The sequence below is a fragment of the Mustela putorius genome, unplaced genomic scaffold (genome assembly GCF_011764305.1).
Source record: "Mustela putorius furo isolate JIRA1106 unplaced genomic scaffold, ASM1176430v1.1 tig00003834_pilon_pilon_pilon, whole genome shotgun sequence".
Classification (NCBI taxonomy): domain Eukaryota; kingdom Metazoa; phylum Chordata; class Mammalia; order Carnivora; family Mustelidae; genus Mustela; species Mustela putorius.
Genome location: NW_025421987.1, coordinates 31,247,945 through 31,320,033, shown reverse-complemented (window position 1 = coordinate 31,320,033; position 72,089 = coordinate 31,247,945). Strand labels below are relative to the sequence as shown.

Sequence of the window (72,089 nt, the reverse complement as noted above, 5' to 3'; positions counted from 1 at the left end):
ACAACAAGAATAAAAAACAAATGTAAAACTTTCTTGCAAGAGTGTGTAGATTATGAAAGTTATATATCCACACAATGTCACACAAAACAGTCCTTGAAAAGAATGAGCTAGGTTGCTATATAAATAGAAAAAATAATCTCTAAAATAGATTTTACTAAAAGTAGAGAATAGGATGCTTAATAAAAAAAATTTTAATAAAAAATTGTAATTTGATATATACATGTATTTAGGTACAATGATTCTTTGCGGCCAGAACCATTAGAAAAGCTAAAGAACAATTATCCTTTGAGGAAAGGATGAGGGAATGTGAGGAGATTTTCATTTCTCATTTTGTACCTTTTGGGTACAGTTTGAACTTTCTAACCTTTATATATGTTATTACCTTTATTTGTTTTCTTCAACACTATCAAGAGCGTTATCTGCTAGTTAGATGTATTTTCTCCATACTAAAAAATGTTGTACTAAAAAGTCAGATCTGTGCACAAGACCCGCATAGGCTAAAGGCTGACATAAAGGTGACATAAGCAAGGCAGTTGCTTATGAAAAAGTAATGTAGTTATGCTTTGCTGGATATGCCTCCTCATAGTGCTATGCAATTAGAACAACAGAAATAAAAGGACCTGGTAAGGCTCAAGGATCGCTGGGAATTGAAGTTCCTTTTGGATCACCTTGAATCCTCAGAACCTAGCCTGCATCCTGCGTGGTTTGTGTTTCAATAGACCATAGCTGATATCCAGGGGTGCAATTTAGAAATTGTGCATCCTAATTGAAGTTGGGCAAAGCCAGGCGCCTGCTAAAACAAGGTTTTTAATGTTCTCTGAGGGCTTTCAAATAGAAGATGTGAGAGAGGAAAATTGCACTCTAATGGAGGATTCTGCGCCAGAAAGCCCTGCTCCCCTGCTGTTCCGTGGTTAATCTGACTCGAAATCATTTGTCATTCACTATTCATGTTGGCCTGTCTGATTCTGTGGCCAACGCTCTCAGTCCAGCGTTGAACCAATAGACTGCCCTGACTGGGTTCCTGTGGTCTGGGGATTCTGCCTAAACTCTGGATGGAACAGAGAGGTTGTTGGGTATCCTAGAAGGAGCACACAGAGCTAAGCTAACATCATGGCATTATGAAGATAAATGGGGAGGAACTGGGACCAAATTTCTGTTCAACATTGCCCCTTATCCAAGAAACAAGGCTCTCCTATTCTTTGCTGTCTTGTAACTTCCCCAGTGTTAATAAGTTATAGCAACTGCGCTCTGCCCGGGGCATTTCACTCCCACACGGCCACACCCCTCACCTCTCCCACCGAGAACGCCAACCCAAAACAATTGGCAAGGTCTGGAGACAGGTTTAATTGTAATTGCCGGGGGGGGGGGGGGGGGGGGGGGGGGGGGGGGGGGGGGTGCTACTGGCCTCGAGTAGGTAGGTAGAGGCTCCGGATTCTGCTCACGCTTTACTGCACCAAAGAATTACTCTGTTGAAAATGTTAACAGTGCCGAAACTGAGGAACCTTGAATTAGGGAGGAGTCAAATTTCTGAATTAGAGAAGAGTCAAATAGTAGGACATCTCACCCAAATTTAGACCCCCACCCCTTCTACTTTGGAGGAAGGTACTCTTTAAAGGGCCATCTCACCAGCCATACCTTTGGTAATAGAGAAAAAAGCCTTTCATTTGACTGAGCCAGTCTGACTGTGAACTCGGAGGGGGTCTTCTGGGCTCTGAGCAGGGTTCTGTGAGGACCGCAAAGCGAGTTGACCACGTCTTGGAAATCCGCCATGCCAAAGAGCAGCCCCGTAGGACGTGAGCAGACCCCCCTTCCCCGACAGCTTCAGAATCTGTTCAGCATCTCCGCATTCCTCTCAGTCTAGACTTCAATCTGTTTTCTACCTCTTTTTTTTTTTTTGAAGGTATTTAAAACATTTTTTTTTCTTTATATACACTGTTTCTTCTACCTCTTTGTCTTTCGCATCATTCTGACTTTTCCTCCTCCATCTGTCCTCTCTCTCTGACTTCCTCTCATATTACTTCCTGCCTGGTAGGAGTCTTCTTCTGGGTCAGCCTCTGCATGTGTATGATACTTCTGCCACTTTCCTCTGTTTCTGCTTTCCTTTCTTACTCATTCTCTTTCTCTCCTTCCTCTTCTTCACTTTTACGTTCACATACTAATAGTGCTAGGGTATAAACTAAGGCATTATTGTGCTTATTAAATAAGACTTAAGTTTTTATTTTCTATTCCTCTTACTACAAGAAAAACATAATTAATCTGCCTTTTTAAAGAGTATAAGATCTTGGGACACCTGTGTGGCTCAGTTGATTAAGCATCCAACTTTTTTTTTTTTTTAAACTAACATATAATGTATTATTTGCTTCAAGGGTATGGGTCTGTGAATCATCAGTCTTACACAATTCACAACCCTTACCATAGCACATACCCCCACCAATGTCCATCACCCAGCAACCCCATCCTTCCCCTCCCATCCCCCAGCAACCCTCAGTTTGTCTCCTGGGATTAAGTCTCTTATGGTTTGTCTCCCTCCCCAGTCCCATCTTGTTTCATTTTTTTTCTCTCTCTAACCCCCATGACCCCCCACTCAAATTCCTCATATCAGAGAGATCGTATGATGATTGTTTTTCTCTGATTGATTTATTTCACTCAGCATAATACCCTCTAGTTCCATCCACATCATTGCTAATGGCAAGATTTCATTTCATTTCTTTTGATGGCTGCAGAGTATTCCATGGAATATATATACTACATCTTCTTGATCCATTCATCTGTTGGTGGACATCTAGGTTCTTTCCATAGTTTGGCGATTGTGGACATTGCTGCTATAAACATTCGGGTGCAGGTACCCTTTTGGATCACTACGTTTGTATCTTTAGGGTAAATAACCAGTAGTGCTATTGCTGGGCCGTAGAGTAGCTCTATTTTCAACTTTTTAAGGAACCTCCATGCTGTTTTCCAGAGAGATTGCACCAGCTTGCATTCCCACCAAGAGTATAGGAGGGTTCCCCTTTCTCTGCATTCTCGCCAACAGCTGTCATTTCTTGACTTATTAATTTTAGCCATTCTGACTAAATGGTGTGAGGTGATATCTCATTGCGGATAATGATTTGTATTTCCTTGAAAGCATCCAACTCGATTTCAGCTCAGGTCCTGATGTCTGGGTTGTAGGATAAAGCCCGAGTTGGGCTCTGTGCTCAGCAGAGGGTCCGCTAGAGATTCTCTCTCTCCCTCTGTTCCTCCCCCTGCTAGTGTGTGGGCATATGCTCCCTCATTCTCTCTCTGTCAAAATAAATAAATAAATAAATAAATAAGTAAAATAAAAAATAAAAATAAATAAATAAAATAAAATCTTAGAAAAAATGTAATATCTTTGAAATCTGTCAGAAATGTCACCATATCTCACTGCCTCCATCCAGCAGGAAACATGGTGCCTCATATGGGATGCTTATGTGGATGTATTACCATATGAGCACTTACTGAATTCAATTACATGTAGTTCTTGATTTCCAGCCCCTGATTAACTTTTACCTCTTAATTTAAATATCCACACGCACTCACACACACAAACACTTACGCACATACACCACACGCGCACACACCCCATGCTGCCATAGGGGCTTTTTAAGGGTAGTGCTGTTAGGCCCTGTTCAGACTTGAGGAAAGTACTACAGGTCTGGAATCTATTTTTCTGCCTCAAGTTTAGGACAGATGGGTTAACTGACCATTCCTCATATCGGGCAACCATTGGCTGAAGAATTCTTAAGCTTTCCTTGGCTCTGTTTTCAAATTCTGGGTGGATTTATGGGCCTAAGCCTCCCAACCCTCAATGTCCTTAAACAGATTCTAAGTGGTTACAAGTCCCTAGATCCTTAGAACACATTTAAAGCTTTGAAGTACATCTCACCTTTTCCATCAGGGAAAGGCGAACAATGACTTGAAAAGTGACTTCTGGCAGGTGTGCGTCTGCCAGACTGCGATGACTTTGAAGGAAAAATCAAATCCTGGGGTACTTTTAAATTTTCACAATGCACCGGGACCCTCAGTGCCTAGAAAGCAGGTGATTTCTGAGATGCTGTTGAAACTGCAGAGATATGTGGAAAATACCTACGAAGGTTTGTGCTTAATCCAACCCTACTTTCAGTAGCACTGAAATATGTTGTCAATCTCAGGCTGTTAGGTGGTTAAACTTACTGGGGTTAGAACATCTAAAAATAAATGGGGGAAAATGCCATGTCGGGATGACCTTTTGAAAGAAAGGTTCCATGTCTGAGACCTAAAGTAACTGACAGAGCTCATGAGCCATAGGGGTCTGACAAGAAAGCATTAAAAGGCATCCCTGCTGCATGAGGAATGGCTTTCATTTTTTTTTTTCATTGCTAATTGATGACTTTCACTATTGTTTTAAAATAAATCCTATGGCCAGAGAATTTGAAGCACTGCTCTTCATGTATAGACAGCTTCTGACAGCGGATATGTTCAGAACACTAGGCACATTGTGAAGGTAACCAGAACTGCTTTCTTTTTTATCTATATATCACTCAGAAAATTTATGTTATGAAAATATGCAATCTATTTTTGACTGTGAATCTCTTTTAAAAAACTTTAACTTCAGGCATTTTCCAGCCTGCACTCAATGTTCCACATTATAAAGCTTCTCTCTCTCGACCCTCCCACCCCAGTCCCCCTTTGGAACACTAATGGCAGTTTTTGTTCCACTTTAGATAATGAGCAGGATGAGCCGCAGGTTTCAAGAGGATCTGGGCTATCAGTTGACAAAAACAATGAAAGGGAATCTGGACTCATTCCCTGTTTCCTTTTAATCATTTCCTGGGAAGGCTACCACAGAGCCATTAACATATCTCAGAGAGAGAAGAACAGAAGCGCCTGCTTGGTAGATTTGAGGTATATTAAATAATAATATTTCAAAGGAAGTGACTTGTTTCTCTTTACAAAGATTTAAGAAAAGCAGTTTGGGTATTAGTCTGGTTCACCAGTTCAGAATATTGGATCCTATTACCAAAACAGAGACAATACAGACCATTTGTGGGGCAGACACTAATACTACGCGTGTACCTCTTAAAGGGGTCAGGCAGATGAACCCAGTAGCCCTTGTTCCCGGGGTGGACTTTTTGTTCATCACTGCTGAAAAAAGAAGTATCACTCAAAGGTCTGTGACTACAACCTCACTCAATGTTAAAGACGCAAAGAGAGAAAATGCCATTACCTGACCCTTCATGGGTCGGGGGGCGGTCTGGGTAGTTTCACTAAAAGCTCTTTGCTGCAAATATTTCCTCGGCATAATCGGCCTCAAAGTAACTTTAAAAAATAAAAATCATAGAAAATAATAAAGGATGTTCCTTCAAAAGGGCATAATGAAATAGGAAAATTAAAAAACAAAAAAAAAATTGACTTTATTGTGAGGGACAAAATACTTGAGTACATTCAAAACGTATAGTGTAGATTCATGGCACTATAAAGCAAACACAGATTTTATTTTGTGGATTGTCACTAAGTACTTATCTTCAAAGATTATCATTCATGGTATTATACTTTTTGTTTGTTTGCTTCTTGGTTCATATTGTTCTGTATTCCTCTTTTTCTTGTTTTGCTGAAATTTATTCTTTCATTAAGAAAGATAATCAACACTGGGAAGGGTATGTGCTATGGTGAGTGCTGTGAAGTGTGTAAGCCTGACAATTCACAGACCTGTACCCCCGGGACTAATAATCATTATATGTTAATAAAAAATTTAAAAAAAATAAAAAAAAAGAAAGATAATCAGTTAGCAAATATAAAGACATACATTTGTAATTGAGCTTTGTATTGTGAAAGCCTGCTACACTGTTGTTAGTTCTTTGGCATATTGTTACATGTTTGTTGATAACTGTTCCAAAGTTCAATGGGAGATGTGGGTTCTAAACTCTGTGCTATTGTATGGACCAATATGAGGTCTCAGATTTATATAAAATAAAGAGGGGAGTATTGCATCAAGAAAAATGAAACCAAACTGTCAAATCAAGCTGTTAGCCAGATTTTATCTTTTACTGTAAAGTTGCCTTATGGCTGATTAGTTATGTTGTGAAATTGTCTGCAGTAAAAATGTTTGTTACAAAGATGTCTATGGCAAAGATGCTTATGGGGAAACTACTGGCCACCCTTAATGGGATGCTCAGAGTAGGTATCCCATTATCCTACAAGGGATTTTCTTTTCTACCAATCTGCCAGTTAATCTTTTTTTTTTTTCCCAGTCATTGCCACATTTAACATTTCTCAGCATTTCCACTGTTAATTATTCTATTTTAATTATCTTTTAGAAATTAAAAATACAGAAAAACACAGAGAACATAACCATCATTTGTATTTCTACCCCCCAGAAACAACTTGCCATTTTCTTTTCTTTTTTAAAGATTTTATTTAAAAGAAACAGAGAGAGCATGATCGGGGAGAAGAGAGAGAAGCAGGCTCTCTGCTGAGCAGGGCTCCTGATGTGGGGCTCAATCCCAGGACTCTGGGATCATGACCTGAGCCGAAGGCAGCTGCTTCACTGACTGAACCACCCTGGCGCCCCACAACTTTCCATTTTAAAAGGAAAAAATACTACAGTGCTTTTTTATAAAAGTAATTTCTGCTCACTGTAGGGAATTTAAGCAGTACAGAGAAGTACAAAATGACATTAAGGAAAAAACCAAGTCCCATTATTTAGGAATAATCCTCATTAGTCTGGGCAAATATTATTCTAGAGATAGTCCAAATAAATAACAGAAAAAACCCAAGAAAGATAATTTTACATATATTATATTATACTATGGTTGTCTTTAAAAGTCAAAGAACATTAATTTCACTTTTACCTGAAATCACTGGAGAAAAAGAGACTATAAGGAAATTAAGAAGCTATCAAATCTCAAATAAATTTGTCTTTAACAAAAGATTTTCCTAAAAAACTTCTTCAAGAAAACAATTGTGAAAATAGTTAAGACTTTGGAGACATCATGTTTTTTTTTTTTTAAACAACATGTTTTTGTTGTTTAAACAACACCATTTTAAACAATGAAGCCCTGCTATGAAAGCAGCTTTCCTATTCTTATTCCCTGGTTCCTGTTGCTTATAAAGTTGGTTCTGAATTTTCTGGAATTATAAAATTCGCATTTAGTTTTGTAACCGTATTTCCCCCGGTTGTTTGGTCATTTATGTCTAAATGGATAAGCTTCATGCACACCCAGATTTTTAATTTTTATTTATTTATTTTTTTACTGCTCTAGTTTCTTTACCTAGGGTAGTGCCAGGAACATAGTAGGCACTCAATATTTATTCAACTGAGTTTTATCTACCTCAATAGTATTTACTCAGTTGTTATGAATAGATGGTTACATTTTTAGAGAAACATTTCAGTGTTTGTTCCCATGTCTTTTAATACTATGTCTCTATTTCTCATGTGCATGTATTAATTCAAATCTAAATTATCTGCATTTTGCTATTTTTTCCTAACAAAGATTATAGATAATACATTCCTGGATTTTTTTTTTTTTTTTTAACATTTGATATTTACATCTTTGCTTTTATAACCAAATGGTATTTTGCGTGGATATATGGGTCACAGTTTCTGCCCTCAGGACTTTGTAGACATCAGCCTGTTTTGCTGTTTTTGAATGTTGATCTGAGGTTTGGGGCCAGCCTGATTTATTTTTTTCTTTTGTAGATGATGTTTTTTACACCTTGGTATGTATTTAAAAGAATTTTTTTTTATCTTGCATATCACCTATTTTTGTCTATTAGGCCCTTTGACGTACTAATCATAGTCATTTTAAATTCCCTGGTAATTCCAACATTGATGTCATATCTAAATCTGGTTATGCTGATTCTTTTGGCTCTTTGGATATGTTGTTTTGTCTTACCTTTTCACACATCCAATTGTTATTTGTTGATGTCAGCCATCTTCTGTAAGACAGTAGACATTGCTAAATGGTTTATATTTCTGGAAATGGATACATCCTACTTTCTAGATGGACCTTAGAATGGGTATTTGACTTAATCTGGTCTGGAGCTGGGCTAGGTTGGAGGTTTGTTGTTGCTTTAGTCTGTTCAGTTTATCCTCCGTGTACCATGGGCCTCAAACCCCTCTAATGGGGGATACTTTGTGGTTAAGAGGGTGGATGGATCAGAGAGTTTCTCTCAGTGTTTGCTCTGCTCTCAACTTTAGGTCGTCTCCATGTTCCTGGTGCCCTTTTCTATTGGTGATGGTGGGGATGGGTAGTCACGTTGTTCATTGTCCTGATGAAGCCTCAGTCTTAGGCAGGTGCTGTGTCCTTGGGTATCAGTGTTGTGGCCTCCCTCTTGCTCATATTCCTAACCCAGCTGTAGTTCTGTGTGCAGCCTACATTTCTGCTCCTCCTCCAGAGGAAAGGACTTTTTCCCCTCTCTACTTTCCTTAGCTATAACGGGACATTATAAGTTTTATCAGATAAGTTTTATCTGTCCCACCTGGATTAGTGGTCAGGCCATCAAATGCAGTGATTTCATGCTCAGTGCCCGGAAAGTGACAGATTTTGTTACTCTTCCCTTACACACAAAATCTTTTGTTTCATAGGGATGATGAGTATAAGGGTCCCAGTAGAGATTTGTACCCTCTGCTTCCTCACATATAGTGGTTACTTGTTCCTCTTCCCAGCCGCCTTACACCATATACTCCGGGAGTCTCAATACTGGGGCTCATGGAGCAAAATCAGGATGATAATACAAACTCTCCTTGTATCTTCGGTTGAATGGACTCCCACACTCTCTTAGCAGCCCATTTTCACTTCCCCAATTTGTTCACTGTTCCAGTTGAATTCTTACAGGTGTTGAGCTGTGTCTGCCTCAGAGAAACAAATGCTCACATGCTATTTCTGCAGGCACCTGTCTCTTTTCAACTATGTATCATCTTTCCCTACCTCTCCCAGCAGAAACCAGAAGCTTATTTTAATACCTAAAAAAAAAACACAAGTTTTTGACATTCACCTCAATATAATAATTTATCTTGGTGTGACTGTTCCGTGCCAAATTTTCCTGTGTGCTCTTTAAATCTACAATCTTTCTTCTTTTATTTCCAAGGACATTTTCTTGAACTATATCATTGAATATATTTATATATTTATAAATATTTATATATTTATTTATTTTATGGATGGGAACCTTACTATAGGGATATCAATTATCATTATAATGGAACATCTTCTTATATCACTTGCTTCTCTTGAATTTCTTGAAATTCATTTTCTTTTTGTTTGGTGATAGCAGTATTTCCTCTTTGTCAGTTCTTCAATTTCTAAGTATCTCTATTCTGTTGCTTTCTTTGTTCTAATTTAACTTGTCAGTTATATATAGATAAACTTAGTCTTTAGTTTTTTTCTTTAGGTCTTACATCACCCCTTCATATCTTTTGTTACTTCAATACCTATCTTCAAGTTTTTGCTTTACTTAATGAGTTTGTTGAGTTTTTATATAACAGAAAAATTATGAAGAAATCCTTTCTTTTTCATAAGATTTCCTTTTTTCTAATTTAGATTCGTTGTCTTTAGAATCTAAACATTAAAAGTTTCCCTGAACTGAACTCATCATCCTCCTCTACCTGACTACAACCGATATATATAGTCTTTTTATATGACATATCTTGGTGAAGAACACTGTCATTTGTCTACTTTCCCAGTGCAGAAAACTAGGAGTCATTCTTGAACATTCCTTTTTCTTCATTCCTGAGAGGCTCTTGTTGCTATGTAGGCAAGGGATGTTGGGCTCTGATCTTAGTCAGTGGTAGTCTGGATGTAGAAGAAAACACAAGTTTGGGAAGGATTTGTGATTTATTTGTTGCATGACCTTAGTCGGGTACTTTAAGTGCACTAAACTTTATCTTCCTTACTTTAAAATAGAGGTGATATTAACCCATATCTAATACTATGGTGAATTTTAAAATAGGTGATAACTGAGTTTTTCATAGTGTCCTTTTCATAGAGGCCAGGACCTCATAAAATGCCTCACAAAAGATAGTTATTATTATTATTATACATTTCAAGTGGATTAATATACCAAAAGTCACTTAACCAATAAGTGGCAGATATGGAATTGGATAGCAGGCCACCAGAGTTCCAAACTTAACCTTTCTTTTTTCCTTGTGGTGCCACCTCTTCCACAGGTAGACTGGAGGAAGCAACCACTTAGAGGGCAGATGCAAGCTCATCCCTCAATTGGTCAGTACACTTGTGAATTGTATGCATGGAGTTTTCTTCTTTGTTACAAAGCAAAAGATGACTTCATCATCTGACCTTTTAAACCTTTTCTGGTCAAGATATCTGAGGTTTTTTTTTTTTAAAGATATCTGAGTTTTTATTTACATTTTGCTTTCTCCTGCTTCTGTGCTAAGCACTGTAAGAAAGTTTGCTCAAAACTCATCCCTTTCATCTTCACTTGCATTGATAAATCAGGGAGCCAAGGCTTGTGGTCCCAAGCTTTATCTGTCCACCCTGGATTAGTGGTCAGGCCATCAAATGTAGTGATTTCATGCCCAGGAAGCCTCCAGAATCATAGATCACTTGCAGACAAACTGTGAAACATGCAATGTTTATGATGATCTATGTTGTACAATCATATGAGATAGATTGCATATATATGCTCATCAGTGTGGAGTCATCTGGGGAAGCATCTGCTGAATTTTGTTTGCCAGCTTGAGGAAAAGATATTGCCAAAAGGTTGGCAAAGGCATTTACTTTCTTATTGTATAAAGCAAATTTATACTTTGACTGTGGTTCCTGCAGTGAAAGGGAAATGGCGCCTCTCCAAAGACGTAACCTGAGGGCCACACCCACCATTCTCTACTCCACCGATGATGTTCCATATGCCACAGAATCCTCAAGGGGTTCGAGAACAGAGAGCTTTATACTAATGGAACCATTTTCTTTAGTGCAAAAACACAGCTGGAAAGTATTCTTCTTAAGCAATAAGAGCATCAAAGTGTGCATATTACATATACACCTAAGGACAGGAGTCTACAGCTGTGGTGCTTGCAGTGATTTTTAGGGGCCCACACAAATCTATCGATAAAGGAGAAAGAGCTTATGAGATAAAGACTGTGCTAGTTATATTTTTTTCTCCTGCTCATCTTTCACATAAATTACATATATACAAAATAAGTTATTCATTATAAAAGTGTATCTCTGGAAATGTATTTTTAAAGAAACTTATCAAAGCATAAACTCTCAGGCTCAGATGGAACCATAGCTCATTATAAATAGCTGAATTACAGCTTCTATTTCATCCATATGATTTGAAGAAAATTTCACAACTCCTTATGGTTTTTAGGACAACATAGAAAATAAATATTCTTTTCTGTTTGGCTGCCTTTACCTTGAAATCTCTCACATAGTTTAATCAGCTTGGAACAAGGCAGGATCTGAGATTAGGAAACTCATTTTTCATTCTTACATCAATATTTTTTCTACTTGGGAAGCACCGTGAACGTGTTGTAAGTCAGTATGAGTAGTGACCAAGCTATGTCCTATGGGGACAGTAACTTTTGTTCATTTACTTGCAGCAATTAATTGCAACAACAGTAAGTAATTGACCTATTTATAGTCTCACAATAAGTGCTCTGATTAGATCAATTCATATACCCATCTTAGTACAAGTGCTAGTACAAGTAAAGTACTTACTTGTACAAGTAAGTAAACTTTACTTAGTACAAGTAAAGATGATTTTCTTTAATAACCATTCCTGGGTTCCTTCCCAGGACAGTGAATATACTTTTGAGTTCTTAAGGCTTTCAATATTACCTCACTCTTTTTTATATCAAAATTTAGAGGAAACCTGTTTTTCCCTTGGCCTTTATTACTTTAACACACACAGTAAGTTTTCCTATTTTCTTTCCTGTATTTGGTGATGCCTTTAACCATATTTTCATCATGGAATCTACAATCAAGATTATTTCCCCTAACACTATGACTCACTTTGGTAACTTCTTGGTCACAGATGAATTAACCAAATATTTTTTCCTGATTTATCATTGCGTTAGAAATTTCTTGTCACGAGCTGATTGCTCATGGTACGATCTTAGCCTGAATTGTTCTACCACTGTTGGGATTGTATTCTTCTTTCTTATTACTGGTTTCTGGACAAAATATAAGGTGATATCTTGCCATAATTAGGTTCATCTCTCTTATAATAAGCTTAGGCTATATAGCATCTGTTTTCATTTGTGAAAGTTTGATAGAAAGAATATTTGGCACAATACTGCATGGTAAAATTCTCTTCTTTTCCCCATGTATTTGCTCCGTTTATCTTATTTGAATCAATTAATATTTAATTAAGTATGCTTGGAAGTTAGGAATTTTAAAATTGGTATATGTAAATTTATATCAAGATTGACATGTGGCTTATACCAAGTGAAAGGTGTAGAGGCACATTTTGAGAAGAGACAATTTAGATGACTGGGAAATACCAGATACTCCATTTTCAGTCTATCAAAACATAAATGCTTTTGGGCAACTTGGAGTTCTAAAGAATTTTAATGTCAATGTGACAAGGTCAGCAGATGCCCAATAAATGATTTAACATTTTAAAGAGTTGTAACCTTCTGGTCAATTTTTTTGTGAAATGTTAAATTGTAGGTCGTTTGGTAGCAATTAGTAAATTACGTCTTAAAGCTTGTTCAGTGCTAACTGAGTGGTTAGTCTAAAAGCAGAAAATTACCCCTAATATAAAGGTTTAACCTCTTTCCTTCCTGGTCCTAGATCATTATTTGTATGATCTATTATGCAAATGTTCTTATTTGCTAGTGGACTTGAAAGTGTTATGGATAAGATGCTTAAAAAATAATTGCTGGATTTCTATATATACATATGTGCCATAAGCTAGAAGAAATCCGACAATAACACCCAATGGGAAACAAAGTTGTCTAGTTTATAGCGTGTTCATTCAGATTGATTTGATCTAGGAAGTTGTTAAAAGATGGAGCTTTCTTTTCATTTCCACTACATTAAATTCTGGTTCAGATGGATTACAATTCATCTTACTTGTTGTTTTATGTAGCTATGATTTCACCCAGAATGAAAATGAAATTATAAGCAATTGCAGAAGAAGTCAAAGCTTTGAAGACTAGAGGATTTATTTAGCCTTCGGTAGTTATAAAAAGTCATGATGACCTTCCCTAATAAAAAGAATGGTACTTAAAATGTGTGGCATATGGTTATACTGCTAGTGAGTATGCTAACAAAATACCAAAACTTCAGATGACATCATCAGGCAGAATCAGTAGATTGTGAATGAACTTGAAACCTATGGAGAAGCGGAAGTTCCTGATGTTCCCCATGTCCTTTTCACTAATTCAGTTTTTCTTCACCAAGTACTCTTCACATCTTCAAGCAAAAATTAGCAAGTAAGAGATTATTGTTTTCACAACTCTCTAAGCAATACTGAGCAGTTCAGGATGAAACTGAATTTTCTTTTCATAATGTCTACTCCACATAACTCCCTGAACCATCTGCAGAGAAGGCCAGGAATGAATATGGTGACCGGTTACCCTGGAAAATCTTGGTTAAGTATCCATCCAGTCTGTGCAAGTCATTGTATCATGAACTGTTATAATGCAAAAGGAATAAATGATCGTTCCTTCTTTTAAGGAATTAATAATCTTATCAGTTTTGCACAGTAAGCCTACTTGTATGGACAACAGTGATGTGGATAGCAATATAAGGATATCAAGCCAAGAAATTAGTAAGGTCTAAGTGAATAATCCTGTCAGAATGTTTGGTACAAATTCATAAGAGCACTGGGTTCAAGTGTGACAGAAGACATCATGGAGGTGTAATTGGTGATTGTCCCAGTGAGGTGACATTTGCTCATTTTCCTCAGGCAGGAGTGACAAACTTTAGTCCAAGGACCAGATTTGATCCACTTATTATTTTTATAAATATGATGTTATTGAAACAAAGTCATAATTTCTCATTTATGTTTGCCTATGGTTGTTTTCATGCTACAACAACAGAATTGAGTGCTTGAATCAGAGACCCTCTGGTCTGCAAAACTTATGGTATTTACTATTGGGCCCCTGTCAGTAAGAACAAACAAAAAAACCCTGACTGATCCCTTTCCTAGGAGATTAAAACCTTAAAATAGAAAGTCTGGTAAGTCAGAGAGAATAAGTTTAGGTTCATTTCTTGAAATCATGACCTTGAAGTAACTGTGGGATATCAAAGTGGAAACATGTAGTAGGTGGCTGACAAGGTCTCTGAAAGTTACAAAAATGTTCCAGGCTAAGCCTACTCTATTGATGGCCTTTCAGTAGAAGTAGTATAGTTAAAATTTTGTGATATAAGATATATATTCTGATGGGCATCTTTTAATGATAAAGAGGAAAAAAGAAAAGTCTGAGGCCTTTTGAAATATTCCTTAAAGTATATTTCAGAATATTGAAAACTACTCAGATTACAGGAGGGTAAAAGGAATGGGAGTTGGGAAAATAAAAACATGTTCAAGAAGTTTGGTTTTAAATAGATATAAAGAAATATGCTGTAACTTGAAGGGCATGGGAATCACATGAAGATTTATTTCAAGATAAGCGACGTAGACAAGTGAATATTTCAAGGCAGATGGAAGAAGTCACTGATGTAAAACTGGTGAAATATTTTGGTGAGAGGAAAGGATAACTCAATGCGTGTACATGTGTGTACGGGAGATTTCCTTTGGGAAAAGGAATTGGCACTGGATAGCTTTTAGGAACACAGATGGAGGGGACTTTTAGACAGAACACTTTTGGCTGCAAGTGGCTGAAACCCAATTTGAACGAGCCATGACCAAAAGGAGGGAAACTATTCATGTAACCAAACTGTTCTCTTTCTCTCATAAAAACAAACAAACAAACAAACAAACATGTAATAGCCTATACACTGCCCCCTGCTCTTTGGCACAGATCCTTGCAAAGTCTCATTTGAAAAGGAAAGGCTCTACTTGGGAAAATTGCAAGAAAATTCTGTGTATGGTTTAATTTGATTCACATGTTGTACCCTGGAATAAATACCTACTCCTTGTGTCCTAACTATGTCGAGGCTTCAATCATGTGTTCTCTTCTCCAACTAATCATTGTTGCTAAGCCATTGAGGTAAAGGATTGGCTCAACTTGGGTCATGTCCTCCTTTAGGTCTATCATTGTGTGTCCAAGATCATGGCAGAGCTTCAATTCCAAATCCTTAGAACGGGGAGAAGCAGAGGTAGTAGATGATACAGAATGGTCTGTTGAGAGGATTGTTATGAACTGGCAGCCCCTGTGATCTGTGACTCTTACAATCAAGGTCGCTAGTGATTTTTATGTGCCTTTTTGGCTGGACTGATTGATTGTGGCCGATGTTCATATTAATTGGCTGTGGCATCTGTCACAATTGCTTGAAACTGAGTGTGACATACTTTAAATATTACCTCTCCTTACGAGACGATAGTTCTAAAAATAATTTAGGTAATCTTGGGACACCTGGGTGGCTCAGTTGGTTAAGCAGGTGCCTTTGACTCAGATCTTGATCCCAGGGTCCTGGGATCAAGTCCCGCATCAGGCTACTTGCTTGGCGGGGAGCCTTCTTCTCTCTCTCCCTCTGCCTCTCTTGTGCTCTCTCTCTGTCTCTGTCAACTAAATAAATAAAATCTTAAAAAAAAAATAATTTAGGTAATTTTATACCCTAGGATAGGAAGGAAGGAGAAGAGAATGACTAGTGAGATAGGGGCACCTGGGTGGCTCAGTTGGGTGACTGACTCTGGATTTCAGTTCAGGTCATGATCTTAGGGGTCATGGGATTGAGCCCCAAGCCCCCATGTCAGGCTCCATGATCAGCAGGGAATCTGCTTGAGATTCTCTCTCCCTCTGCCCTTCCCCTACCAAAATAAATAAATGTTTAAAAAATCAATTTATAGAGAAAATAAGAGGAGAAACTTCACTGGACTGGACCATAAGAATAAATCTACCATTAAGTCAATTTCATTTTATTTTTTTAAAAAGATTTTATTTATTTATTTGACAAAGAGATCACAAGTAGGCAGAGAGGCAGGCAGAGAGAGGGGGAAGCAGGTTCCCTGCTGAGCAGAGAGCATGATGAGGGGCTCCATCCCAGGACCCTGAGACCATGACCTAAGCCAAAGGCAGAAGCCCAACCCACTGAGCTATCCAGGTGCCCAAGTCAACTTTGTTTTAAAGATAAATTGCTTTATTATGAATGAATACAAGTCTAATAGTTGGCAATCACTGCTTTTAACACTACATTCTGTTTTTCATTTCATGTAATACTTTTGAGGTAAGTATTGTTATTATTTTACAATAATGGAGGAACTGAAGTTTAGAAACTCATCAGGTCACTCAAATGGTAACTCCAGAATAAATCTGAGTTCTTACTATTGTGTTCTTCTGCCTTTCTAAAAATGGAAAGAAAATGAGTTGATTATATTTCATTTTCTTTCTTCCTCTACTTCCTTCTTTTTTTAAAAAATAAGCTTTTTATTTTGTGATACTCTTAGATACACAGAAAAGTTGCAAAGATAGTGTAGAGACTTCCTTTGCTCTCCTCTCAGTTTCCCTTAAGTTAATATCTTATGAAATCATGGTACTTCTGTCAAAACCAAGAAATTGACATTGAGACATGATTATTAATTGAACTACCAACTTTATGTGGATTTCCCCATTTTCCCACTAATATCCACTTCTTTTCCATGATCCAACACAGAATGCCACATTGCATTCTGTCCCCCTTCAGTTTTGTGTGTACTCTCTCTCCTTTATTTTGCTTGGACTTCCGCAAGCTCTGATCCTATCTTTTTTTTTCCCTTTTCCAGTTTTCTTTCCTTTCCTCTTCCCATCATTTTATTTTATCTAATTGTTTCCTACCAAACAGATACAGTTATAAACAGGAAATATTTTGCAGGGTATTGAACTACCTTGGGAAGTTTTGTAGAGGCTTGAACAAGAGTAGCTTATCCTAGAGTTTTTGCTGTTATTTTGTTGTAATGAACTGGGAGAGAATGGGTATCCAATCAGTAGCAGCTCAACTCCCTTTAAAACCATGACCTGCAGGAGTATATTTGTTCTTGCAGTCACTGTCTGAAATCCAATTCCCAGTAAAATAAAATGTTTTTTTAAAAAAGCAAATTTAGTAACCAACTTTTAGAATATTACAGAGTTAAAGTTGGAGATTGCCACTGTCCTCTGTACCCTTGAAGATATTAATACCTGTGGTTACGTAGATTGGTTGTGGGACTAGACTACATTTATTTTGGTAAGTTTGCTCTGAAGATGAATCAGAATACTGCAGTGCCAAGATATAGTTTTAAGGTCAAAGCAATAGGCATGAAACTCAGATTCTGAGAGTAAAGTGAAGGCAGGAAACCCGGTGTATATATCGGTGGACAGATACAAAAAGTAATGCATATGATCAGCCTCAAGACAAAAGGCAATTTTTACTGGCAATGTTTTGAATTTTTCAAGGTAGGGGGAAAGGGTCTTGAAGTCAACATGATTGTGGGGAAAGGGTCTTAAAGTCAAAGAGATTGTTAATGAGGGACAGACCAATCTGTGACAAGGAAGGTAACTTCCAGAACCAAATTTCAGTTAAAGATAAGTATGATGACTAGAAAAGTAAGGGCGAGAGCCTGGAAACTTTGAATTTTAATTTTGTTCTATCATGATTTATGGGAAACCTGAAGGAAGAATAGTGATTCTATAAACATATAAAGTTACTAACAGCAACCCAGGAAGAGTTGTCAGGCAGTGTTATTTTCCTGTCTAGATGGAGGAACCATCGGAGTTAACTTGTTTAAGGTGACATACATAAGTGATGAGTTTCCAATGGGCCTCGAGGGACGTGCTGTGCTGTAATTACATTGGCACCCTTCACGAAGTTGCTTTCTCGCTTGCTCACACTCTGAATCTTTTAATTCGGTTAGCTTATAAGTGGATCTAAAAAAAACCCCTACGCCCATTACAAACTTTCCCATCCCGTGAGCCCTGCCATTACCCCTATCTTTTGCTTATTGTGTGTGTGTGTTTTTTCCAAAACACTGATTTTCCTTTATTTGAACCAAAAGCGCTCAACCACTGATTCCACCACGTTTCTTAATTTTATTGACAGGTTTCTGTGATGATGTGGGGGCCGTTATTCCTAGAGCATCGTGCACACGTGCACAGTTCGCTTGGTGTGATGCAGTTCAAGCATTGTTCGTGCACAGCAGATAGAGACATTTTTAATATACAAGGTGGGAGGGAGGCAACAGATGTCTGTGAGAGTGAAAACAAAGAAGCTCCCAGGTAGACTGAGTGTTGACCACACAGAATCAAAGGGCAAACAAGATTCTGAAGGTGGAAAAAAAAAATAAAATTCACCTGGCTGTCCTTTAATTGTTCTCTTTATATTTGAGAAGAGGATATAGATGAGCACAAGGCTTCTAAGAAGGAAGGGAAGGTTTTCCATCTGATCTAGATGTTGTTTAACAGAAATTGTCAGTGCTACCACATGGGAATGAGAATGTACAGTGTCCGCTGGCCGCGTTCAAAGGAAAGTAGCTTTCATTATGCGAGAAACTGCTCTGTGTGACCAGTCAGCCTTGCAGCTTTTATTTTAGTTAACCCTGTTCATTGTGCTCGCAGTCTTTAACATTTGTTGGGCCAATCTCTAGAGGAAAATGACATGCACCTAAGTCCAGGGATCAAGACAAAGGTGGTAGGAATTGATTCTAGGAGCTCATTCGAACTGTCTCAGAGAAAACTTTATATTAGAAGGTATAAAAATATCAATTGCAACATTCCAGTAACCAGTCGTAGTATAATAAGAAATATTTGTTCTTTGTCCTTGGTTCCTGGAAGAATAAGGTTTATAAAAACCCTGGAGGGGCGCCTGGGTGGCTCAGTGGGTTAAGCCTCTGCCTTTGGCTCAGGTCCTATTCTCAGGGTCCTGGGATTGAGCCCGCATCAGGCTCTCTGCTCAGCGGGGGAGCCTCCTTCCCTCTCTCTCTGCCTGCCTCTCTGCCTGCTTGTGATCTCTGCCAAACAAACAAAAAACAACCTTGGAAATTCTCAAGTAATTGTAGTGTCTTTTGTGATGCACGTGGAGTCCCTTTTGATCACACCCAAGTTTATGTTAATGAGATGATGGAGAAAGGGAGGAGGGGGGAGGTGGTCCCCTCAATAGGCTCAGAATGGGACTGCTCAACAGAAAGATAAGTGAGTTGGGTTGGAACTTTCAGCCCCACTCACTGGCCTCTGAGAACTGGAGGGAGTGGCTGGAGTTAAACTTGATAAAAACGCTTAAACAACAACATTTAAAAAAATATTTTATTTATTTGACAGAGCGGGGGGGAGTACAAGTAGAGGGAACAGCAGAAGGAAAGGGAGAAGCAGGCTTCCCACTGAGCAGGGAGCCCCCCTGCGGGGCTCCATCCTAGGCCAGGATCCTGACCTCAGCGGAAGGCAAATGTTCACCCGACTGAGCCACCCAGGTAACCCTAAACAACCAAATTTGATGAGCTCCTCGTTTGGTGAACATTGAGGTGCTGGAGGGCAGTAAATCTGGAGAAGACTTCACTACATTTCCCTCTGAACCTTTCGTTTGGCTGTTCTTGAGTTGTATGCCTTACCGTAAACCTAACTAAAGTGTCTTTCTGAGGTCGGCGAGCCATTCTAACAAACTATCAAAATACAGGAAAGGGTCATTGGAACCCCCAGTTTATAGCTGGTTGATCAGAAGTACTGGTCACAACCGGGAACTTGGAACTGGCAACTTGCAATTGGGGGCGGTCTTGTGGGACTGAGTCCTTACTCTTAATTTTTCCATTTTACTTATTTTTTTCTAAATTTAAATCCAGTTAATTAGCATACAGTGTAGTATTAGTTTCAGAGGTTGAGTTCGGTGATTCATCAGTTTTATAGAACACCCAGTGCTCATTACATCACGTGCCCTCAATGTCCATCAGGCAGTTACACCCCTGCACTCCCCCAACCCCGAACCTGCAGTTTGTTTTTTATGGTTAAGAGTCTCTTATGGTTTGTCTTTCTCTCTGATTTTGTCTTGTTTTATTTTTCCCTCCCCTCCCTCTTATCCTTTATTTTGTTTCTTAAATTTCACATATGAGTGAGATCATATGATAATTGTCTTTCTCTGGTTGCTGAGTCCTTATCCTATGGGATCTAGACTAACTCCTTGTGGTTAGTGTCAGAACTGAATTGTAGGACAACCAGTTGGACAAAGAATCAGAGAATTGGTATTTGAGAACACTGTTAGTTTTTGGTTTGGGTTTGAGTTTTTGTTTTGCTTTGTTTTGTTCTTTGTTTCTGTTTGTTTTTGGTTTTTTGGAGTATGAGCCACATGCCACAACACAGGACCGAGCTACTCAGACCAGAAGTATCAGTCTCCTCTGGGAGCTTGATAGAAATACAAAATCTCAGCCCCGCCCCAGATTTACTGCTTTAAATTCATCCTTTTATCAAGAACCTCAGGTGATGCATGTGCACATTAAAACTTGAGAATCACTGTGGGAGAAACTTTACAAAATTCATTTTAAGATTTATTACCCAATTGAAGAGTCCAAATTTATCCCTAGAATGAAGGTGAAGCAGTTGAGTCTCTTGGAGATTCCAAAGTAAAATTGAATTCACTTGTGAGACTTGCATTTGGGTCTGTATCCTCATTATACAGAAAAGCAGGAACTATTAAAATTTGAGGTGCTCTCAATATTCTAATCTAGTACTTTGTGTAATATTCAGAGGTGGAGTGTAGGCTAGGTAGGGGAGGCTGCTCTGTGGTCTTGCATTAGCGTTTTTATACAGGCAAAATTATGAGGAAGCAATGAGCTATGGATGGGCTCACAGAAGGAGAGATGGAAGGCAGCTAAAATGAGAGGGAGAGAAGAAAGCACGTTATTTTGTTTTGGAGACACTGTGGGCTTAGGGGCAGAGAATATACATCTGAGCCTGCAGATACATTTTAATCCTTGCTGACAGAGCCACTGCCCCCCTTAGTGACAGCCCTGAGTCCCTGGCACTTCCACTGCAGCTAGGGAGTGTGACGGGGCGGGCGGGAAGGAAGAAGGGTTTGCTCTTACACAGTAAAGAACCCCGGTGGTTTTTTGTTTATATTCTCTGTCTTCTCTGTAGACCAGAACGGTGAGTGGTTCTATTCTTCAGGTGGAACATTTTTTCGTTTTACAAGAAGAAATTTTCTTACAGTGGTTAGTAGTTTTTTAAGTAAAAATTTCCCATTACCTCCTCAAAGATCTTGTTTATATAGATTTAAAGTTTTGTTTTGCTTTGTTTTTTTTCATTTTCATTTTTCCCCCATTTTCATTGTATATCCTCTTTTTTTTCTGATAATAAGAGACCATTTCCATAAATACCCTGTAGGCAATAGGAAAACCTCTCTCTCCTCTTCAGGTACAAGCACTGGGGAAGAGATGGGAGAACATTGCACAGAAGGAAGGCAACATGAAATTAGAAAGGAAGTAGGTGGAGAGGTGATGACAAGGGGCAGGGATATTTAGCTATAAATAGCTGCTAAGGGGGAAAAAAAGTTTACAAAAATTAGTACATGTTGCTAATATTGACTTTCGTATCTGAATGTATAAAGATCTGCATGCCTACTTTTGCTTCTGTTTTTGACCATCAGTAGCACACAGAGTCACCCTAAAGAGTAGGAGGGGCAAAAGAACATTCTAGCTTTGCTCTAGTTCTCTTTCCTCACCACCTTCTTCTGAAAGAATAAACTGAGCATCACTGCAAAGGGGTCTCCTGGAAGGGGTCTACCACCTACTTTTGTTCTAACTGGATTCAGGCCTATATTTGGACCTGTTTCATTCGGCCATTAGAAAATGCATGAAAATAGGGGCAGAATGAGAGAGCATCTGACGAGTCAGTGAACTACAGTAAGCTCAGTTCTTCACGTTTATGAAATGAAGCCATTTTCTGCATCCCATCGGCCCTAATACGGTGTCATAAATTTGGGTTATATGTCAGTTATCCGAATTTACTTCTCTGTACTCTCACCTTCGAATATCAATGTGAATTTTAATTTAGGCTTTCTTATGTACAAAGATTCACACGAGAACTATGTGTTAACCACCATTCTGGGCTCTTTCATACTTGCCCAACATCTTCTCTTTTCAAGGTCGTCTGTTTCACTACATCGCTGGAAATGAAGGGGGACGTATGGTTCTGTTTAATCAGATTTCATGCTCTGCTGCCTCCGTCTTATGGCCTCTCTGCTAATTGATCAGGTTTTCAATTAAAGCCCTCCATCTTTGTTTTAATTCTTTGTTAAGGTTTTTATTCCACGGGATGATTTCTTGAGATCTGAGCTGCTCAACCCCTGAGATCTGACTCTTTATCTGCCCAATGTGCCATTACTTCACGTTGAGGAAACACCGTTCTCTTTTTCTCTTTGACTTCATACCATTTCTCGCGGTTGCATTTCTCCTTGGGCTGGTTTTGCCTACCACCTTCAGAATCTTTAAAATTTTGATTTATTCATTCAAGAGGGGATTAGTTTACTTCCCATGTTATCAGATATTTAAAAAAAAAAAAAACAACCGCTTTTGCGTTTTCAGCTGTCTTGTTCAGTAGCAATTAAGCAAATTGGAAGTACAGTTTCCTAAGCAGCAGCTAAAAAATGACTGTAGTTAATAAATGGCAGGCATGTGACATCCCCTTTTATGTACGGTGCTTCTTTTTGAGGTCTCTCTAATGAGCTGTAACACTACTTGATTACCAAACCCATTCGTTGTTTCTATAGATCAGTTAAGATGCTAACACAACAGATGTATGTAGCACTGCCTCTCTCCGATTACACTGATTCCTCCCTTTCTTTCTTGATAAGCAAAGTCTCATCTCCAGAGCTGCAGGAAATCAAATCCACCTTGAAATTCACCAATGGATACTGTATGAAAATATAATAGTTATTAAAATCAATACATTTTTAAAAACCCAGGAAAATATGCTGACATGATCAGTGTAAATAAGCCTGGTCTTAGGAGGGCTTTGCTCATGGCACAATAATTCCTGATTTCAGAATGTGGAATTTTACCTTTAAGTCTAAATCTTTCAACGCTGCAGGAGAAATCCAGACAACATTGTTTCGTAGAAGTCTTTGTGATGCATGACAGGCTGTATTAAGGTTTACTGTTCAGAGGTTTGATAATATGAAATTCACAGTTTATGGTAATCTTCAAATAAAGTGTGAAAGCCCATAAGAGATATCTATATATCTATATCTTTTTTTTTTTTTTCCAACTTAAGATGCAAAGAGCAGGTGAACTTTCTTACCTTGGTTACCTGCTGCATCTTAAAGCAGAACTTTAAGAACTCGGAATGGGTCAGGGCTTTTTGCGCTGGTTCTGGGGCTTACTGTTAACCTACAAGTGGTGGTTTGTGGAGCATCATGGTACTTTGCTTCTACAAATAGTTTTGAGGATTCCAAACCTAGTGATCATTTTAACAAGACTTGTTTATACTTCTACAGCTTCTTTTATTTCCATTCACTGCTTGGTAAAAATTTAGCTTGATGCATGGTTCAGAATGTCACAGAGCTTTTTTTTTGTGGTTGTTTTTGAAGTAGAGTTGACACACAGTGCAACATTAATTTCTGGTGTACAACGCAGTGATTGGACAGCTCTATACTTCGTGCTGTGCTCACCCTAAAGGTACGTACCGCCTGTCACCATACAGCGCTGTGGCAATACCATTGACTGTATTCCTCACACTGACACTTTCATCCTCATGATTCATTCATCTCACAACTCGAAGCCTGTATGTCCCACTCCCTTCACCCATTTTGCCCTTCCCCCGACCTCTCTTCTGGCAACCACTGGTTTATTCTCTGTATTTGAGGGTCTGTTTCTGTTTTGTTTGTCAATTTGTTTTGTTTTCAGATTCCACAGAGGAGTGAAATCTTATGGTATTTATCTTTCTGGGTCTGACTTATTTCCCTTAGCATAATACCCTCTAGATCCATCTGTGTTGTCACAAACGGCAGGGTCTCATTCTTTTCCTTTTTTACGGCTTAGTTATATTCCACACTACCAAATCTTTATCCATTCATCTATCAATGAACACTTAAGTTGCTTCCATATCTTGGCTATTGTAAATAGTGCTTTGTGCACAGAGCAATTTTTAAAGACGGGTGTGTCTAGGATGCATGGAATATCATGCCCCTAGAAAACTGGAAAACTAAGAACTTCAACTTGTGAAATAATTTTTTATCACATTTGAGTATGCCAAATCAACAAAAACCCAAATGCAGGCAAATGTGCATTTAAGGATATTTTTTGGAAAGGGGCATAGAAACGTAATTAAGGAGGAAGTTATGTCATCTACTCTAAAACTTCCCTGTATTTTAGGTAGATAAATGCTTGTAGAATTTAAAAAAACCTTAACTGAACATTTTATGAAGAGTACAACTTCCCATTTTACATGAATATTCTAGATTCTCCAGTTATAAAACTCCTCAACTGTCTCAGTGGCTGCTGGTCTTAACAAAAATCATTTTGTTTTAAAAATTTATGGTGATGTGCTGCGGTTGAACTATATACCATATCATAAACTCAAAACTGATGTTGTCTAAGAATGCACACTAACAGTTAAAAAGGCATTTCCCCCTACATTCCATAGTGTTCGGGCCCAACTTCCTACGTTTGGGGTGTAGAAATCACTTGGGGAGACCACACCCCTGCAGAAGCAGATTTAAGAATCAGCATTAGATCATGTCCTCTTCCTCCACACCATGTCATTCTGATGTGGCTAATTCCCATAAAGATCCTCAGAGCACATTGTGAGAAACAGTACAGCAGGTCAATACTCCAGCTTTTTGTACAGACCTTGAACTTTACCTGCTTGCTGGAAGATGTCAGAACCTCGTATGTTTTTGTTGATTTTTATGGATTACATGACCGAAACCTATTGAAAATTGTCTTTCTTTTTCATCATAGTTCAATTTTGTTCAACCTAAAATGGCAGTCTAACCTGTGTGTTTTGATTTGAAAAATTTCGAAGACAGTGGTCTTCTCTAATTTTTGGTTAAGTGATCCTGTCTTTGAGGGGTTAAATGATCTGTTTTCTGGGTTTAGGTGATTTCTTGCAATGGTCTTTGTCAGGTCAAGTGTTATGCCTTGGCATGACCATACTTACTTTTTCGTTATTTAATCTCATTAAAGGAAAAATAACCTCTATAAGCCTTATTCAGCCTTAGCTATAACTTTGTTTCTACTCCTTTAAGGCAAGCTATTTTCCTTATGTGTTTAAATTTGAAATAAAGTGACAAGGTTGGAGATCAGTTGTATTAAACCTGCATTTGTGACATGGCCCCTTTACTTGGTATTCTCATGGTCAGTCAATGAAGCAGTGTTTATTTTCTTCAACGTCCATGGGAAGCGTTGGATTGTTGGAAGCCCAAATTTTTAACCGGAAGGTAGAAATAAGAGTAGTAGTTGACAGATGGTCTCGACTCGTGTCCACAGATAACGCAGAGTTGCATTTAGTAATAGAATTGCAGCTTCTTATTCCTGATAAAACTCCTGACTCTGAATGTGCAGTACATTCGTGTTATTATCCTGTGTTTCTCTACTGCTCTATACCGGTCAGCCTCACTGAAGAGTATGTTAGTATATGAGAAAATTGCTCTGTTCAGCCAAGTACGTGGACATTTACATCCTTCTGTGTTAGCTGAAGAGTGCCTCTTTCCTAGAATACTTTTTGGGCAGGACTACCCTTTAGAGAACTTTCCTTTCAAAATAGTCTCGCTGACTAATTGTATTCTTTTCAGAAGATTTTGGATTTGGGATCGCAGGACACTTTAAGCGAGAGGTTGGGAAAGAAGCCATTATGTATACTTTTTTAGAGGATACATATATTGTAAATTGAAATGCCTTTTTCAATCCTGGAATAATCAACCTGGCTTCTTTAGTTCTTACCCCAGGCATAGCAATAGAATCTCCAAATCCCAGACTGGCATTCATCTTCACAGTGGAAACTGGGCAAGACATAAATTTGAAAAAGGATATGATGCTTATTTTCTTAAGTTCTTCCCCAACGAAGGTATGCCTAAACCTTCATTTCCCTCTCTGCTGTTCCAACTCTTTGAACTTCTGTGAGAAAGGAAACTGTATATATTGTTGGGGAGAGCAAGACTAGGGGAGAAGGGAATGGAAGAACCAGATCAGCAGATCTGCCTGTTTAAGGATGGTGGTTTGTTTCCTCCTCTGGTTTCCTGAAGTGATTTGGGAGAAAGGCGTTGGTAAATAATAGCATCCATCAGAAGGGGTTTTGCATTTAGCAACTCAGGAAAAAGCAAAGAGATTCAAAGCTAAGTTGGCCTACATTCACCGTAGCAAGATGCAGTCCTCCTATACCACACTAGCCATGGCTCTAGAGTCGTAAGTGAGGTCAAGGCTATTATCCTTGTGGGTTTTGTGGGAACAGTGTCCTGGGGCAGGTCAGTTTATTTTGGCAGGCCTCATTTTCCTTATCTATACCAATGTACTAGCATGATCTACCTTTCAGGGTTCTTAGCCTAAAAAATCCAAGATTTTAAGTAGGGATTATTGTGTTTTTTTCTCCTTCTGGGGTTGGTATATGTTTCTCCAGAATATTTACTCTGAGAACCAAGGGTCAGCCCTAACGCAGGGTGCTTGTGTAAGCCTCAAGTGGTTCAGGAGGCAAGAAATCTTGTCCAAGTTTAATGGATGAGTGCTTCATGTATTTTCTGGTGATCATGGGGGATTTTCTGGGTTTTTTGTTTCTGTTTCAAACAGATTCTCAAAGGAGTTTATGATCCCAAACAATTGCCTTAAGGAAGAGAAGTGTAAGACAGACTCTACTTCTATGGGTCTGGAGAGAAGTTTGCAGACAGGGCTAGAGGGAGTGGGAGGAGGCTCACACATCCTACCCCATTTCTGGGATATACCAGCGATGAAAATAAGGACTTACAGGAAATATTATTATTTTAATGTAATTTTTAAAATATGTTATGCTAGAAAGTAAGAAAGTTTTTAAAACAAAACAAAAATAAAAATTTTGTTACCACATCACTACAAGCTGTTCTGATATAGTATAATCCCCATTTTACAGATGGGGAAACCAGGTCAAAGAAGTTACTGGAGATCATAAAGAAATACCAGAGGTGAGATACATGTTCTGATTTCAAAGCCTGTGTTCTTTCAACAGTATATGGTTGATGTGGAGGCAATTTCCACTTGCAAGCTCTCTAGAAATTGTACTTAAAAAAAAAATTAAGTCTTGTAGATATTGCGCCAAAGTTTTGTTCTCAGCGTTTTATTACATTACTTCTCATAGCATCCTTAAGGAGATAAAAGAGTAAACATTGACTTCTGTAGTTTGCAGATGAAAAGGCAAAGCTCTAAGATTTTTCTTCTTTTCACAATAAGAATTTCCAGACTCTGGGAGAAAATTCACCTTAACAGACTAACTTTTATTATTTTCTTCAATATACAATAGTCTGTGATAGATGTTATGGGCAATACAATGAAGAATGCATTAAGATTATTGCTCTCAGGGGTTTGGCTATGCATTTTCTATGCCTTCTTTCTTCTAAACCTTAATTAGGCAATGTATCCATCGTATAGGCATTTCATACTTAAAGTTTAATATATCTGAGCATCATCATATTTTTATAACCAAATATTAGACAAAAGATAACTGTGAAGTTTTTGAGTTTTACAAAAGATAAACAAATCCATAGTGAACAAATTAACTTTGTTAAAGATAAAATTAAATTGTATAAACCTGGATTTTTTTTGAATTATATATATGCATTTGCACACATGTATAAGTTCAATTAAAATGTACATGTGTAGGGGCGCCTGGGTGGCTCAGTTGGTTGAGCGACTGCCTTGGGCTCAGGTCATGATCCCGGACTTCCAGGATCGAGTCCCACATCGGGGTCTCAGCTCCTTGGGGAGTCTGCTTCTCTCTCTGACCTTCTCCTCTCTCATGCTCTCTCTCACTCATTCTCTCTCAAATAAATAAATAAAATCTTTTAAAAAAAATGTACATGTGTATAAATTATGCATGTATGGCATTGCCAGGCCACATAATGAGGGCACTGTGCAAGTGTATGAATATGGGTATTTTACAAAGAGAAAGGGAAGATGGAAGCCCAAGTGGGTATTAAGTCAAAACCTTATTAGTTATTTACTATTGTGTAATAAGAAATTTGGCTGCCTCCAGCTTGAGAATTCTCAGTTGTCATAAAGTTGTCTTCTGGGACTGTAGTCTTACCTGAGTTAACTTAATTGACTTAACTAACAGCTTAACCCGTAGAAGATCTAATTCCAAGCTCACTCCCGTGGTTGTTTGCCAAATTCAGTTCCTCGCTGGTTGTGGGATGAGGTCCTCAGCTCCTCACTGGCAGTTGCCCAGAAACCTCCCTTGTTCCTTGATACTTGGTCTCTCCACAGGGAAGCTCACAGCGTGGTAGTTGACTTCCCACAGAGCGTGAGAGCAAGCGAATGGCCAACGAACCCTGTCTTTTTAGAACTTATTCCTGGAAGTGACATCCCTTCACTTCAGCCATATTGTTTTGTAGAATTTAGTCTTTAGAGTCAAGAGACACTCAAGGAAAGAACACGGAGCATGCATAACAGCAGGTGGGGATCTTGGGGAGTCATTCTAGGTAGATCATAGAGCATAATTTTTATGAGAAAATATTGAGAAACCCTGAAAGAAAATTGTCTTGTCTTGGCCCAGGGATACCTGGGTTAGGGCGCAGGACTGGCTCTGTGGGTTGCATTCCAGATATCTGGGTGGGATATGGGAGGTAATGCCTCTTTTTCGAAGTTGCAGTAAACAGAGTGACAGACATATCAGAGACTGGAGAGTTATTTACCAAACCCTTTTTCTTTTCTTCCTGGACGCACATCTTAGTCCATCTTTGCAAGTATTCTTTGCAGGTATGTGTAGACATATTGCCGAGTTCCAGAAAAAATAGTTCACAGAGAAGTTAGTAAACCCCATTCCAAAAACTCCCATGCACAGTCCTCCATATGTTTTTCCACTTCAGGCTGGATGGGATGGAGATAAACTCAAGGGGGAGCTTTGTGAGGCCTGTGCTCAATGCGGCAGGGCTCATTGCTATCTGAATACATGACTGGAGGAAGCCACTCACTGACAGAGAACATTCATTTGAAACTTATGTGAGAAAGGAAGAAACTTCTACCATGTTAGGCCACCAAGGATATAGAATTCATTGATTAGAGAAGCTAGCACTACTGTTGCTACAACAAGTGTCAGATATCAGGGCAGTGCCTGGGTGGCTCAGTCGGTTAAGTGTCTGCCTTTGGGTCAGGTCATGATTCCAGTCTCCCTGCTCAGGGGGAAGTCTGCTTCTCCATCTCCCTCAGCCTCTCCCCTGCCTTGTGCTCTCTCACTCAAAGAAGTAGAATCTTAAAAAAAAAAAAAAAAAAAAGTCAGAGATGGGAAGTGGGAGCCCTGAACCAGTTAAACTCCAACAATGCAAAGACAAATCAGAAATGTTACAAAAATTGTTTATTCTTTAATCCAAAATACCTAGGACTGTTAGTTCTCAGCACATGGTGGGTTCTCTGTAATCTTGGTTAAATACTAGATGCTGACAAGTTAAATACAAGGGGAGTTGATACATGTAGGATTTAAGAGCTTTCAGAAGAAATTTGAGCTTAGAGGAATATCCTAAATAAAATTTCAGATGGTAGTATTTGTTTGCTCATTTTGCTGTTGTTAATGCATTGCCTGGACTCTCTAGTGTGGAATTCTAGAACTAATTAAACAGGTAAGAAAATGAAAGGCCCAACCTAGAAGCTTTAGAGTCAAGTATTAGATTTAAGAGCAAGGAGATTAGAGGCACTGACAACAACAATAAATTCAGTTTACTAAATACTTACCTTTTCATCTAGCTTTAATTATTGACCCAGGTATATTATAGCTATCTTAGTCCCCAAAACATATTAAAGTCTTTCGAGTCCTTTTATAGATCACATACGATCTTGTAAATTCGTTCTGTAGTGTGTGTTTGTTCTGTCTTGTTTTTAACAGCTATATATTAAAGACCCATTATGTGCCAGGCATCGTGCCACGTGCGTAAAATAATGATATGGAAAAGATGTGGGCTGTGTCTTTGGGGCTTTCAGTCTCGCGAATTTAGGAAAAACAAAGATTATCTTTGCAATATGCTTTAGTGGGCAATATCTAAAACGCTAGCCTTCATTGCATAATGCTTGCAAAGAAAATATAGGTAGAATACCGCATATTGATGCTAGGGCCCAATGATTTTCCTCTTTGGCATTGTATCCCTTTAATTCCCAGACTCTGTACATTCACGTGCACTAGATACTTCTTCCTTTTGCATTTTTCCCCCCCAGCGTATTTTCTTATACATTGTTCCATTTGGCTAGTGGCTAAAAAAGAAAGAAAGGAATACATGCCACATGCAGCAAGGCTTTCTGTGCTGTTTGGATAAAATGTGAGAGCTCTACAGTCAGCAGGATTTTGCTTCTCCTTCTGTGGCAAATGATCAATCTCAAGGGGCAAAAGATCTGGCTGGCAGCATGGGGTAGAGCAGGGCTACTGCATCTCTGGAGCCTGGAAAAGGAGAAGAGTAGATTGGGGGGTACTTAAGAGAGGAAGGCCTCTCTGAACTTAAACAAAGGTCTGCGGGTTTGCAGAATCTTCACATCCTGCTGCTGAGGACCAAGGTTTAGTGGAGCAAAGGAAGACATGCCCAGTCTGAGGACGGTTTTTCTATCTTTATGCCAATTCTTCTTTTTTCTTGATGCTGCTGTTTCCTTCACCCCCCTCTCGCTAGCCCTGAGCTAATAGCTGGCGCCTTGAGCACTTAGCCAGGCCCACTTGGCTTTGCTTTTTAGCATTATCTCATTTTAGTAATACTCATTGCAACCTCGGGTGCACCGTCAAGGGGAGGGTGCTACTATCATCTTCATTGTGTCAAAGTGAGTGAATGTAAGTTCGACTGCGGCACATCTAGTAAATGATGCAGCAGTTTGACTCTGGAGACCTGCCTTCTGATAACCTTTCCTTCCGAATATTTTTCCATTCTTTTTCTTAAATTCCCACTCTCTATGAAAGTGGAGCATTGGACTTGCTCCAAAGAGCCATACTTTTCAAATCACCTGGTTATTTTGGTAACTTCATTGTTTTCTCTCTTCAAAAGTTAATTGTATTTGGGGCACCTGGGTGGCTCAGTGGGTTGGGGCCTCTGCCTTCAGCTCAGGTCATGATCTCAGAGTCCTGGGATCGAGCCCCGGCCCCATATTGGGCTCTCTGCTCGGTGGGGAGCCTGCTTCCTCCTCTCTCTCTCTGCCTGCCTCTCCGCCTACTTGTGATCTCTGTCTGTCAAATAAATAAATAAAATCTTAAAAAAAAAAAAGTAATTGTATTTAATTTGGAAAATACACACAAGCAAAAAAAAAAGGACATGGAAATAACCCCTGTAGCTTATATCCACTGGGCTGCTCTTACATTGTAAAGACTCATATATATATGAAATGTTGTTAGAATTTGTTGTTTCTAGTTAGAGACACATAAGCTATTCAGTTAATGATTTTTGTTGAATGAGTAGCATGGAGCACTGTTAGTGAATTGAGCTCTCCTGCCAGATTCCCTTCAGGTGGGGTAGATTTATATTGGATTTGCTCTCGTAGTTTTGGTTCAGGCCTGTTGATCCAGCATGATTATTAGCAGCATCCTTTTTGACTATCAAAATTTTCCCAGTTTAGATGATAAATCATATGATTATTTTGTTCATAGGCCACTGGCTAGCCAGTAAAGGACTGCCAACTTAAATTAGTCAGTAACAGATCCAAGCCATAGAAAAATAAGTGAAACTCCCCTACAAGATTCTCTCGTTTAGATTGATAGCGAGGAGACAATTAATTTTAAAAAATTCTACCCGAATAAATGATTTTTAAAAACTCTACCCGAATAAATGATTAGTAGAATAGAATTGGCTAGCCATTATTTGGAGAGGACATAGGAACAGGATATGGAAATGCACTTGGTTTTCAAATATAGTAATATGTTTTTCAGAAGAATCACATGCTGGAACAAAAATGTACCCAAGTGATTTTTTAAAAACCGATATCCTACTGATTACATTTTAGGCTACAATACATTAAAAATAGAAACAAATAATGAGAATGGAATTAAAATGTGCCAAATGCATGAAAACTTAAGAAAAAGTGTTCTTTAAAAGTGCCTAGGTCAGGGAAGAAATCCAGAATGTAATAACAAGAAAATGCAGTGAAAATATAAATACAATATATACATAAAAAGTATGGAATGCTGCCAAAATAGCACTTAGAAGAAAATTTATCACTCAGATTCCTCTGTTTGTATGGGAGAGAAGGGAAAAACAATGAATTAAGCCTTTGTTTAAAGTATTTAGGAGCAAAATAAACCAACATGCCAAAAAGGAAAAAAAAAAGTAGGAAAAAGTGATAAAAAATAGAAATATTTGGGAACAAAAAATGGAAAAGGGATCCAATTCACAATAAAGCAAACATTAAATACTTAGGAATAAATTCAAGAACTGAAAATGATGCATAAAATTACCAAGGTTTATTGGGAGAATACTGAAATAAATGGAGAGGCAAACTGTATTTCTGTATATGAAGACAATAATGTTTGAAATATGTCAGAAGTTCCCAACTTTCATTATAGCTTTGATATCATCTTAGTGAAAGCATCAACATGATTTTCTTTATAAACTGACAAAAAAAATTTCTAAGAATGCATCTGGGAGCATAAATAGGCTAGAATATCAAAGAGTTTTCTGAAAAAGAATTAAGGATTATTAACTCCCATGTGTTAAAATCCAGGGTAAAATGATAAAAATAAAAACAAGATTTCCTTCCTATGGAAATAAACTAAAATATCTAAATAAACTTTGGATATATAAGAATTTTAAGTGCTTAAACTTATGTTACAGAAAAAATAGAAAAAAATGACTATTGACTAGAATTTTGGAGTGGTCACTTTGTAAGCAGAGAAGAAAATATTAACATGGAAAAGCAGCCACAGATTATACTATAATTTTTAACTTCTCTGCAAAGAAAAGATTGCACCTAAGTTAAAAGAACAAATGCAGAAGCAGTTCCAGGAAAAATGGAAAAAACTTAAATTAGTATTATGTAAAGTGTTCATTTAATATTTTCAGAAAAATTTCAACACCATAGCAAATAATTACAGGATATTGTAAAGTAGTTACTTAGTTCAACAGACATTTATTGAACACCTAGGCTCTCAGGATACTTAGAAAAATATTATCACTGCCCTCAAGGAGCTTGCAGATGCTAACCACATAAGCATATGGCAAAGAAATGCAAATTAGAAGACTATTAAACCATTTTATACCTACTTAACTGGTGCAATTAAAACTAAATATAAATTCTTAGAATAGATGGTATTTTTAAAAGATTTTATTTATTTAAAAGAGAGAGCATGAGAGCGAGAGAGCGTGAGTGCATTAAGTGGGGAGGGGTGTGAGTGAGAGGGAAGTAAAGCAGACATGCAGACTTCCAGCTCATCCAAAAATGGAACCCCCCCACCCCGGCTACACACACACACCTGGGGCTTTATCTCACGACTCTGAGATCATTACCTGAGCCAAAAGCAAGAGTCGGGGACTTAACTGACTGAGTCACCGGGGTATCCAGTAGTATAGGTGATTTTTAAAAACTAATTCATTGGGGCGCCTGGGTGGCTCAGTGGGTTAAGCCACTGCCTTCGGCTCAGGTCATGATCTCAGGGTCCTGGGATCGAGTCCTGCATCGGGCTCTCTGCTCAGTAGGGAGCCTGCTTCCCTCTCTCTCTCTCTCTCTCTGCCTGCCTCTCCATCTACTTGTGATTTCTCTCTGTCAAATAAATAAATAAAATCTTTAAAAAAAAAAAAACTAATTCATTCACTTTGCATATTGATTATCAAAATCCATGTACATTTTGTACCTTCAAAATTTCATTGTAATCCATGTTGAAATATTCATAAATTTACATTAGCAAAAAGAAAACATCACTTATAACATCCAGAAATAACTATAGCTAATACTTTAGTGTATGTTCTCCTTAGCTTTTTTTCTATGAATAATTATTTACTAAAAAAGAATCATACAAAATATTGTTTGCAATCTCTTAATATTTATTATGTAGCATCAATGTGTTCCATATTAATAATATACTTCCAAATTATAATTTCCACTTATTTCATCAAATTCCATTGTGGAGATATATCATACTGTATTTTACTAATCCCCTTTTGTTGGCTTTCTGTTTGCAGTTTTCCACTGTTATCTAATTCACTCGTTTACTAGGTATGTATTGCATTAATTGATGTCTTAGGTTTTGTGGACAGAGTGATGGACACAGCAGACGTGGTACCTTTCCCCATGAGGGTTATATTTTGAATTGCTCTGCTGATCATGCTGTCCTCTGGGCTCCAACTTGAAGCATGCCAATGCAGGGATCTTAACCTATTGCTGTCTCTCCTGAAGGGGATGCTAAAGCCAGCTCCCATAACTACCTCTTACACCAGAAAGCTTATGCTCCCTAGCTGCACTCTTCCTGTAGACTAAGAGATCAGAAATGTTTTATCCTACATTAGATCCACCTGTCTTTTTACTCACCTAAGGCTGAAGCCTATAAATTTGGATTGCTTCCTATCTTTAGGAGACTGCTAAAACCAAATTCATCCTGCCTAACTTTTTGTCCTTGGTCATCACCCAAAATGTGTATTCTTGCACAAACTGATCCCTACATGTATTTCTCAAATGCTCAGTGGTGCCTTTCTTTTAACTCAATTTTTACCGCTCTGTATCCTCCCCAAATTTCTCAGTGTCCCATGAAATTCTCCCTGTGTTCAAGCAAGCTTATCTATATTCACAAACACTTCTTATTAAATTTTTCTTTCTTCTGAGGAAATTACTGCTAGCCTCTTACAGGCTGTTTATTTTCTCCAGTACCCAACTACCTTAAAGTTGGATGAGAAATTCGTGCTTGTAGGGTTATTGCTATACTTCTTTTATATTTTCTCTTATTTTTCCTCCCTTGGTAGTACTTCTAATTTTTAAAATTGTGTTTGTAAGTGAGAAATATGCTCTTTGTGTGCATCAAATTTTAATATATTAAAATTACTGAAGAGGGACGTTACCAAGATGGCAGCATTGAAAAAGTTCCAATCATTGTCCCTCCACATAAACGCACAGCAACAATAATATTTGAGCCAAAATACCTTTCTGAGAACTCCGAGGACCAGTTAAGAATTTGTAACATCCCAGATAAGCACAATGAGAAAAAACAAAACAAAAACAGTGAAACGGTGAAACAGATAAAGAATGGCAGTTTCACTTTACCTTGTTTAGCTTTTCCCTGAAGCTGGTACCGTTGGGTGTCAAGGGACATCCATTGGCCTCAGATTTCTCCAGTGTGGGAAGGAGTGAGGGAAGCGTGTATTCAATATCCTCAGCCTTTGAGGATGCTGCCCCAGATATTTATTTCTGTATACAACCTTATAAAGACTGCTGAGACAGATGGCGTAGTTAGAATGCCTTAGGCTTCTAAGAACAAAGACAAAAGATGTGTGGCTCTCAGTAGCCAGCAGGGCTCTGTGGGTTTGCGAGAAGGCGCACAATTTTGAGACTTCTCTTTTAGGATATGAAAAAAGTGGAGCATGCCTCCACCCCTTGGCAGTCGGCCCAGATGCCAGGGAAAAGAGGGGAGCGACTCTTCAGCAGTCAGCGTGGTGCTGCTGGATTAGAGAGAAGGTGCACAATCCTGAGACTTCTCCATCAGAAAGAAGAAGATGGCTGCACCCACCTTTGGGGCATTTCAGTGTGCTTGCCTAGGGAAAGAAAGTGGTTAGTTTTCATTAAACAGCATGATTCTGTGGGATTAAGAGAAGAGGCACAGTCCTGAGATGTCTCTTCCAGAGGGGAGGCAGAGAAGTAGCGCTTGCACCCAACATCATTCAGGGTATTGTCCTCAAGAAAAGGCACAGGTGGCTGAGCAGCCAGCACAATTCTGAGAGAAAAAGGCACACAACCTAGAATCTTCCCCTGAAATAGGAAAGGAAATAGGTGGCGCTTACCATGAATACTCTGATATTTTAGATGTGGGAGAAAATATTTTTACATGATACATCTGATAAGAGGTGAAAATCCAAAATACGTATTTAAAAACTCATATAACTCAGTAAGGAAGAAAATCCAAAAATTTGGTTAATAAATGGGCAGAGGAACTGAACAAACATATTTCCAAGGAAGACATGCAAATGACCAACAGGTCTATGAAAAGGTGCTCAACGTCACTCATCATCATGGAAATGCAAGTCAAAACCACAGTGAGATAACACCTCACAACTGTTATAATGGCCATTCTTAAAAAGTCAGGAGAAGATTACTGTTGGCCAGGATGTGGAGAAAAGGGAATCTGGATATTGTTGGTGGGAATGAAAATTAGTGCAGTCACTGTGGAAAAATAGAATGAAGGTTACTCAAAAATTAAAAATAGAACTACTGTATGACCAGCAGTTTCACTTCTGAGTATATATACCTGAAGGAAATGAAATCACTATCTCTAAAAAAAATGTATACCCCATGTTCATTGCAGCATTGTTGCCAATAGCCAAAACATGGAAACAACCTAAGTGTTCAGCAGTGAATGAATGGATAAAGAAAATGTTGAATGGATGTGTGTGTATATATATACATATATATGCCATTAAAAAAAAGAAATACTGCCATTAACAACTGCAGTGTTGGACCTTGAGGGCTAAGTGGAATAAGGCAGAGGACAAATTTTGTATGATCTTACTTTGTATGGAATCTTAAAAAAAAATAAAATCAAATCAAAGATAAAAGAAAAGACTAGTGGTTACCAGGAATATGGGGTGGGGAATGGGCAACATGTGGGAAGATGATCAAAAGGTACAAAATTCTGGTTATAAGTAAATTCTGCAGATCTAATGTATAACTTAGTGAATAAAGTTAACAATATTGTATCATGTATCAATGTATCATTGCTAAAAGAGTAAATTTTAGTGAATTTTAACTTAGTGAATAAAGTTAACAATATTGTATCATGTATCAATGTATCATTGCTAAAAGAGTAAATTTTAAAAGTTCTCATTACAAAAGAAACAGCAAGAAAGAAAAAAGAAGGAAAAAAATGGCAAATGGAACATTTTTTTGTAGAGTATTTTTGAGGAAGAGCTGCATTCTGTACCATCTTATGTAGTTATCTTATGACTAGTCTAGTATTGTAACGATGCTTTAGCAAAATATTTGAATTACTGTCACTTGAGAAACTTCCCCACAGCAATGCTTCAGGACAGTTTCTAGTAGAAATGGCATTTCTGCTTGTCAGGAAACCCCTTCCCTCCTCCTTTTTTTTTTTTTTTTTTTTTTTTTTTTTGGTCTATACTGAAGCTGGAGATGGGAAGTTGGATATTGGCTAATTTAATTATCCTGTTGATCAGCTTTGACAAAACACATTTTAATGGTACTAAATGCAGACATTTATGTTAACCCGATTATGACTTCCTATTCTCTGTATTATTTATATGCAGGAATCTCAGAGGCCTGGGTGAAGAATGTGTGCCTTCCTGAGCACCCCCAAAAGGCAGACATTCTTTAAATGTTTGTCAACCCTGTTTCTTCCTCCTCTGTCTTCTAGTCTTAAACCAACTGATATCCTAGTCCCTAGACTTATTCTTCAATCCATCTGCCAAAACAACGCACTAATATAACAGTGTTTCTTACAGTAGAATGTAGATACAAATCATTGTAAAACGCAGGTTTGGATACAGCAGTTCTTCTGTGTGAACCTGAGTTTGTGTCTTTCTAACAAACCCCTGTATGATACTTCTTGCTCCTGGTCTACAGACTGTACTTTGAGCAGCAAAGCTCTATGGAAAGAGTCTGCAGACGTTCTGTAAAGGGTCAGATCATACAATTTTTGGCTTTATGGGCCATAGGGTCTCTGTCCAATTACTCAGTTTAGCTACTATAGCATGAAAGTATATGGACAACATGTAAATGAATGGGTGTGCCTTAGTTACAATAAAACTTATGTACCCTTAAATGTGAATTTCATAGAACTTCACATGTTAGAAAGCTTTTCCTCTTCCTCTCTTCTCTTTTTCCCTCTACCATTTAAAAGTGTAATAACGGGGGCACCTGGGTTAAACCTCTGCTTTCGGCTCAGGATCATGATCTCAGGATCCTGGGATCCAGCTTGTATCAAGCTCTCTGCTCAGCAGGGAGCCTGTTTCCCTCTCTCTTTCTGCCTGCTTCTCTGGCTACTTGTGATCTCTCTCTCTCTGTCAAATAAATAAATAAAATCTTAAAAAAAGTTATTTATAAAAAAAGTATAAAAACCATTCTTTTTTTTTTTGCTATTTAAAAAATTTAAATTCAATTAATTAACATATAATGTATTATTAGATTCAGAGGTAGAGGTCAGTGATTAATCAGTTGTATATAATATCCATGCTCATTACATTATGTGCCTTCCTGAATGCCCATGACCCAGTTACCCCACCCCTCTGCCCCCCTCCCCTCCAGCAACCCTCTGATTCAGAGTCTTTTACGGTTTGACTCCCTCTCTAATTTCGTCTTGTTTTATTTTTTCCTCTCTTGCCCAATGACCTTCTGCCTTGTTTCTTAAATTCCACATATCAGAGAGATCATATGATAATTACCTTTCTCTGACTGACTTATTTCACTTAGCATAATACCCTCTAGTTCCATCCATATTGTTGTCAATGACAGGATTTCTTTTTTTATTTAAATCAAAAACTTATGATGTACTATATGTTGGCCAATTGAATTTAAATAAAAAAATAAATTAAAAACCATTCTTACTTGAGAACTGCACAAAAACAGCTGGTGCGTTGGGTTTGGCTGGTCTTCCAGTTTGTCAATACCTATTGTAAAGCACAAATTTTGGAGGCACAGACCCCACTGTGGGCTTCTGTTCAGCCCCACTGTGGGCTCCTTTCTAACTCTTGTTCAACCCAGTCCCCTGACCTGTAAACCACTGCCCCACCAAGCTCCTGCAAAACAGACAGAATACAATAAAACAGCAATAGTAAGTTCTTCCCCATCAATAATTAAACATAATTGATAAAACTTCTCAGTCCCAGTGAATGATAATAAAACAAGACCCAAACGTATGCTCTCTGGAAGAGATTCATTTTAGATTTAAGGACTTATAGGCTGGAAATGAAGAGATAAAAAAAAATATTCCATGCAAATGATGAAAAGAGAGAACAGACGTGGCTATACTTGTATCAGGTAAAATAGAGTCTAAATCAAAAACTATTTCAAGGGACCAAAAAAGACATGTCAGGAAGATACAACAATTATATATTTATATATATCTATGTCTATATCTCTGTATATATCCAGCATCAGAATATCTAGATATATAAAGTAAATATTAATAGAACTGGAGGAACAAAAAGAAATGCAATAACATTAGGAGCCTTCAGTATCACACTTTCTTTTTTTTAATATATTTTTAAAATTTTTTATTTTTTATTAACATATAATGTATTATTAGCCCCAGGGACACAGGTCTGTGAATCGCCAGGTTTATACACTTCACAGAGTATCACACTTTCAATAATAGATAGAACATCCAGACAGAAAATTGATACAGAATCAGAGGACTTGAAGAACCGTATAGACCAACTGCATCTAACAAACCTACATAGAAAATTCTTCCCAATAGGAGCAGAATATACATTCTTTTCAAGTGCACACCATATAGTCCCCAGGAAAAAACACATCTTTGGCTGCAAAACAATTTTTAACGAACTCAAGAAAATTTAAATCATACCACAGTTCTTTTCTAGTCATAAAGGTATAAAATTAGAGATCAGTAACAAAGGAAAATTGGAAAATTTACAGATATGCAGAAATTTAAAAATAGACCTGAACAACCAATAGGTTGAAAAAGAAATAAAAAGGAAATTCAGAACATATCTTCAGAAATGAAAATGAAACACAACATGTCAAAACTTATAAGATGCAGTAAAAGCAGTACTAAGGAAGAAGTTTATAATGATAAACACCTGCACTAAAAAAGAGAGATCTCAAATAAACAACCTAACTTTACATCTCAAGGAACTAGAAAAAATCAAATGAAGCCCAACATTAACAGAAGAAAGGAATAATAAAATTTAGAGCATAAACAAAAGAGAGATTAGAAAATACACAGTAGGGAAAAAAATCGACAAAACCAAGAGTTCCTTCTTTTGAAAAAATAAACACATTTGACAAAACTTGAGCTATCTTAAAAGGCAAAGGAAACTCGAGAAAATTCAAAAGGGATAAAAGACATTTTAATGGATGCCAGATAAATAAAAAAGATGATAAAAGGCTACTATAAACAATTACATGCCCAAATATTAGATAACCTGGAAGAAATAGATAAATTCCTAGATACATACAACCTATCAAGACGGAATTATAAAGAAATCTAAAATGTAAATGGACCAGATGGCTTCATTAGTGAATTCCAGGAGACTTTTAAAAAAATACTTTTTATTTTTTATTAACATGTAATGTATTATTTGTTTCAGGGGTACAGGTCGGTGATTCATCAGTCTTACACAATTCACAGGGGTCACCATAGCACATCCCCTCCCCAATGTCCATCCCCCAGCCACCCATCCTTCCCAGCCCTCCCCTCCAGCAACCCTCAGTTTGTTTCCTGAGATTAAGAGTCTCTTATCATCTGTCTGTCTCTCTGGTTTCATCTTGTTTCATTTTTTCTTCTCTTCCTCTAGGATCTTCTGTCTTGTTTCTCAAATTCCTCATCTCAGAGAGATCATGTGATAATTGTCTTTCTCTGATTGACTTATTGCTTAGCATGATACTCTCTAGTTCCATCCATGTCATTGCAAATAGCAAGATTTCATTTTTTTGATGGCTGCATGATATTCCATCATATATATATATATAGATAGATAGATAGGTATATCTATATATATGTCTATACATATATATATCTCACATCTTCTTTATCTATTAATCTGTTGATGGATGCCTGGGCTCTTACCATAGTTTGGCTATTGTGGACATTGCTGCTATAAACATTGGGGTTCATGTGCCCCTTTTGATCACTGCATTCATACCACTGCTGGGGTAAATACCCAGTAATACAATTACTGGGCCCTAAGGTAGCTCTGTTTTCAACTTTTTGAGGAAACTTCATACTGTTTTCCAGAGTGGCTGCACATCCAGGAGGCATCTAATGAAGAATTTACCCCACTAGCCCATCCATCCAGGCACAGCTGGCAGCCTCCGCAGGTGCTCACTGGGCCACCCTCTGCCTGGCCCACCGATACTAGTGGCCTAGAGCCCTGTCGGCTTCCTGCTCTTGCTGCCCACTTAGAGGGCTCACTCACAGCCACCACGAGGGAGGCTTGTGTGCAAAATGCGAGTCCCTGGAAGGCCACAAGTACATCCAGAAAGATGATGGCCCGTCCCCTGTGTCCTGCTATGAAAACACTTCACTACCACCTGTGCTGAGTGTCAGCAACTTATGGGGCTGACTCAATGGAGCCTTTTTATGAAGACTGCCACGTCCATGAGGGCTGCTGCTGCTGTCCTCGCTCCCTGGCCACTGAGCCCTTCACTTGTCAGGATAATGAGCTGCTCTGTAATGCTTGCTACTGCAGTGACTTCTCCTCCCAGTGCTCTGCCTATGGGAAGACCTCATGTCTGGGTCCCAGAAGCTGGAATACAGAGGCCAGAAGTGGCATGAGCACTGTTTCCTGTGCAGTGGCTGTAAGCAGCTGCTGGGCTCCCATTCTTCATGCCCAAAAGGCATGCCCAGTATTGTAGCAAGACGCTGACACAAGGGACGTGACATACCATGTTCAGTCCTGGCATTGAGAATGCTTGGTCTACACAGGGTGCCAGATGCCCTTCCCAGGATGATAATCCCTATTGCATGGCCTGTTTTGGAGAGCTCTTTGTACCCAAGTGCAGCAGCTGCAAGGGCCCCATCACAAGACATGGTGGAGGCAAGTATGTGTCCTTTGAAGATCACCACTGGCACCATAGCTGCTTCTCCTTCCACCAGTATAGAGACCTAATGCTGTGCCAGGGCAGCAGCCAAGCAGCTTTTTCCAAACTACCTTTGGGACGCCACCCTTCCCCAAATTGGAGTTCCTCCTGGGCTCCAAGATTCAGTCTCCCCGCTCCAACATCCCCAGACCAGTACTCCCTGACTCAGGGCCCCCAAACCTGAGCTCTTATGGAGCTCCATGATTCAAATCCCTTTTGTAAGCCTAAGCTTCATAATTTATAGCCCTCTCCCCTATAGTCTGGGTTCCCAAACCAAGCCTTCTCTTCAGATCAGGGCTCTAGACCCAGACCTCCAAACCTGGACTCTGGAACCCAGGCTCCTTCAATCTAGACTTTTCCCTAGATGCTTTAGTTCTCTTCTGGGTGCCTGAGGAGTCCTCAAAAGTGGGCTATATACCCAGGCTTGACCCTCCCCATCCCTAGGCCACCCTACCCCCAGCAGCAATTTCGGGCTTCACTATTTAAAGGTGTCCTAGAGTATAGGATTTTGCTATGCCTGTGTCTCTAGAGTGTTTCTCGTGTCATTTCAGCTCCATTCTGCCTAGAGAGGGGAAGGGTCATAGGACTGGGCTCGTTCCTCTTCCAGATTCTGCAATAGCACAGTATGAGGAAAAAATTAAGAATAAAATAAAGAAAAGGACACCCAAAAGTTGAAAAGGAGGGAATACTTTAAACTTATTTTATAAGTTCTGTATTTCTGATATCAAGCAAAACAAATCTGTAAGAAATGAAAATTATAGGCTATTATCTCTGATGAATATATCAAAATACAAGTAAACAGAATTCAATAGTACACTAAGTACATCATAAGTGGGATTTATTTCTGAGATGCAAGGATGGTTTAGCTTATGCAAGTCAATAAATGTGATAGATCACATTAAGAGAACAAAGGAAAAATCACAAGATAACCTCAATAGATGTAGGAAAAAAAAACATTTAAAATATTAACACTCCCCCAGGTAAAAACTCTTAAGAAACTAGGTATAGAAGGAATGTACTCAGCATAAGAAAATCATATGAGAAACCCACAGCTAACATCATAGTCAAAAATTGAAAATTATTTCTCTAAGATCAGGAATAACACAAGATGTCAAGGATGTTATCCAATTATTTAACATAGTACTGGAAATCCTATGCCAAAAAAGTCCTAGGTAAGAAAAAGAAAATTTATTCAAATCAGAAAGGAAGAAGTACAATTTATCTTTTCAAAGGTAATGTGATCTCATATGAAAAACACCCCAAAGATTCCACACACAAACTATTGTTAAAACAAGTAAATGAATTTCAGCAAATTTATACAATATGAATCCAAACTACAAAAAGCAGTTGAGGGCTCCTGGTGGCTCAGTTGCTTAAGTGACTGTCTTCAGCTCAGGTCATGATCCTGGAGTCCCAGGACTGAGTCCCACATCGAGGTCCCTGCTCAGCAGGGAGTCTGCTTCTCCTTCTGACCATCCATCTTTCCTCTCATGCTCTCTCTCTCACTCTCTCTCATTCTCTCTCACATAAATACATAAAATATTTAAAAAAATGAAAAAACAAAAAGGAGTTGAATTTATATATACTAACAACAAACCATCTGAAAGGGAAATTAAGAAACAATCTCATTTATAATAGCATTAAAGAATAAAATACTGTAGAATAAACTTAACACAGGGAGTAAAAGATTTCATTGAGAATTATAAAACATTTTCAAAATAAATTAAAGAAAACATAAATGGAAAGACATCCCATGCTGTCTTCTTAAAAATCCAATAACAGTGCCGCCACTTTGGCTGCACTTTAAGAAGTGCTGTCTTCTTAAAAATCCAATGACAGTGTAGCCACTTTGGAGAACAGTGTGGAGATTCCTTAAGAAATTAAAAATAGAGCTTCCCTATGCCCCTGCAATTGCGCTACTGGGTATTTACCCCAAAGATACAGATGGATTGAAAAGAAGGGCCAACTGTACCCCAATGTTTATTGCAGCAATGGCCACAGTCACCAAGCTGTGGAAAGAACCAAGATGCCCTTCAATGGATGAATGGATAAAGATGTGGTCCATATACACTATGGAGTATTATGCCTCCATCAGAAAGGATGAATACCCAATTTTTGTAGCAACATGGATGGGACTGGAAGAGATTATGATGAGTGGAATAAGTTAAGCAGAGAGAGTCAATTATTATACAGTAATATAATATAGTATAATATATAATATAATATAATATAATATGCTCCACTTATTTGTGGAGCATAACAAATAACATGGAGGACATAGGGAGATGGAGAGGAGAAGGGAGTTGAGGGAAATTGGAAGGGGAGATGAACCATGAGAGACTATGGACTCTGAAAAACAATCTGAGGGTTTTGAAGGGGTGGGGGGTGGGAGGTTGGGGGAGCCTGGTGGTGGGTATTTTGGAGGGCATGGATTGCATGGAGCACTGGGTGTGGTGCATAAACAATGAATTATGTTACGCTGAAAAGAAATTTAAAAAAAAAAGGGAAAAAATCCAATGACATTTTTTATAATAATAGAAAGACAATCCTAAAATTCACAAAGACCCAGAATAGGCAAAGAGATCATGAGAAAGAAGAACAAAGCTGGATACATCATACTTCCTGATTTCAAATATATTGCAAACTTTTTCTTTTTCCTTTTCTTTTTTAAGAGGAGAGTGAGAGAGTAGGAGATGGGGGTGAGGGGTAGAGAGAGAGGGAGAGAGAATCTTAAGAAGACTCCACACCAAGCTTGGAACCCAAGGTGGGGCTTGATCTCATAACTCTGAAATCATGGACTGAGCCAAAATCAAGAGTGTGATGCTTAACTGGCTGAGCCTCCCTGGTGCCCCTACTGCAAAGCTATTTTAAGCAGATCAGTATGATACTGGAATAGAGACAAACATTTGGATTGACTGAACAGAACAGAGAGCCTAGAAATAACCCCCTACATGTATGGTCCACTAATCTTTTAACAAAGGTTCTAGGAAAACAAAATGGGGAAAGGATACAAATGGTATTGGGAAGACGATATTCATATGCAAAAATATGAAATTAGACTGCTACCTTATACCATACACAAAAATCAACTCAAAATGGATTGAAGACTTAAACCCAGTCTTGAAACTGTAAAACTCCTAGAAGTAAACATAGGGGAAAAGCTTTTTGACATTGGTCTTGGCAATGATTTTTTGAATATAAGAATAAAAGCACACAGGCAACAAAAGTGAATGTACCAAAGTACCTATGTCAAACCTTGTAAACCCTTTGCACAGAAAAGGAAACAATCAAAAGGATGAAAAGACAATGTACAAATGGATGGAAGAAAATACTTGCAAACTATCTGGTAAGGGGTTTATTTCCAAAGTATATAAGAAACTCATAGAAGTTAATGGCAAAAACCATTTCTTCAAAGAAGATATACAAATGACCAACAGACATGCGAAAATATACTTGACAGTATTGATTATCAAGAAAATGCAAATCAAGGCTATGATGAAATATCACTTCATGCTTGTTAGGATGGGTATTATACATTTAAGAAGAATACTGTTTGTGAGGATATGGAGAAATTGGTACCTTTGTATGTTGTTGGGCATGTGAAATGGTGCAGCAGCTATGGAGAACAGTATGGAGGTTCCTCAAAAACTCAAAGCACCATATAATCCAGCAATCCCACTTCTGGGTATGTATCAAAAAGAATTGAAATCACGATCTCAGAGAGCTATCTGTGTTCTCATGTTCATTATGACATCATTCACAGGAGTCAAGATACAGAAACAAACCAAGTATCCATTGATAAATGAATGAAGAAAAAATATATGGTATATGCATAGGCAAGTATTATTCAGGTTTCCAAGGGAAGGAAATCCTGCCATTTGGGACAACATGGATGAACGTGGAGGATATTACACTAAGGATATTAACCCATTCTCAGAAGGACCAATACTGCATGATTTCTCTTATATGAGGTATTTAGAGGAGTAAAACTCCTGGAAGCACAGAATACAATGGTGGTTGCCAGAAGGTGGAGCGTGACCTATGGGGAAAAGAGTGAGTTGTTCATTGGGTATAAAATTTTGGTTTGGTAGATAAATAAATTCTAGAGATCTGTAGTACAATATGGTGCCTATAGTTAACACTATGGTATTGTGTACTTTAAAATTTAAAAGGGTGGATCTTGCGATGAGTGTTCTCACCACCAAAAAAAAAAAAAAAAAAAAAAAATCAAGGGTGGTAGAGGAAGCTATGCAGGTAGGGAGAAAGAGGGTATTTGAGAAATCTCTATCTTCCTTTCAATTTTGCTATTAACCTAAAACTGTTCTAAGAAATAGTCTTAAGAAAACTAAACAAAAAGAAAGGGGTACAAGGAAACTTTGGAGGTGTTGGATATGTCTATTCCCTCGATTGTGGTAGTGGCATTGTGTGTGCCTGTGTATATCCAAATTCATCAAATTGTACATATTGAATATATGCAGAACTCTTACATCAATTATACCTCAATAACTGTTTTTTTAATGAATTAGAAAATAATATGTTGTCAGTAAAGTTATGGAAATTTTTCAGTTACACTGAAAATCAAAGAAATGCATATTAAAAGATTTATCTATTAAATTGGAAAAATTTTTTAGTATTAAATTCTAAATGTTTATAGAAGAGCATTATCCTGCACAGCTGATGGGAACATAAGTTGGAACTTTAGTTCTGGAGAAGTTGGACAGTGTACATAGGGATATTTTCAAATTTTCTACTCTTTAATTCTTCAATGTCATTTCTCAGAATGAACATTAATAAAATAGTGATGTGGCAAACAATTGTATATAATATGCTCAGTTTAAATATTCAACAAATGTTAGCTATTAAAATGAATCATGGTGCATACATGGAATATACCGCATTTAAAAAGTATTATGTTGGCTATTTCATTTTATTTCTTTTTTTAAAAAGATTTATTTAATCTATTTTTAGAAAGAGAGTGAGTGGGGAGGGACAGAGGGATAGAATCGTAAAGCAGGCTCTCCACTGAGCATGGAGCCTGATGTGGGGCTCAATCTCATGACCTGTGAGATCATGACCTGAGCCCAAAATCATGAGTTGGACACCTGACTGAGCCACCCAGGTGCCCCTCATTCTATTCCTTTTTATTATTACTATTTTCACTCAGTCCTATGTTTATAAGATCCTTTTGTGTGACTATGTGAACATTAAATCTGTTCCATCTTACTGTTGCCAATGTTCCATAAGGGTACATTTTCCATATTTATATCTGTTTCCTCTCCCAATAGTGGATGCCAGATAGCCTCTAATTACCTGCTAAATTGAATAATCCTGTGATAGTAGTCCTTTTATAAATCCCCTCTTATGGAATTTTATAAGACTTTGAGATATAAAGGACTAGGAATTGAATAGATGATGTGATAAGGTATGCATATACTTAATATGGCTAGACAGAGTCAGGTTGTGATATTCTTTCTACTGTAAGAAATTCCCTATATTGGGGGCACCTGGGTGGCTCAGTGGGTTAAGCCGCTGTCTTCAGCTCAGGTCATGAACCCAGGGTCCTGGGATCGAGTCCCGCATTGGGCTCTCTCTCAGCGGGGAGCCTGCTTCCCTCTCTCTCTCTCTGCCTGCCTCTCCATCTACTTGTGATTTCTCTCTGTCAAATAAATAAATAAATAAAATCTTAAAAAAAAAAAAAAGAAAGAAAGTCCCTATATCCATGCTTCCTTTCCACTTCCTGCATTATTCAGAGTACTTATTTTTGGAAGTCTGAGAGACTTAAAATGTTATTTCATTGTTCTTTTAATTTGCATTTCAATGATTAATAATGAGTTTGAACATCTTTTTTCTATGTTGTCAGCTTTTGGGTTTCCTCTTTTGAATTGCATCTTGATATCCTTCGTCTCTTTTAGTGATTCTGTGATTTTTGTTGATTTAGATAAGTTTGCAGTACATTTTAAATACCATTTCCTCATATGTTTAGAATTTGAGTATCTTCCTCCATTCATTCTTCTTGTAATTATCTTTTTCATCATCTTTTATCTTACAGAATTCCTTATTTTTAATTTAATGTAGAAGTCACTTTTTCTTTACAGTTTTTTTTGAACTTCCATTTAAAAAATTCTTTCCAATCTCTAACTCTACATTTTATAATAATTATATTATGATACCTTTTTGTATAGATTTTTAATCCATATATATTTCATCTTTTTATGTGGTGTGGGGTATGCATCTAGTTTTACTGTTATCCATACAATAAGCCAGACTTTCAACACCATCTTTGGTAGGCAACCTTTCAAATGGCTTCAAATGACCCTACTTCGTGTCACTCAATGTTTGTATAATCTCCTTCAATTGAGAATGAGCTGTATCTGGTAACTTGCTTCCCATCAACAGAATATGGCTAGTGATGGGATGTCACTTCCAAGGTTAGGTGATAAAAGACTGTGACTTCTGTCTTTTTTTGCCCTCTCCTTTTTGCTTTTCTCACTCTGGGGCAACAAGCTGCCATGTTGTGAGCTGCCTTACAGAGAAGTCTCCATGAGAAGGGACTGACATCTCTGGCCAACGGTGAGTAGGACTTGTGCATTGTCAACAGCCCCCAAAATGACCTTGAAGTAGATCTGAGGCCTGCCATGGCCAGATGGATGAACATGGAAGCAGACTGATCCCCAGTGGAGTCTTTTCTTTCCTTCTTCTTTTTTTTTTTTAAGATTTTTTTATTTACTTGAGAGAGAGCACACAGAGGGAGAGGGGGAAACGGACTCTCTGTTGAGCAGGTATCTCAACCAGATCACGACCTGAGCCGAAAGCAGCCACTTAACTGATAGAGGCACCCAGGCACCCTTCCCCAGTGGAGTCTTACAATGACTATAGCCCTGGCTAATACTTTATTTGTAGTCTTATGAGAGAGAGAAACTGAGTGAAAAAATGCAACAAGACTGGGTTCCTGATACTTAGAAACTGTAAAGCAGTAAATGTTTATTATCTTAAGTCACTAATGTTAGAGCAATTTGTTATGTAACAATAGACTCCAACATACCATTGACTAGATCTAATCTGTCCCTAATTGAATGAGTTTAAACTTATCATTGATTAGTTAATTTCACTCCTTTTTTGTTGCTATAGCTTTGCCATATGCCCATATTTAATAGAGTGGGTTCCTTTGCTTACCTTCTTTTTCTTTAAAGAATTAAGAAATATTTTAAATTGAATAAAAATGAAAACACAACATATTCACATTTATGGACTGTAACTTATGTGTCCTTATAGTGTATTCCATATATTTAAATGTTTATACTAGGAAACAAAAAAGATCTCAAGTCAATGATCAATTATTCCACCTTGTAAAGGTAAGAAAGGAGGAGAAAATTAAACCCAAGTCTCATAGAAAGATAGAATAAAGATAATTGCAGAGATTGGTAAAACAGAAAATAGATGTTTGATAGAGAAAAATCAATAAAAGCAAAATCTAATTTTCTCTGAAAATGCCAATAACATTGGTAAAATTCTAAACTGGTGTAAACAGACGTTTTCTATCGAGGGCCAAATGTTAAATATGTTAAAGTTTTACTGGCAATAGGTCTCTGTTACAAATGTTCCTCTCTGTTGACCTCTCATAAAAGCAAGTATAAACTATTTGAAAATGAATGTGTACAGGTGAATTCCAATAAAACTGTTCATTGACAGTGAAGTTTAAATTTTATATAATTTTGCAATATCATGGAATAGTTTTTAACTTTTGATTTTTTTTTCCAAATATTTAGAGGTGTAAAAGCCATTCTTAGCTTGTGGGTTATAAAAAATAATGAGACAGATTTGTCCACTGATTATAGTTCACCATTCATTGCCTAAAAAGACTGACCACAATGAAAAGAGAAGGCCATTGGGACGCCTGGTTGGCTCAGTTGGTTAAGCAGCTGCCTTCGGCTCAGATCATGATCCCAGTGTCCTGGGATCGAGTCTCACATTGGGCTCCTTGCTTGGCAGGGATCCTGCTTCTCCCTCTGCCTCTGCCTCTGCCTGCCTCTCTGTCTGCCTATGCTTGCCCGCTCTCTCTCCCTCTATCCCTGATAAATAAATAAATAAAATCTTAAAAAAAAAAAAAAGAAAAGAGAAGGCCATGTTATTGGCATCAAGAATGAAAGAGTATGCTAACTAACACAGGCCTTTAAAACTTAAAAGAACAATGACTATATACTCTGGAAAAATTTATTTACTAAACTTGTTGAAGCAAGTCATAATTTTTGGAAGATAAAAATTATAAAACTGACAGAAGAACTAAAAAATTTTAATATACCTCGTGTACCAAACATATTACCTCAAGCTAATTTTGACAGGTTTATTTTTAAAATTTATATAGAAATTAAAATATCCTAGAATAGACAAAACAATTTATAGAGAAAAACAAGGTTGGAGGACTCATGAAATGTTTCTGGTCACCAATTGCAGTATGTGTGTAGGTGGGAGGAGGAGTCCCCCACATCACCAGACACTTCTATGGGACACTAACTGTGTGTCTTACTGCTCAACTCAATTCTGACACGATCTTCCCAAGGATAGCATCAGATTTTACAGGTTAAGGGCTTAGACTTCACCCCTCTGTCCCACTTTGTCTCTCAGAAGTTCAAGTTGTCACCTGGGCTTCTGAACAATAGGCTGTAGGTTGGAATTTCCAAGGACCATCTCACTGGGTTCAATTAATTTGCTGGAGAGGCTCACAGAACTCAGAAAAACATCCTACTTACTAGATCACTGGCTTATTATGAAAGGATATGATTCAGGAATAGCCAGATGGGAGAGATGCATAAGGCAAGGTATGGGAAAAGGTCATGGGACTTTCATGCCTTGAGGTGTGCCCCATTCTCCCCAAATCTTCACATGTTCTCTGAACTCTGTCCTATGGGTCTTATGGTGGCTTCATTACAGTCATGATTGATAAAATTATTTGTTGTTGGTGATTTAACTCAGTCTTTAGCTCCTCTCCCTTCCCAGAAAGTGGTGGTGGGATGAGACTGAAAGTCCAGTTACAAGGTTGGCTCCCTTAACAAACAGCAACCCCCATCGTAAAGGAATTTCCAAAAGACACCTAATTAACATAAACTCAGTTATGGTCGAAAGGAGCTTGAATAAATAATAAGACACACATTTCACTTTTATGGCTCTGAAGTGATTTCAGGAACTGAGAACAAGAGACCAACCGTCATAATGAAAGGTGCTCCCTGTCACTCCTAAGGCTGAGGAATCTTCAAGGATTTTAGGAGCTCTGTGCCAGAAATGGGGAGGAACACAAAATACATATTTCGTGTTATAAATCACAATATTATGACACATAATACCTGATTTGAAGACTTAAACATTAATGCTATAATAATTAAAGGACAAATATAGATGAATTGAACAGAACAGGGAGTCCAAAGACAGATCCATACATACGTAGTAAACTGATTTTTGAGAAATGTCCTAGGGCAATTCAATGAAGGAAAGGGGATTCTTTTTAAAAAAGTAATTCTGGGAGCACCTGGGTGGCTCAGTTATTTAAGCACCTGACTCTGGTTTCGTCTCAGGTCATGATCTCAGGGTCATGAGATAGAGCTCCACATTGGGCTCTGTGCTCAGTGCAGAGTCAGCTTCAGATTCTTTCTCTTCCTATGCCCTTATCTCTACTCACGCTCTCTCTCTGGAATAAATAAATTAAAAAAAAGTAATTCTGAAACATTTGAATATCTTTATTGGGAAAAAAAATACCCTTACCCTTTACCTCATACCATTCACAAAAATTAATTTGAATTGAGCATAGGCCTAAATGTAAGAGTTAAAACTATACAATTTCAAGTGGGGGGTTGGAAAGAGGGTAAATATTTACTTTGTAGGACGCAAAAAGCACAAACCATAAAGGGCATAAAGATAAATTGGATTTTAATTTAAAAAAACCCTTGGTCTTCAAAAGGCATTACTAAAAAAGGAAAGATAATATTCCTAATGCATTTATCTGGCAAAGAACTTGTGTAAAGAATATGTAAAGAATTCTCAAAACTTAGTGCTAAGGAAGCAATCTAATAAAAATGTAGACGAAGTATTTAAATGGTCATTTCATGAAAGAGGATACATAAATGACCAAAATACATATGCAGAGATGCTCAGCTTCCTTAACCATTAGGATAATGCAAATTTAAACCATAATGAAATACCATTGTTTGGGAGGAAAATTTTTGCTCTACCTTTCTTAATTCTTTATCTTTTCCAATAATCAAATTAACACAGGACAGATGAACAAGAGGAAAACAAGTTTAATTACAAATGTGCAGGGGTCCTTTCAAAATATGAGGCCCACAGGCAGTCAGGTAATTGAAGGTTATGTGCCATTCTGAGCTAAGAAGCGGGTGGGACTTCAAAGTGAAGGAAGACAATTCACTGGAAAATGGGAGGAGCAAATGTTTAGTAAGCAAATGTGTGCTCTCAGGCTGAGACAATAGGCACAGAGAATATTTTGATTTCCAGGGCTTTCTGAGCTATTCTTCTTCCCCCTTAGGAGCTTACTACACCTAGCCCATACTCTTTTTACTTACCTCTGGGGATAGTTCTTCTTGAAACAGGTCCCCCATCTAAATTCTTTTATGGGGGTAAGGAAGGGGTAAAAGTTTTCCTTGAGTCTGTTGGGTCTTGATTGCCTTCAGCTCAAAATAGTCCTCATGCCAAAGTGGCACAATTTAGGGATTCTTGTTCTGAACTCCTTCACCATTATAAACACTCTAACAGAGCTATAATTAAAAATTCTAATAAAAGTAAGGTTGGTTATGATATGGACAAACTGGAACTCTTGTACACTTCTGATGGGAATGGGAAATGGCACAAGAACTTGGAAAAACTATTTGATAGTTTCCTTATAAAATTTTACATATCATACTATCCTGCGATTCCACAATAAAGCATATGACCACACAAAGACTTGTACATCAATGTCCATAGCAGTTTTATTCAAAATAGTCCTCCAAATGAGAAATACTTAAATGTCTATCACCATGTAAATGGGTAATTAAAATGATAGTACATATAAACTAGGATACTACTCAACAGTAAAAAAGTACGAGGCTACTGATACAGGCTATAACATGTATGAATTTCAAAAGTATGCTCAGTAAAGGACTCAGATCAAATGTACCCTACAAAATTTCATTTACATGAGATTCTAGAAAATGTGAACAGATTTACAATGACAGAAAGTAGATCATTGTTTTTTCTGGCATCCTGAGATGATGAAGGGAATTGACTGGAAATAAGCATAAGAAGATTCTTTTAAGAAAATGAAGTGTTCTGTGTCTTGATTTGGTAATGGTTTTACGAATGTATATAACATTCAAAAATTCATTGAATTATGCTCTTTCAGTGAGTTCAGGTTATTGTATACAAATTATGCAGTAATAAGTTTAATTGGAAATAATGTTTGGGAAAAAATTTAAATGTCTAGTAGTAAGGGAATTTAAGTATATCTTGGTATATTCAACTACATGTTTGATCATTATTTGGCTTTGGAGTTTTGTCTAGGAAAAATTTATTCCACTGTAAAATTAAATTAAAATATGTAGAATAATTCAACAAAATGTATAAAGGAAAAGTTACTAATCTCTTAAAGAAAATATCCAGAAGGATATGATAATGATAAATCTGATGGACCACTAGAAAAAATGGTTAAGTATTGGAAAAATCATTTTAATGGCATACTCTTAACAGTTCAGTTTCAGGTGAGTAAACAAGTGGCACTTAAACATATATGATATTTCCACATATTATTTTCCATTTTTATTACAATCCTGAGAAATTGATACATTTTTGCTTTTTACAGGTGAAGCATGAAAAACTAGACTTAGTAACTTTTCTCTGAATTGCTGCCCCTTTTATACAGTTGGAGAGTCAATTGCTACAATTTTTTTTGAAAGTTGTTTTTAAAGAACTATATATTTACATAAAATAAAACACCTACTGGGCGCCTGGGTGGCTCAGTGGGTTAAGCCTCTGCCTTCGGCTCAGGTCATGATCTCAGGGTCCTGGGATCGAGTCCCACATCGGGCTCTCTGCTCAGCAGGGGGCCTGCTTCCCTTCCTCTCTCTCTGCCTGCTTCTCTGCATACTTGTGATCTCTGTCTGTCAAATAAATAAATAAAATCTTTAAAAAAAAAAAAAAAAACACCTACTCCTTTGCTTTGCAATGTCACCTTCCATAAATCTCTATAAACATGAATGTTTTGAGGATAAATATGCATGGATATTTATTGCAACATTGCTTATAATGATGAAATGATTGGAATTAACCTGAATGTTCAAAAGGAAGTATTGGCATAGTGTACATGTATCTTCAATTTCACTTAATAAATGTGGTGCACTCATACTGTGAAATATTATATTGTTATTAAGATATGAATTAGTTCTATATAGGTATATGTATATAATATATGCATGTGTGTGTATAGAGATTATATAGAATTTGCAAATAATGAGGATGTACTGGGCATAGTCTATTTGAAGACCATCTGTATTTCCAAATTTTCCTTCTTTCCAAAATTCATTTCTAACACTCAGATCAATACTCACGACACTTTCACAGTCATTTGTGGACATGTATGTGTTCAAAATGGCAGAAAATTTGAATTGCCCTCTGCACACTTTTCTAGTTGACATTGAATACAAAGATAGTTCTGCCTGCTTGTTTAAACTTCTTGTTTAAACTAAACACTGTAAACAAGTGTTCTTCTTGTGGTTTATTTAGTGCCATGTTTTTTTGCATTTTTGTGCCATATGTTGGTGATTTTGTTCTTTAAAATGGCCCTCAAATATAGTGGAGAAGTGTTGTGTAGCATTCCCAGATGCAAGAAGTTTGAGATGTATCTTATGGAAAAAGTATGTAAAAAGTATGTATGTTCAATAGGCTTCTTTTAGGCATGAGTTTTAGTACTGTTGTCTGTGAGTTCAATGGTAATTCATCACAAATATATATTAACTAAGGTGGCTTGAAACAGAAACACATATAAAACAAGGTTATATACTGTTCGGTTGATGAAAATTTTGTGGCTAGAGGCTTTCAGGAACATAACCCTGTGTTTCACTTAGAACAATGATTCAGTTTTTGTTAATGCAGTGCTCAGGTGACTCTATAGAATGTAACTGCCATGAACAATGAGAATGCATTGAAATATATATGTATATATTTCAGGTATATACATATATATCTGAAATGTTGACTAAAATGTATTTGTGAGAAAAGCAAATACAATCAATTCTTTCATTTCCGGTAGAAATACACAATTTCTACCAGTGTTGTTTATGTATTTGTATATATTTGTAAAACCATAAAAAAGACCATGGGAAGATATGCATGGAGATATTAATATCTCTGAGCAATGAGAATGGAGTAGGTGAGGGGAGATTAACTTTTAAAAAAAGATACACCTTTTTATAAATTTTCTTGTCGCATATTACTTTTGCTAAAAAAATAAATGCAGGAAATGAAAAAGAAATAACTTGTCCAAAGTCTGAGAATTAATAACTAAAAGCAATATGACTTTTATTTCTGTCATTAATTTTTGCTTCCTAATCCAGGGTTCTTTTCACCATATCGTGTTGTCATTAATGTTAATATATGTGTGGATTGTACTGACAATGATATGTAAATAAAACTAACAAAAAATATTGTTATATTCTGATGTTCATAAGATGATTTGTTAGATATGCTTATAAAAGGGAATTTTGTGAGTTGTAAGTAGTGTTATATAGTCATTCATTTATTTTTCCTCTTTAAAGTTAAATGTGAAATAATAGAAACAATTTATCAGGGAAAATCTGAGAAGGGTAATGTGTCATCATTATATAGATTTTGAAAAATTTCTTGTCCCTATGTGTAATACCCTGGACTAATCAGTATAATAATTTATAATGACTACCTCTTATTGAGTACTTGTTGAGTACTTATTAAGGGAGCTACTTGACATATATAATTCCCTAATACTTCAGATGCCAATTTAAGCTTCATTTCCTTTGAATTTTCTTCTTTATATTTTAATGAAGGAGGCCTGCTCCCATTTAGTGCCTTAGAGGAGATATGAAGAAAGCCAGAAGGTAAAAACAGATTTTTATGTTCCATTAAGTCAAAGCCTTCAGGAAGATTTAGGTACTTTTCAAACTGTCTAAATCAGGAGGCTTGTGGTGGGCCATGTCAGATACTGTTAATTTTCCCCAGTATTTCTTCTCCTCTCTTTCCACAGCAATAGTTCCACTTCTAGTTCTAGAAAAATAAATTCATTTCCTAGCCCTTTTTGCAAACCAGGTGTGGACATGGAAATAAATTTTGTCTAAGGTACTGTAAGCAAAGTATCATCTAACAAATTTGGGGACTTTCCTTCAAAGTAGGTCTTCGTGTACCCTTGACCTCTGTTTACTTTGTCTCTTCTGTCTTCCTGACACTCGGAATGTAGCCACAGTGACTGAAGCCAGTGCAGCCATCAGAGACAATGAGTTAATCTTGGTGATGGTGGCCGTGCATGGCAGGATAAGACGGAAGAAGATTAGGTGTAATAGATATACTCTTATCACTCCAGGATAGCCCACCTCTGACTTTTGCATGAGAGAGATTATATTGTATTTAACTACTGTGAAATAAAATTTGGGGTTACTGTCACTTGGGGTTTCTATTACTCAGAGCTTAGCCTATTGCTGATTAATATGTGGGTCTGTGGGAGAGGAGGGACATTTGAAAACAAGTAGGGAGATCAGGCACTTCTCACACAGACCACAGAGATAGTCTCTACAACTAGGAAGTGAAGAGGGAGCAGAAGGAACCTGCACTTTTTCTAATCCAGCAAGGAACGACTTCATGGTATACCTAGGTGATAGAACCTGGTCAGCCTCACAATAGATGTTTTATGCTTGACAAGGAGTTAAGAAACACTATCAATAAGTTTGTCTTGCATATGACGTAATTCTGGGAACAGCTGGTCAGATATTTAAAAAAATTCAAATCCTAGTGTGTGTTGGGTAATATTTTTCTCTTTTAATAGAATAACATCCACCTAATGTCAAGAACCTGCTAGGCGTTTTGCATAGATTATTTCATCTAATATTTACAAGAACCTGTGAGGTAGGATTGTTACTGATAAAAAATAATATTGATAAAGAAACCCGAGTGTTAAAATGTTTAAGTAACTTGTCCAAGGTCACATAGCTAGAAAAACCATAAGCAATCTAGCTTTAAAACACAGGTCTGTCTTTTCCAAGCATCCACTATTGCTGAAAACATGTGAAAACATGAATAAAATACAAAATTACTTCCTACATGTTATAAATCATTAAAGAAAAGTACTAAAAATTATAAATAATTAAATCTTGAATACCTGATTATAAAATAATATGACGTGTCATTTAATATTTTATCTATATTGTCTTTCTACATATAAATAGGAACGAATCACATACTTAGAAAAATTCTAAAGAAGAAAAAGTATTTTAGTATGTTACATGGATTTTAGCAATTTGAAGCAAAACTCTTGTTTAGCAGAGTTGGTGGTTTTTAGTACCTGGGGAAATAGCATTATATATAGTATTTAAATACACACCTGGTAGGTATGCCCCCCAAACATAATGTTGTGCAGAAAGAATAAAATATCTTACATTTTGATGTTTTTCTAAATTAAAAAATCTGACTTGATCCCTCTTTTTCACTGTTAGCAGAAAATGCAGTCTTAGTCACGATTACTGACAACTGCTGTTTCCGTTTTTTGTTTGTTTCCAGGATCATTCATGAGTTTTGAGAGATTTACCTAGTCCATAAAATTTGGGAAAATGGGGGCACCTGGGTGCCTCAGTGGGTTAAAGCCTCTGCCTTCAGCTCAGGTCATGATCCCAGAGTCTTGGGATACAGCCCTGCATCGGGTTCTTTGCTCAGCAGGGAGCCTGCTTCCCCCTCTCTCTCTGTCTGCCTCTCTGCCTACTTGTGATCTCTGTCAAATGAATAAATAAAATCTTTAAAATTTGGGAAAATGTTTCTAGTTTTCTACACATCCTAATTGACCCTGCCATCCTGATTGCCCATGCTGGCGTGGTCCGTTCTAGAGAAGCAGATGTGTTCCAAATCAGACACAGTTATTGCCTATTCCCATCTCACAAAGCTGCTCTATGTAGTGTAGATACCCGAGTTCCAATCATATTCCTCCTAGACTTCCTGTTATCCAGCAGCAATCTTAATCTTATCCCCTGATTATGACCAGGATCAGTTGCACCTATTGGTATGATAACTCCTTTCTTTGACTACTGCTCTACTAAAATAGGATCTCAAACTGGCTGCAGCCACGGCTTTATTTTTATTTTGAGCTGGCCTCTCAGTGTATTCCCTGGTAGAGGCATCATTGCTTTGGAAACTGACCTTTAAAAAGCCTTTAATTTACCTTTAAAAGGCCCAAATTTGAATGGTCAAGTCACTATGTTGTACATCTAAAACTAATGTAACAGTGTCTATGAACTATACTTAAACAATGTATATATTTTTAAAGCCCAAATTTGAGAGAACAGGATCAAGCCCAAATTGGTTGTTGGGATTGAAGATGAGTAAGATGAGTAGAGTCATTCTTAATTACCCATCTTGGTTCATGGACAAATACATTCAATCTAATGGGGTTACTATACCACACAATGGCCACTGGGCTATGCAGCCCAAAGGGTCCCTGTCAGTGCAAGCTGTTATGATCAAGCTGATGTCTCACCTACCCCTCAAAGAGTCCATTTCATCACTCTTTCTAGCCGGCCACTTAATAACGGTCTTTGGTATGTGGTTTCTCTGCATTACATTTCTCTTGATCCACTTATTCCCAGTATCCCATCGTGCTTCTTCAGATTCCTAACCAACCAGTCAAGTAAGGAGGCACTGCCATGCATCTATGTAAGTTCTAACCACGGTACAACTTTTCTCTTTACAAGAAGTAGCTGGAGCTCTGTGCCTAGGGGGAATTTTCCTCATTTATTTCTAAGTTTACCCCTTATCATGGCTACAGGAGTAACAGGTTACAGTCTGGATTTATAGGGGAAGAAACTCATTCCAGTTATTAAGCTTGAGTTAATCCTCCTCTGAGAGATGATCTTAGGGAATCTTCTATGAGGCCAGAGGTACCAGCTGAGGGAGAGGCAGAGATGTGAAAGTGATAGGTGACGTGGAGGTCAGGGTCTGTTTGTGCAGCTTACTGTGCCTTCTCGACCTGCTCGAGGATAATCCTAGGTGTACTATATCTGTTTTAGAATGGATTTCTACTGGGCTCATCCCTAGCTATTACTTGGTAAATTGGGAACACTCTCGCTCTCTTGGACTCCAGTCTGAGAGTTTCACCAGCCGCAGAGCATGCGCAGTCTGACTTCACATTCGGAAACTGTAAAGCAATTACAGGTCTGTAGAAAACAGACATGGGTCAGGACTTTGTTTATTAAATAACCCCTGCATATCCTTACTCTCATAGGTGGTCATGATGGATCTGAATATCCATCAGCCTTCCATAGGTAGGTCCTACAGGAAATTAGGTATTCATTTTTACTCAGTTGTGTTTACTGAATTAAGAATAGGAGGAGCCATTAGGGAAAGGTTGGATTTTAACCTTTGGCTGCTATGGCTCCAGGCCTTAGATGCAGATGTGACAATGTCAGTGTCATTGTGACAATGTCATTTATAGCAGTAAAGAAACTTTCCTCAGATGTTCTCAGCAGACCCGCCCTCATATTTCATTGGCTTAAATGTGTCAAATGCCCTTACTAAAATGAGTCATTGAAAGGTGGGTGGTGGTTTTATGACTGTCTAAGTCCAATCAAGATTCATCCCTGGAAGTGGGGGGTAGGACCACTTTTCTCTGTATTCTGAGGGGCCAAAAGAAAGAAAAAAGAAAAAAAAAAACCTTTTGTCAACTCATCTAACTTTATTCAGGTCTTCACAGATATTATCCTTAAAACAATATGACCCATGAATAGCAGGTTTTTATATCAACATATGACCTGGGATAAAACTACGAGAATTTTCTACCCTTTTATTCACCAGTATATACTAGAATGCAGAATAATGGGTATTTCTATGAAAAGAAAGAAAACTAAAATAAACCTGACCATGTTTAATGTTTGTTAATAGGAAAACAAAATGATAATGTGATAATCTTTTAAATATTTGATGGGAAGTTCATTGTAGTAAGCTTTTCTTATGCTGTTTCCACCAAGTGAGGCAATCTGGTTAAGTTAATTTACCTGAGTGGAACTGTTAGCATTTTTTGACAGCAAAACAACAAAAACTGATTGAAACTTGCTCTGCTTGTGCTCTCATCAACACTCTCACCACACGCACACACTCTGTTGTGGAAAAGCAACTTTTCTCTATGAAACTCGGCTGTCCTGAACATGAGTTACTTTCACATGCACTTAGCAGGTAAGATAGAAGAACACAGTAATAAAATGGCTCCACATACTGAATGTTGATTGGAGGGCTGTAAAGCTGTCAGGCATCCTGAAGACCAAGCTGCTTTCAGCCTCCTTAAGGTGGAGAGAACTCTAAGGCTGTTATTATCATATTATTTAACTTAAATCAGAGACTAAGTGAGTGAGTTTGTCAGACAAAAGGGTGCCACAAGAGATTAAGGAATATTATATTTTCGAAATAGTATGTTCTGCCTTTGTGAATAGCACACAGTCTGATGACTAGGTCTTTGTAAACATTTTATAAAGACATAAGTAAACCATTTTTTACTTCAAATTGCAACCATTTTGAAAAACCTGAAAGCTGTTTCAGAAAGGAAATGCCAAATTTATTGCAAGTCAGTACAAAAGGAAACACTTGTCTGTTGAATATGTTTTACAGAACTGTAGAGTTAGTAGTCTCTTCAGGTATAAAATAATAGCTTGATGTTTTTGTACATTTTATTTTGATGGCTGGCTTATCTGTGGAGCTAATAGAAAATCAAATAAGGCTTTGTGAAACCTAAAGGTTTTCAAACATTATTCTATTGAATGACTGGGCAAAAAACCCAGCAAAGTGATTTGAGAATTGTGGATAGGAGTTAGCTATTTTCTTTCTGGCTATCGAATTTCAAAAACAACCTACGAGTCCACATTTTTTTTTTTTTTTAAGATTTTATTCATTTATTTGACAGACAGAGATCACAAGTAGGCAGAGAGGCAGGCAGAGAGAGAGGAGGAAGCAGGTTCCCTGCTGAGCAGAGACCCTGGGACCATGACCTGAGCCGAAGGCAGAGGCTTTAACCCACTGAGCCACCCAGGTGCCCCGAGTCCACATTTTTATAGATTTCATTTGCACTGTACAAAAGTGATATATTGCTAATAGGCGGGCAAGGAAAGTATTACATATATGACATGTGGGGCAAGATTCTGCTTTTTCTCTTACATAAATGCAGACCTTGAATAAAATCTGGTAACACATTAAACTCCGGTGCTAAAGTATATGCATTACTGTCATCCTACATCAAAAAATGAGATCTTCCTAGGTTTTGTTCAGATTATTGTCTGTAGATCAGTGATTTGCTGAAATGAAACTGGGATGGCTGTTCAAGATTTATTCCGTGTTTTTTTTTTTTTTTTCATGAAGTGTAAAGCATATGGCCTCGGGGGCCTGAAAGGGAAGGAGTCCCTTCTCTGACACCATATTGCAATACCTTTTTTATAGGAATTCTGTCAGATCAAAAATGTTTAAACTGAGCTAATGTTCAAGGAAGTTTCTGTACTACCCTGCATTTTCTCTGTGAGAAGGAAAAGAAGGGTGGTGAGAAGATCATAAGCAAATTGGTTATCTTGAAAAATAAATGATTTTCATGCACCTGTGATTTGGGTGGAGTGTACATCAGTACCAACTACCCTCCATTGCCATGGGTCTTCTGAGATAGAAGAATAGGAAAATTTAGTATCTGATTACCTTATGTGTCATTACTGTGGTGCATTAGAATTAAAACCAAAGTGAAATGGAGGGTCTCAGTGGGGTTCACCCCTAGGACAAGAGGGTGCAACGGTAAAGAACCACAGGCTTAATTAAGGGAAAGCTGGCCTTTTTCGCAGTCTCTGGTAAACTTTCCTCACTCCCTCACTTTTGTCCTCTCCCACTTCTCCTCTGCACTCTGCTGAAGTAAAGCCATCCATCAATTCTTATATGTCTGCTTCCCTAATAGACTCATAGGTGACCAGGATACTCTCTTTTTTGTGAACAGCAGCTCTATTCGTCTAGCAGGGCAGATGGGCAGCTCAGTTTGAACAAAATGTCAAGCTCACTGTGGAGCTTGACCTCATCACCTCTGAGAATGACTAGAGTTAGACACAGCTGCTACAGTTATTCATCTGCAATTAAACCAGGATCTCTTCTGGATCTCATTTTTTGCAGTCAAATCTAAAGCTAAAAAAGACAGTGATCGAAAAGTTACTTTGACTTAAAGTCAACTTGGCATGAAGCTCTAAATTTATTCTCTGTGTGCTTTACAATTGCCTGTGAATTCTTTCTCAGTGAAGTTCTTACTTCTGCTTAAACTCTATGTCTGGACAACCATTTTCATTATTTATTTATTTATTTATTGCCACTAATTAACCTTCTTTTCCAATTTCTACATTTGAGCCAACTATACAATTTTCCTTCCCATTTTGTAACTGAGCTCTTTTGGTATTATTCCTTATTTCCCTGGTTCTATGCATATTTTCCCAAAGCTCAGACAGTCATCTTTTACAAGCATTCTTGCATTTATACTTTCCTCCTCATTCTCACTGTTAGCACTGCAATACAGGCTTCCCACTCATAGGTAGCAAACACTTCTACCTGGTCTTTTTATCTCTGGCCCCTTTTCGCTTCATTGCATTTGCTCATAGAACAGGTGCAATGTCTAATATTTGGAGAAGTCAGACGCTCGGGCAGTTAGAGATACCCCGTGGGTTTCATTGTCTGGTTGTATGAGAGACTAGAGGGTGACAACGAGCAAGTTAGTTAACCCTACATGCCCCAGTTTTTTGTCCGTTACCTGAAATTAATGATCTACCTCAGTGTTGCTGTAAGGATTTTAAGGAGACTAATTCAAAGTACTTCTCATGTGAGAAACACTACAAGTGTTTGCTATTTTTGTTGTTTGTTGTGAAAAAATCCACTTTCATGCCTGCTGATTGAAAGTTTAGTAATTTTCTGCCAACTATTGGAGACATACAAATAGCTTAGTCTGATTGTACAAAACTTCATTATATCATCCTTCCTTGCCTAATTATTCTTAACCTTTCCCCTTCACTACAGATAAACATTCAGCTGCAGTCTCTGTTCTCCCGTGGAAACCCAGTATCCAATCCCGATTTTGTGAATGTTATCTCTGGTTTAGAAATCCAATCCCCTCCTTTCATAACTGGGCTTTGCCACAACTACTTCACACAATATTCTCGGATGAATCCACCCCACAGAGGTTTTTATATAATTCCACAACTTAAAAAAAATGAAGTGTACAATTTGTGGTCTATTCCCTTCTGCTGATTTAGATATTTGTGATAGCATTACTCTTAGTGCATTGATGCAGGTTTTCTCAAACAGGTTATAAGTTCCCTGAGGAGCCATGACTTCTGCCTTCTTTTAGAATTTCAGCATGCCTGGACAGTGAAGTAGACAGTAATGGATTAATAAACATTTGTCTAATTTAATTGACAAATAGTTTGGAAGTTTTCTACCTAGTTTCCTTTGTATAATCGTTATTGGAAAAAGTCTAAGACAAAGAAAGGAAAAAGGAAATTTCAATTCACTTTATCTTGGCTTCTCACAACTTAAAATAGCGAATTAAAAATAAAATTCCAGGGCCACCTGGGTGGCTCAGAGGGTTAAGTCTCTGCCTTCGGCTCAGGTCATGATCTCAGGGTCCTGGGATCGAGCCCGGCATCAGGCTTTCTGCTCAGCAGGGAGCCTGCTTCCCTTCCTCTCTCTCTGTCTGCCTCTCTGTCTACTAGTGATCTCTGTCAAATAAATAAATAAAATCTTTAAAAAAAATAAAATAAAATTCCTGAGGCACCTGGCTGGCTCAGTTGGTTAAGTATCTGACTCTTAGCTTCAGCTTAGGTCATGAGCTCACAGTCATGGGATGGAGCCCTGTGCCAGGCACCGGACTCAGCATGGAAGCTGCTCAAAATTCTCAAACTCTCCCTCACCCTCTGCTCCTTCCCATCTCTCTGCTCACTTCCACTCACTCGCTCTCAAAATAAATAATAAAAATGAAACAAAATAAAAAATTCCCGGCTTAAGAAACTGGCAAACTAAAGAGTACACTTTTTCTAAAGACAGTAAGATCTTAGAAGATTTGGTTTAACCTTGTAAGAGGACCATTTTCCTTTCCTCCCCCACAGTCCTCAACCTCTTGATGATCTACTCTTCTCTCTCCTATTCCCTCCTCTCACCAAACCCTACAAAATTCTACACTGTGGGGTCCCTTCTCAACTTCCAAGCTTATGCCACCATTCTCTCTCTAACTACCCTCAGCCAAGTGACACTGCCTGCTCCCTCTCTGTTCCAGCGCACCAGGCTCTTGGCAGCTGCGTTTGCGATTCTGTTCCCCTGGAAGGCTCTTCTTCTGACTTCTTCCAACAAGTGCTTCTCTCCTTCAGCTAAACTCCAGGGTACCTCCTCAGGGATCACTTCTGTGACCACCCTGTTCAAGGGAAGGTCTTTTCTTCTCCGTTCACCCTCTGTCATGTGACCTTATTTTATTTCCTTTAGATCATGGACCATGTGACCCTCTGTCATGTGACCTTATTTTATTTCATTTAGATCAATGATGAAATCATCATGTCTCCTCTTTGTCTTTTGTTTTTTTGCTGTCTTCCTTTACTGGAATGTATGCTCCACAATGGCTGAGACCTTAGTCTCCATTTTATCATTTATTTCTAGTACTTATAAAAACACCTGACGTACACTCCCATCATCATTGAATGATTAGTACGCTTAGATAAGTTCAAGCTGTGAAATAGACATGTCATCTATGGAGGTATAAACACAATATTCCTAAAAGGGGTGTAGCGAGGTGGAAGTATAACATGCTGATCGCTTACGTATTCTCCACAGAAAGAAAGGGGGTGTGGAATGAAGTTAGTCTCACATAATAACCCAATTACTTTGATAAAGCAAGGATTCATTTCTCACCAGCTGTGAAAGGACTAATGGATCCTGGGTATGTGTGTTTTTCTTCCATGCGTTTCCTGTCTATTGTATAACAGATGAAATGAAGAGAATTATTTTAATAGCTGCTAATGTTTTCAAGCAAAAGTAAAACATGTCTTGCCCTCAGAGCTTGCCAGGGTTTCTGACTCACTTTGCCAGTTAGTGTGGAGAGGAAATAAAATTTACCTCTGCAATTTCCTCAGAGTCTCATAGATGTGGAAACAAAACATCTCAGTTTATAGTGTAAAAATTTACATGATGTCATATAATATATAAATTATGTACTTTTACTAATCTCAGGAAACTTGTATACTTCCTTCTGTGCTCATTGTGTATCCTTAGCCTTCTGTTTACTATTAATTATTGTCACCCATGTTTATCTCCTGCTGTCAGTCCTTCAGTTCTCTCATATACAGTTCTCAATCTCCAACAATACTCTCTCACTTATTCTTTTCTCCTTGTGTTGGCTGAAGTTGCTCCCTGGCCTAGATTACAAATTTTATTTCAAGGTCTGGTCCACATCCTAGGTCTTCTATGGATTGCTCTTTTCTAATCTCTCTCTCTCTCTTTTTTTTTTTTTCTTTTTGGTATTGGTATTTATTCATGTCCTTGATCATTTCATGCCTGAAAGTTTCCTAATTAATAAAAAATCCTTGGGCATCTGTCAGGTAAGCATCTACCTTTGACTCAAGACATGGTCTCAGGGTCCTGGGATTGAACCCTGTGTCAGGCTCCCTGCTCAATGGGGAGTCTCCTCCTCCCTCTGCTCCCTGATCATGCTCGTTCTCTCAAACAAACAAAATCTAAATAAGTAAAGAAAGAAATAAGTATCTCTGTGTGTTCTTCTCTAATAAGAACTTAAGGTTCTCTAGGGAAGAAACCATTCTACATATTTCTATTCAGTCCCTTATCTCCTAACACTGTCTGTGTCCATAATGTGTGGGTGCTCCATAAATATTTGCTGAATTGGATTGTAAGAGGCTTTAGAGAGAATGGAAAATAGAAATCTATATTGTGTAGTAAAGCTCAATTAGGTCTATGTTTCTAATCTTCTTCCCACTAAATCTTTGAAGAGAGCTTCAGTGAAGTTATAAACCTAACTTTTATCTCCTTTTTTCTTCTTGTAGAATTGGAGATGCCAGTAAGACTCACCAAAGAGCAAGAGCCTGTGATAGAAAAAGAGAATCGTTTAGCTATTAGATCAGTGAAATTATTCTCATTAATTTGAATCTCTGTGCTAATTTTGCTTTCTCTGGAGAAATAATATACACACAGTCCAGGAAATACCACAGAAGCTAAAGAAATAGTTGATAATAATTCATATTAAAGAAATCTGGCCATATAGATTAAAGCAAAGAGCCAGACATCTCTGTCTTAGTCTGCAGTGTACATTTGAGAAGCCCACCTTCTTGTGTTTCCCTCTGTCCCTGTCAGGAATTAAAAAAAAAAAAAAAAAAAGGACCCTTGTTGATCCAGAGAATAAATCAGTCAACTACTATTTTATTTCAAATCTCACATGAGGAGAAACTTGTCTCTTCTAATAATCAGATGAACTTTCTAAATTTTGGTGATGAGAATTATGCCACAGCTGGTTGTTTCCCTTTCTTTCTCTTAGTAGACAGGATGTTTTCATACCACTGTAGGATTTTTCTTGAGCTTAGGTTTTCTAGTATAATATTTTTATTTTCCCATTTCTCGTTTAACCAATTCAGTTTTTCTAGTGAGTTTTTTAAAAACATGTCTTTAATTTTACAATTTCTCTGATTTTCAAGTTCATAAACTTTTTTTGGAAGTTGTATTATTATTATTATTATTATTATTATTATTTTAAAGATTTTATTTATTTATTTGACAGATGGAGATCACAGAGAAGCAGGCAGAGAGAGTGGAGGAAGCAGGCTTCCTGCTGAGCAGAGGGCCCGATGCGGGGCTCGATGCGGGGCTCGATCCCAGGACCCTGGGATCATGACCTGAGCCGAAGGCAGAGGCTTTAACCCACTGAGCCACCCAGGCGGCCCTGTATTATTTTTTAAAGAACTTGACCTATGATTATAAGCAAATACCTCACTCTAGATAATCATAAAGGCAAAGAAAAAATTTTTTTTCACCAACATACTCGCCCCCCCTTTCCTGCTCCAGACCATGAACTAAATATTGCTCACTCCTGAGATTGTGTGATTGCAATGAAGTCTCATAGTTACACTCGCCTTTAGAAAGTCACCCCCTCTTTCCCTGCAGCATCATGAGGGCAAACTTCACCATGTCAGATTCAAACTGAAGGGAAGACACAGAAATGTTAATGCAGTGCCAGTAAGGGAGATAGATTTTTATTTCACAGATAAGATGAAGGATGTGTGTTTGTAGGAATTCCCTGAATCGAGAGGCTTACCTGGGCAGGAAATAGGATACCTATGTCAGGTCTCTTCACATGCAATCCCTGAAGAAAGGGATTCGGAATCAAGGTAGGTGGAAACTGATAGAAGCCCCACAACTCATAAGCAATACCCATTCTGCCATAATGAATCAGTCCTAGGGAAACATAAACTTTGTCTCTGTGGGCAGAAACATTACACTATTTTCAGCGAACATTTTGTTTGTACCTTTGAGAATCCCTTCTGACTGACCTAAATCCAGTCAAATATGGGTAAGTCTGTTTCAGAGGAAAAAATACCATATTGGATCTCTTTAGAGTTAGAAAAATCTATATTGGGATAAACATTTTGATAAATATTATTATGCTGATACAGCAGTAATTTATACAGTATAATGGAATATAAATGGTTTCAGGCTGCTAAGTTTTCTTGATGACAGAAATTATCCTTCTTCATTATCGCTTTATACTTTAATCATTTGGGATGGAAATAATTCTAAAGTATATTATATACTGCTTTACCTTTCTAAACAGAGCATAATGATCATTATATACTCATTTTATTAATGACCTAAAGTCATGAGATGAAGAATAATTATTATTTGTGATATAATACAGAGATATTATTTAGAGTCTAAAGTGGGCAGAACCATCTCTGTGACTCATTAGTGTAGTACAGTGGGGAACTCCATATTTTTATGGCATGATATTAGAGAATGCATTCAATAAATAAGAAGTTGAAAGGTTAAACAATTAAGGCCCAGAGTTAATATCGAGGTGCAAACAACTTATAGATATACTTGCCTCGTGAGACCAAAACTCAATATTACTCTGTTGTTTCAGAGTGCTTCTGAGGTAGCCTCACACTTCCCATTAAAATTAAAGTGAATGGTTTGAAATAACGGATACAGAGATAACATCTCCAAAAAAGAGATGGCTCAGGCTTTTCTGTTGTTTGCCATTTTTGATTATGCCCAACTGCCACATTCTGTGAAAATATTCTGCCCTTCTCAGAATTGCGGGCATTTTTCAGTTATTCCTGGAGGGCCCTTGGATCGTTCATCAGGATTACTGAGGTCCTTTGATTTAATATCAGTTTCAGGGATACTTTGTATTCTTACATAGCTCTGATATAGTTGGGGCGATAAACAGTATCATTGTGGATAACAAATGCCTCCTTTGAAGAAAAGAACATCCTTTTGCTGTCCATATCCCTTAATCTGATTGTAGACTAATTCCTCTTCTCCTGGTAGAACTAAAAATTGTAACAGTGAGTGTTTTTACAATGTTATGTCAACAGGTTTGCTGCAGGATTCAAACTATTTCTAATTTTAATTTTTCAGAAGGTTTTCTGACTTAGTGTTTCTCTGGCTGTTAATAATGTCGCATTCATGATCTCACCACACTCATTCATAAATGAAGGAGCACTCTATCCTTTCCAGATTGCATCGCTCTTTTCGTCTTTATGCCTCTGACCTGATTTACAATGTCAAGACATTTCTGGAAAGCAGAACTCTTCTCTTTGTACTTAATGTGAGATAATCTTTGTATTTAATGGGAAGCAAGGGCAAGTAACAATTTGATCAGAGACAATGGTAACCTGACAAATAATAGCTCTTAGCTCTTCATCACACTCCAACTTGGTCTTTGCTAAATATATGGAATCATGCACATTTCTCATTTCTCAAAGAGGCTTACGTTTCTAATAGCATTGAATACTGAGTGGCCTTGCAGAGGAATGTTCTGTGATGCTAACTAGTAATAGCTTTTTCTCTGAACACCAAGCCCTCTTAACTGAGAGATACATAAAACCCTATCATCTACTTCATTTCCTCTAATTCTTTTTCCTTTAGCCTCTAGGGAAAAAAAAAAAGAAAAAAAATAGTTGGCAGCACATTAAGGACACAAGGCAGAGAAAAATGTAGGTTTCCTGAAATGTTTAAGGGAGATAGAAATCATCTACTTTTGGGAACTGCCTAACGGAATTTAGCTGGTGCATTAGTTATCCAAATTACCTCTTGCTTTTATCGCACACACAATATAGAGCTGAATTGTTAAATGATGTGCACTTTTTTCCCCAAGAGTAAGATTGGACACTTAATCAGGTCAATAATTATTCACGCATTACCACAGTCTTCTTCTTAAAGTGTAACGGTGACTCACTGGGTATATAGTCATTATTACTGATTAGCAGGAAATTATTTTTGCGCATCAGTGGTTCATGTGAAAACAGCTAAATTTATTATGCTGAGTTATTTAACAGTTGGACCATGTGAGAACTCTGGCGTTACTGTTGTGATTAAATCTTTATACATACGTCAGTAGATAACTATGGAAAAACTATTCTGTTGAATTTTGTTGCTAACAGGTTCAACTTTCTGAAGTTTGATGCTCACCTTAGCTTTCATAATACTCTTCCAAAATGCACTTCCTTTATAGATAAATTTATTTGATAAAGAAAGAAATAGTGAGCAAAAAAGTAAAGAATATAATAAAAGAGTAAAGGGTAAAATATAAAAACAGAGTATATGTGAAAAAAGAAAAAGTGAATAAGAGAGAAGGAAAGGATGGAAAAAGAGAGATACAATTTTATTTAGTTTGAATTGTTAATTGGATGGGAATGATGACATCTAAAATTCTCTTTGATTTACACAATTGATTTTTAATATTGTGAATGAAAGACAAATCCTGCATTTCATTTCCATCATTTCTATATAGGAAATATTCCAAGAAGAAAATTTAAAAAACATTACTGGCATTTGCTAACTTTGGGAATGGGTAGAGGCATTTTACAGATGATAGGTTAACTTGTTCTTGTTCTTAATTATGATCTTGCTTCATTTCTACCTGCTTTTATTCCACTAATTCAAAATTGGATTGTTTTGGAAAAAATTAGGTATTACATATTTTTATCTGTAAATGTATCAGCATGTATTGTTAAAAAGGTGAAGACTCCCTTTTAAACATAGCCCTTTTTATCTAAAAAAAAAAAGATTAGAAATACTCTATTAATACTATCAAGTCTATTTTCTGGTTACAAATTTTGTTTAAATCAGTATTCAAATAAGGTCAAGACGTTGCATGTATATTGATATGTCTTCTTAGTATTTTTTAATCTGTAGGTTACTTCTCCTAATTTTTGTTCTTGCAATTTATTTGTTGTAAACAATATTTATCTGTCTTGATCTGATTCAGGCTTGTTACTTTTGGCAAAAATGCATTCAACGTGGTGTTTTATCTCTCATCTGGAGGCACAGAATGTCTGGTTGTGTCTCTCTTTCGAGATTAGCAGTCAAGTATTTTTTTAAGTTGAATGTTTTATATGAGAAAGACATGTTAAATGCCTGGTTGTATCCCTCTATTACCACTTTCTAAATAATAAACTTGTATTCCACCATCATGCAAAGTGATTACTTTATTTTCAATGTCCTTTTCAACTTGGGGATTTTAACATATTTGATTGTTATCAACCCATTGCAGTTTTAGTTTTTTACTGATACACACACTGTCCATCTTTGGCACAATGAGGCTTTTCAAGTTTGCTCTCCCATCCATTGGATATGACCTCTTTTTTGAGAGTTGTGCCCAAATTAGTCTTATCAAACTAGGCTTTCATGGATTCCTTACTATTAGGATGACCCAAAGACATCAGAATCCTCTTCAGCATATCTTTATCCAAACCTGGAATTAGCCATTGTTTCAATGGGGAAATAGTATATAGTGGGAAATGGCATTTTGTGAGTAAAAAAAAAAAAAAAAAAAGAAAGAAAGAAACCTAGGGTTTTCTTTGTTTGCTTGTTGGTTTGAAATAGCGGTGGCTTGTTGTTTACAGGTCTTTCTCTCTTTAGTGGACAAGCTTATGAATATAATTTTTTAAAAGAAAATAAACCATGAGTTTGTAGTGAGATTTCATTATGGAATTCTAATTAACTCCATTAATTTCTTAATTATATATTTGTGTTTTTTTTGTATATCCAACATTTATAAATAATTGCTTTACCTAATCATATATATATATATATACACACACATATATATGTATATATATGTGTGTGTGTTTTCCCTTTAGTTCTTTTTGTCTTTAAGGTAAATTCCACTCAGGAAGGGCAGGCAACCCACTGTTTTTTTCATCATTTGAAATTATTTTTCTTTGTTCGATAAGCCAGCAACTAAGTAAGTGTATTGTGAGTTTGGATTTACTTCTAAATTTGGGGGATTGCAGGTTTTTTTTTTTTTCATTTTAATATAATTTTACCTTATAATTATATAATATTTGTTGTTTCAAAATACATGTACAAAGTTAAGCATATTCAAAGAAGTCTAACTTCTATCATGGGTTTCTTAACCATGTTTCTCTCTCCTTCATAGAGAAACATTTTTACAATACTATGATTTATCCTCTCATTCTCTTTAGAAACCAAATATA

At 37.4% G+C, this 72,089-nt stretch overlaps 1 pseudogene; it reads left to right on the top strand.

The window, feature by feature from the left end:
• Window positions 1-25,397: 25,397 nt before the first annotated feature.
• On the top strand, window positions 25,398-42,298 carry LOC101685663 (annotated as a pseudogene).
• The last annotated feature ends 29,791 nt before the right edge of the window (window positions 42,299-72,089 follow it).